The sequence below is a fragment of the Talpa europaea genome (genome assembly GCF_964194135.1).
Source record: "Talpa europaea genome assembly, chromosome: 2".
NCBI lineage: Eukaryota > Metazoa > Chordata > Mammalia > Eulipotyphla > Talpidae > Talpa > Talpa europaea.
This window is the reverse complement of record NC_140068.1, coordinates 142,163,612-142,235,343: the sequence shown is the minus strand read 5'-3', so window position 1 is coordinate 142,235,343 and position 71,732 is coordinate 142,163,612. Positions and strand designations below refer to the sequence as shown.

The window sequence follows — 71,732 nt, the reverse complement described above, 5'->3', positions numbered from 1 at the left end:
AACCTTCAAGGAGCCCAGGGTGACGCTCAAGGTAGCAGGTAAGTCCATCTCCTTTGTGGTTGACACAGGGGCTGCCTTCTCTGTCCTCTCCTCCTATTCCGGTCAAGTTTATCCTTCTCAGACCTCAGTTATGGGTGTTGAGGCCTTTATCCTCAGCCCAGGACCACTGGTCTGCTCTTTCCTAGTCATGTCTTCTTGCCCTACACCACTCCTGGATTGCAACCTCCTGCCCAAACTCGGGGCTACTCATGGTTCCAAGACCCTAGCACCACTCTCACCCTCCCACTGCTCCAAACATCTCCTAATCCTTCTCATAATCCTTCTCTAAACATCTCCTAATCCTCCTCAGGACTACCCACTGTCCCGCTGTCTCCTTCTACTGTCAACCCCCTGGTCTGCAATATCTCTATCCTGATTGTTGCCATGCATTGTACCCCAGTTCTCATTTGCCTAAGGACCCCTCTTTTCCCTCTCACCCCCAGTTTTCAATTTCCCTCACTCACCTTCAGGGTCTAAAACCCATCATCCAAATGTTAAAGGGCAGCCCTGATACTGAACGGGTTCCTGGCTGTGGGTCCTCACCCGCGCGCTTAAAAGGGACTTAATACTCCACTACAGGCACACACAAAAGGTTAATAAAAGGTTTATTTACAAGGGAAAAGGAAATAAGGAAAATGTACAACTCAGGGAGAAAATAGGGAAATAAAGTCTTTAATGCGTCCTACCCGATCCGAGGACCTGGAAACCCAAAGGAACTCTCAGAGCTGGCCGAGAGCCAAAATGGGGATCCCCTCCAAAGCCCACCTGTCTGCCTTATATCAACCTGGCTGCTTAACCCCACCCTCAGGTCCCAGCCACCTTCCCTTTGGTGGTGAAGGGATTTGGAGTTCCCAGTGTCTTTGGCTTTGGCCTGGGGTGGGGGTGGAGTCCACAAAGCCTGTATGGAACTAGCTTTAGGCCATCCCTTTCCCCCTAACAATACCAACCCAGTTTCCCACCTGACCTCTTCTCAACCTATAAAAGCCTGCCTCCCCCTGACAATGTGCACAGCTTCACTGACCCCCACCTTGGGTCCCCGTGAGGTCCGCCCTGGGCACAATAAATTTTCCCTTCCTTTGAGAAATTTAGCCTGGCTCTCCTTTTCTTTATTGCGCCAAACCTTTCAGGAGGGAAGAGGGGAGACTGGGCCACCATTGGAACCAGGAGCTTCTGAGCCTGAGTAGCTGGACACCCTTGGCTGGGTTGTTCCTCAGCTCCTTTGCAGGTCAGTCACCCTGACAGACCCCCTAGGGCATTCAGATCAGCACCAAGCAAAGCACCTGACCCAGGATCCAGCCAGGGGCTATAGAACCCCAGTCACTGTCTGGCTCCGCCCACCCGACCAGCCCCTCAGCCTCTGCAGAAGTACTTTCTTTTACAAATAACTATTGTGTGATTATCAGAAATGCCTCTTCCATCCTGGGCTATCAGTATGGCAAGGGACTATGCTGCCTGCCTCCCAGCACCCAGGCTTGCAGCCTCCCGGCCTGCTCAGCTGCTCCCCTACTTAAGCATTAAAGGCCTGTCAGATCTGCCTAGGGCTCCAAATTCCTTTCCCCCTCCTGAATAACAATGAACCTGGCTGGTGCTGCCAGTTTCAGGACTTCTCCCAAATCTGTCTGGCCCCGCCCCCAGGCAGTTACTTTCTGAGTTGACTCCAGGGAAAGGAAACCACATGCAGGAGCCCGGAAGTGGAGCTGCAGGGGGACTAGCAGCGATTTTATTGCTGACTGCTCCGTGAGGAAGGGAGGATTGAAGAAGTCCAGGCCAAGGTTTGCTCTGGGGTGGACTGTGAGTTCCTTGTCTGCGTGTCTGTGGGTGTGTGTGCACTCACAGGGGTATTTGTTCCTGCATGTGCATGTGTGTGGTCCATAGCAATAAGGAGCTCACCGGAATCTGTGAAAGGTCAGGGCTTTGCCTTCTAGCTCTCTCCCACTGCTTTCTCTTTCCCAGGCACAGTGTCACATCTCAGATCAGTGTGTGAGGTCAGCAAGGGCAGGCACTTGGGGTTCAGGAATGGCATCCAGGAGCACAACCCCAGGCATAAAGAAGGCTGGTGCAGCCCCTGGGAGAAATCACCTCCATGGGAGAGAAGTCTGCAGAGACATTTTCTAGGCTCTGAGGGCTAGTCCCGAAAATAGTGGGAAATAATCTATCCAGTTCCTTATGTTGGATCTGTTCTTAGTCCCTGTGAGTGCAAAGGAAATGTCTCTCACTTCCTCCCTCAGCACCTCCCCACACATACCCAGCAAGGGGAGGGCAGCAGGCTGGGAGCCTGAGCAGCTGCTGCTGTGGGGAAGGGCAGACCCTCTGCTCTGGTCCCTGCTCCTCTGTCTCCAGCTCTCAGTCCTCACTGGCGGACACTGGGGGGTCCAGGACAGGAGCCCACAACGTACAGACCTTGCCCTCTGCTTCCTGCCTCCCCACATCCTGGTTCCGCAAATTCCCTCTGCCTCAGGCACCCTGACTTTGTCCTGGGAGATCTGTCCTCCCCTGGAGGGAGACAGTCACCTCCCTTGTGCCCAGGGTCTCTGCTCCCAGCACCAACACCTTCTCTTGCCACCCTCTGAGGCTCTCCTGCTTTCAGTGTGGTCTCCATGGAAATGTGAATAACCTGGAGACCCTTTTTCTCCAAGGGTTTTAGTAGGGTCCAGAGAACCAGACAAGGGGGTGTCAACAGAGTCAAGTGTGATTGACCTCATGGACTCTGTTTGCCAACCATTCACCTCAGTGTTGGTCCCAGGACAAAGAAGGAACTCATAACTCGGGACTGACTCCTGTTGAAGCTCATCAGACATGGAGAGAGTTTCACTCTTCTTCATGAGTCCCCTCCTTTTTTTTTTTTTAAAGGTTTATTTATTTATGCATACAAGAACGGGGGTACAGGCCAGAGGTAGGTGGGGCTCGGTTGAGAGGATTCACCAGAGACAGAGTAGGGAGCAGAACATGCAGATTGACTGAAATACACTGCTGAGGGGAGCAGCGGGCGAGTCAGGAGAGGTCTGCTGTGCCATGTGGGTAGCTCCCTGGCTGTCCTGGGATGGAACTCATATTGCAGAGGCTGCAGATAGCTTCACAGTGCTGTCCTTAACTCCTTGCGCCATTAGTGTCCCTACATAATTTCTGTTCTCTCATACAACTTTTGTGAGCTAACCTGTCTGCTTCTCTATCTCTGCTAGCAGGTGATACAGGGCACTTTCTGCCAAGATGGAATGTTTTTACCTGTCTAGCCCGGGGGCATTGGCAGACTTTAAGAACTGAATTATGGCTGATGGGACTGAAACATTGAATTCAAATGTTATTATTGAAATTTAATCTAAATTAAGGTGGGCAGGGCCTCTCCTGGTGGTGCTGTGGTTGAGCGCAGCGCTGTGAAGCTGTCCACAGCCTCTGCGGCGCTGGTTCGATCTCAGCCAGCCGACAAAGGTCCCACATGGCATGGCAGACCACTCCTGTTGCTCCCGCTGCTCCCCTCAGCAGTATATTTTGTCAGTCTGCCTTTTCTGTTCCCTGCTCTTTCTCTTGTGAATCCTCTTACCCTCCCACACGTCAGGCCTGTACCCCGGTTCTTGTATAAAAAAATAAATAAATTAAAAAAAATAGATAAATAAATTAAGGTGGGCAAATGTGACAGTCATCACCATATTCTACAACACAGGGACATATGGGGCATCTTTCAAATTGCAATCCACTTATCTCTCCAGGGAGAAGACTTCAACACCTGCGCAGGCTCAGAGGCTCAGGTGAGGCTTCTGTCCTTCACTCTGGGATATCCTGGCGGATTCATCTCTGCCTGTAGATACGTTGTAGAACTTTTAGGAAGAGCCATGGCCTCATCCCCAGTGATGAGGAGGATTGGAAGGAAGCATGTGCTCCATCTGCCTGGAGCTGATGACAGAGCCCATGAAATCAACTGTGGACACAGCTTCTGCCACTAGTGCCCCTCCTTCACAGAGGCAGGGGCAGTGGTCACAGGACAGACCCTTACTTGAGCTTGGTTTTGTCTACCTGCTGCTGTGTGGGGATAGTTGATCACCTGTGGCATTCCCTAGTCTCCTTCCCAGGCCTTTGACAAGACAAACTCAGGATGAGCTGTACCAGGTCCAGAGTCATCTCCAAGACAGTGAGGGTGGAGGTAGATGCCAGGAGTCATCATGTGAACAGGGACCTCTGTCTGTGAATCTGATGCCTCAAGAGGGGCCTCCCCTTCCCCATGTGGGGCCTGCCCCACAGGCTATGTCAGGTCACAATGAGATTTAATTTGTCCCCTCTGCTGTTGCTCTGAAGGAAGGGTGCTGTTCCTACCAGGCCCTCCAGTCAGGATTCCTGAGTGTAAAACCTCTGGCATTTTGACAAGTTTCCTCCCTCATCTGTCTGGACCCGCCCCCTCACCAGTTTCGTTTCTGAGTTGACTCTAGTCAGAGGAACTTCCCTTCCAGGAATCCGGAAGTGGAGCTGCAGAGAGACTCAGAGCGATTTTGTGACTGACTGCCCTGTGTGGAGGAGTGCAAAGTCCAGGCAAAGGTTTGCTCTGGGGTGGACTGTGATTTGTGTGTGTGTGTGTGTGTGTGTGTGTGTGTGTGGTGGGAATGGGTGGTGGGTGGCAATAAGGAGCTCACCAACTGTGAAAATATAAAGGGAGGGAGATGGTTACCTCCCTTGTGCCCAGGACACAAGGGAGGCCATGGTCCTTCCTAAAACTTCTAAAGAGTATCTATAGGCAGAGAAACATAACCAGGATTTTCTAGAGTGAAGGACAGAAGGACCTGACCCTCTGAGTCGGCACAGGTGTTGAAGTCTTCTCTCTGGAGAAGACTTGCAACTCTCTTCAGCTCTCCTGCCTCGGTGGGGTCTCCCTGGAAATGGGACTAACCTTTTTCTTAGAGGGTTTTAGTGGGGTCCGGAGACTAACATGGGGGTGTGAGGACAGTCAAGTGGGACTGACCCCATGGACTCTGTTTGCCAACATTCATGTCAGTGTTGCTGGCAGAACATGGAAGTAACACGGGGCTGACTCCTCCTGAAGCTCTTTAGACACAAAGAGAGTTTCACTCTCCCTCCCTGAGTTTTCTTCTCTCATACAACTTTTGTGAGCAAACCTGTCTGCTTCTCTATCTCTACGAGTACCTGCTCCAAGAACATCTCCTGCCATGGTGGATTGTTCTGTTCCTGTGTATGGGGGAATTGGCAGATATGAAGCATTGAATTATGCTGGTGGGACAGAAACACTGAACTTAAGTTTTATTGAATTTTTTTTTTTTTTAAAGTATGTTCATTTTTTTTTTTTTTTTTTAAGATTTATTTATTTATTTATTTATTTATACAAGCACTGGGTACAGTCAGAAGCAAGGGAGGGTGAGAGAATTCTCCAGAGCCAGAGCGGGGAGCAGAGCAGGCAGAAGGACCGAAGCACACTGCTGAGGGAAGCAGCGGGTGGCAGGAGAGGTCTGCGCGCCATGTGGGACCCTCCTCCGGTGGCCGGGGAGCAGCCGGGGATCGAACTGGCGCTGCAGAGGCCGCGGGCAGCTTCGCAACCCAGCGCTCAACCACTGCGCCACCGGGGAGGCCCAAGTTTTATTGAATTTTAATCAATGTAAACTGAATGGGGCAAACATGACAGGGATCGCCCTATTCTACCACACAGGGACAGGTGAGGCATCTTTCAAATTCTAATCCGTTATATCTCCAGAAAGAGGATTTCAACACCTGTGCAGGCTCAGAATCTCAGGTGAGGCTTCTGTCCATCACTCTGGAAAGTCCTGGCTGATACACCTCTGCCTATAGATACTTAGCAGAACTTTGAGGAAGAGCCATGGCCTCATCGCCAGCGATCAGGAAGATGAGGGAGGAAGCCACGTGCTCCATCTGCCAGCAGCTGATGAAGGAGCCCGTGAGTGTCAACTGTGGGCACAGCTTCTGCCGCCAGTGCATAGACAATATCACTGGGCAGCAAAATCTTGTGATATCTTTTATTTGGAGGGCTCGCTGTCCCCTGTGCCAAACATCACTTCAAAGGGAAAGTGTCCGACCCAACAAGCACCTTGAAAACCTCATTGAGCGCATCCAGGAGCTGGAGCGTCAGAGGCTGTGTGAGGAACATGGGGAGTGGCTCTACCTGTTCTGTGAGGACGATGAGCAGCTCATCTGCTTGCTGTGTGAGCGCTCCCCCCAGCACAGAGGACACCGCACGGCTCTAGTGGAGGATGTGTGTTTAGGCTACAAGGTGAGTGAGTGGCCAAACCTTTCAGCAAGTTCTTCCTCTTATGTTGCACATTTTTATTGAAATTACTCTGAACACCAATATTGTGACCATAAAAATGTTGTTTCCATCACGTTATTTTCTGAATAAGAATTTATTATGATCCCGTGAGTCAGGTCATCATTTTCTTCTTTTTTTCTTTTTTCTTTTTTTTTGCGGTACCCTCACCAGGGGCCGGGGAACGAACCAGCACTGCAGAGGCTGCGGGCAGCCTCGCAGCCCAGCGCTCAACCGCTGCACCCTAGGGGAGGTCTCAGGTCATCATTTTCTATGCTGAACTTTAAGGTTGGGCAGAACCTTTTCTGTAAGAATTTCCTGTAATGAAGTTTCCCTGGACAACAAATTGTGCTCTTTGTCACACCTGCCTTGTTCATGGCCTCACCTCAAAAACCTAATTGGAGACACCACAGCGTTCAAGAGCACAAGAAAGAATCTGAAATCCCAGAGGTCAGAACCAACACCTTCTTGATATCCCAGAGTCCATAAGGAGTAAGAAAAGGAACTTAGGATGCCTGACGTCCCTCGGTGTGGGTGGTGAGGGGGGGTACCAAGGGGTGGGAATGAATGTGTGAGGGGGAGACTACCCTGAAGTGAGTCCTGAAGGACACACACAATATCACCATGGGCAGAATGTGGGTAAGAGACAGGAGGCAGATCAGGTGGTTCACTTGTCACGCGTGCTTGCCTGACCCTTGATGTGGCAGGCAGGAGGTGCGTGAGGGAAAGGCCATTGCGGGCATGGGAAAGGATGTCAGGAAGGAACCTTGGTATCACTCGGAATCCATACCCCTGCCCAGAGTGGCCTGGACACTAGGGATTTATTTGTGGAGGGAAAGATCAGGTTGACATGTAAAAGCACATTCTGCGTGGACAAAATAAACAACAAGGACAAATCTAAGGATTGGAAATGGCAACAGATATGAGCATAAACTGGGAAGGGGAGTTAGGGTTTAAACATACTTGGTGCAAGGGATGAAGCCTTGAGAGACGTTTCAATCATTTCCTATGTTTTTGAGACAATAGCTTTCAGCATAAGGGTCCCTTTGCTGTGGAGGAATGAAGAAGTGGGATTCCTTCCTCTCTGCCCCTTTGACATTTGAAGTAACATCCCCAGTGTGGAGCTCTGAGTTCCCTCATCCTTGAGGTGCCTGTGTCTTGTGTGAAGGTTCTGGATCCTGTGTCAGGTCATGTCAGCCCTGACCACCAATCAGCTCACTCACCTCCCCCTGTAACCCCATGAGCAGTCAGGGCTGTAATGGGGCAGGTCTCATTGCTTCCCACCATGTCATCAAATAGGAGGACTACAAGGTGATGGGCGTAGCCTCAAGAGTCAGACTGCTGAGGTGAAATAAAAATAAATCTTTAGTAAAGAAAAAAGAAAGTGTGAGAAACTTTTGAATAAACCCTAGAGATGGATGTGGACAGGAATCACTGTGAGTTGACATCATGACACTATTCTCCAGGTGATACAGGGCCCCCTCATGACCTGGTTCTGTAACTTCAGAGCCATCCTGGGCTCTCTGTTCTGGCCAGGGGTAACATGTGAAAAGTTCCCTGTGTATCAAACACTGTGTATTATCTATGACGGGTCCAGCACGTTATTTTATAAAATTTGCTTTTAGATGATTTTTAACCTAATACGATGTGCAGCATTTTCCTGGCTGACTGTATTGTGGATGTAGTACAATCCTTATTTCTGCGATGAGCTGGGAATCACATCTCTGCCACCTACCAGTGATGGGCCCTTGGGCAGTTTACTGCTCCCTTCCTAAGCCTCCATATCTACAGCACAGAATGATGTTACAATCCAGCAACTGCTGAGGGACTCCTAGGAATGACTTAATATTACTGCCCTCATGTTGCTTCCTCTCAATGTGTAAGGTCTCAAAAATATATTCAATGTTATTATACGGCTTGGAGGCTGGGATTCCCTGTAAGTACCTAATGAAGATTTGAAATGGATTAGCCAGACCTCACCCAATTTTTCCTGCAGGAGAAGCTCCAAGACATTGTGACAAAACTGAAGGAAACTCAAGACCTCTGTACGAGTGCGAAGTTGTTCACGGCAGAGCAAATAACTGAATGGAAGGTAAGAATTGGAGTTTAGTGATCACAAACTATTTTTCATCCTGAATTCAAGTATAGGCTATGACTGGGCAAAGTACTCATTGATAGTTTATTCTCATTAAACCAGTACAAATTGCTGAACCCCAAAGAATATGCCAGTTTTAAAAAAATAATTCCATTAGTTGTCTAATCTAGGAGAATTTCCCTCTGCTTTCTTCAGCCTTGCAGGAGTAAAGTGCTAGGCGTCCCATCACCTCAGTCAGGAGAAACAAAGCTGTTGTGCCCCTTACCTTCAACGGGCTTCACATTTTCAATGACTGAAATTACCTCCTGTCTGAAGATTGCGAACTCACCTGCGCACATTTACCAGAGTACAGGGTCAGACCTTCTACCTTCCTGGTTGCAATACCACCTTAAGGGAATACAAATAACAGGACCAGTGCAGAAGACCTTCCCATAACTCAAGCTTGTGAGATTGTGATGAGGATAGAGCTCTGCAAGACTTACACACACTTGCACTGTAGACTGTGGGTCTCTAAGACAGTGTCCGTGGCTGACCAGCCTCTGCAGGATCAGAGACACATTCTTTTATGGCTATGGATGTAATCCATCATTTAGTAACCAAATTCCCCAGATGTGTGAGCATTTTGCCTCTTTCATTTTCTCTTCCCACCTTGACCCTGCTTCTGTGTGAGTGGATATGAAACTTGACTCATCCATCCCTCATTTCGAGATCCTTGGAAGTTGGAGGACCTTATTTGGAAATAACACATGAAGATTCCTGACACTGTAGGTGCTACAACTGCCTCTGTCTCCACATTTCTGGAATATTAGGTCATAGGGAGAACTTCTATTGCTACAAACCATATAAGGAAACCATGTCAATGCCAGTGTCCAGCTGTCCCAGGTCTCCTACAAAAAGTTCCTCTTCAGGGCCTCCCTGCTGGCTCAAGGAGATAAGTCTCAGACAATGAAGCTATTGTAGCCACTGCAGCATGAGTTCAATCGCTGGCCAAGGAGATGACCCACAGGGCCCAGCAGACCTCTCCTGCCTCGCAGGCTGCTCACCTCAGCAGTGTATTTCAGTCAATCTGCCTGTTCTCCCCACTCTGTCTCTGATGAATTCTCTCACCTCTGCACCTCTGGCCTACACCCCAGTTCTTGTATGCATAAATAAATAAAATATTTAAAAAAAATTTCCACTTCATCCTAATCAATACTGCATCTACCATAATATCACAGTCACTAAAGCACTGTTGGAATTGAGAAAGCACAGATATAAATTGCAATTCCATATACCACAATAAAACCTGTGTTACACATAAAGATGAAATATGAATCCTGGTAGGTGCAATAATATGTCTGGAATCTCTTCAGGCTTCCCCTATTGAGTATTATAGACTCTCCTATGAGCCTGATGACTTAAATTCAGTATTGGTTATATTCACTATCAGCGTTTAGTTGAAGAAATTCCCAGAACATATATACAGCGTGGTGCTTGCCCACTGTGCTTGGTGTTATCTTCCTAAATGATAAGTTACTTGCTGTTGGCCAAATTCCCTTATTCTCCTGTTTAGCATTCCAGGACCTTCTTTTTCTGTATTGTGGCTGAAGAAAAAGGAAATGTACCAGGTGGCTGCAGTATGATCACCTTTCACATGAGAGTGCAGCCTTTAGGTCATTTCTAGTGTACAGTCCAGTGGCATGAAATGCATTTAGTTGCTTTGCAGCCATCACCACCCTCCATCTGCAGAACTTTTTCACCATTCGAAATGGAAACTCTATGTCCATGAACAATAACTCCATTGCTCCCTCCTTCCAGCTTGAGGGCCACTGAACTACTTGTTATTTCTCAATTTGACGAGGGCCCACATATGAGAAGACTCATAGGGTCTTTCTCTTTTGTGCTTTGGCTCATGTCCCTCAGATGAATCTTCAAGATTCATGTTGGGCACGTGTCACAGTTTTCTTTCCTCCTGTGGGTGAGCAGATTTACACTGTCTCAGGCCCACCTGTGTTTACTCACCAAAGAGGTATGTTTGGTTTGTTTCCCACTTTTCTGCCTACTTTCTTGATTCTAGGAGAACATAGAGCTTCAGAGACAAGAAATCCAGTCTGAGTTTAGGAATCTCCACAATTTCCTCCATGAGGAGGAGAGGGCTTATCTGTGGAGACTGGATAATGAGAAAGAGAAGATGCTGGGGAGACTGCAGGACAGTGAAGCCAGTCTGGACAATCAGAGCCATGAATTGGAGAAGCTTCTCCTGGAACTAGAGAAGAAATGTCAGGGCTCAGCCCAGAATTTATTGCAGGTGAGGGAGGCTGTGAACTTGGAGGAAAGAAAGAACGTGTCTGTTTCTGATCTCTTGAGAGGAGATTGTGGAGGGAGCCTGGGAAGTTTGGCGAGTCCTCTCTGCCTCATTCAATATTTAAAGTAATTAGTGTTGAAGACTATAGCAGCATCAGCCCTTTTGCCCATTTCTGTCTATGCAAGTGTCCTTTACTCTCCTCTCCCTTTTTATTATAAACCTCCACTTTGGGAACCAAAGGAAAGATCCATATCAATGTCAGCTGGTGTCCTGTGCAGGTATCCACAGTGGCAGTATGTGAATCAGAAACCAGCTTCTCTGGGTCAAATGTAGGTTTCTTGGCCATATGGAACCACAGAATAACCTTCATCCCATTTATTCACCCTTGTCAGTTGTTCATGGAACCTTCTCACCATCTCTTAAAAATGACTGGTGGTATAGAGTGGGGCAGCCAAAATGAATGATAACCTTCTGAATCACTTATCTTGGGCCATGAACACTTAGGGAACCTCATTTCAGCTGCCTGAAGCTTCCAGCCAGTGAACATAAATAAATGCCTGGCTGGACTCCAGTTATTATTGCAGGACTGGTGGTTGCACTGTGAGGGTGAGGATGTAGTGTGATAGCGACCTCAGCAGGTGACATCTGCTGCCTTGTCAGCAGTGGCTCAGAGCCAGGGTCTGATTCCCCACTGAGGACCTTTGTCACAAGTGACAAAAGTAAAATGGGATCCTCAGAAGGAAATTGGATCACTGATAGGAGAAGGGAATGCAACCTTGCTCCTGGCCTCTTCTCTAATGTCACGGGTTAATGTGAATGAAGACTCCATGACTCCCCCCAAGCCTGAGCAAGTGCGATCACACACTTACACACACTGGCAGTGACTATCCTAGGGGACTGGGATGGGAATCTGTCTACCTGGGTATGTGTGGGTGTGTCAGGCTGGGTCACTCTACTTCCTGGGGTGGAGAGTTCATAGCAAGTAACCCCATGTTTCAAGTGACACAAAATACTGATTTTCCCACACTCACATTTGTCTTTATTATTACTAGGATGTGAAAGATGTGAAAGACACATTAAACAGGTGAGTCTGTATGAATGAGGGAGTGTGAGGATGTGGGCAGTTGTGTGGCTAACCCACAGCTGAATGGAATGTCCCCTGTTCCTTGTAGGAATTCAGATGTGAAGCTGAAATTGCCAGAGATCTTCTGTTTGGAGCCTCAAACTGTGTGCCATGTTCCTGAGCTTTACTTTGATGTGAAGAAAATGTTAAGGCACTTCCAAGGTGTGTGAAGTAAAAAGTTCCCTTCATGCTTCATATAAAATGCCCCTTTGGTGGTAACCAACTCAGCAGCTGTCCCTGGGTAGACTCAGGACAGAGAGGCTGTTTAGCTGTTCTCAGTGGAGCTGAAACTCTCTACTTTGTGAGTAGGCAGGGATGTAGCTTCCTGGTTAATGCTTTAGCAATTCAAATTCCATCTCTCCCAGACTAATCACCTGCTCATTCTCCCCACCTAAATAACAATATAGCAGATTTCACTTCCCTCACTTATCATGACATTTAACAGCATCACTGTTTGTAGTGTTTAGAATGTATCTACAACTGAACATTTATTAACATTTCATTAAACTCTCAGCAATGTAAGAAAGATAGATCAGTATTCTAGACTGTGATGAAAATGATTTAAGGCCTTGACTCTAAATGTTAGAATCCTAATGAAAGCCAGTATGATCAATTCCAATCCTGAGCTTTCAATCCTTTAGTTCTTACTTAGTATTTGTCATTTTCCACATGTCCACAATTAGATAATAAGCTAAATATTATTAAAAAATTCTTTAGGCTGTAAAATCAGAATGAACCTGACAGAGGCCAAACCTGAATTGATTGCACTGGTGTGTTGCTATTTTAAGCATGTATTTTATCCCACCATTTTATTTCTTTAAAGATTTATTTATTAACGCATACTAGAGCTGGGGCACAGGCCTGAGGTGTTGGGGTGGTGGTGGAAGGATTCACCTGAGACAGAGTGGGGAACAGAACAGGCAGACTGACTGGAATACACTGCTAAGGGAACAGTGGGCGAGATAGGAGAGGTGAAGTGCCATGTAGGTTGGCTCCCTGGCCAGCCATGGATTGAACTTGTGCTGCAGAGGCTGAGGATAGCTTCACAGTGCTGTGCTTAACCCCTTGTGCCCCGAGGGAGGCCCAGGAGTCATCTATTTTCTATTTAGGTTGCTTCTGCAGGAATTTTCCCATATCTGCCCATTATCATTTATAAGCATTTTGATTGTGTAATCTTAGCATTTTTATTGGTGTTTTTATTATTGTATTACACTGAATTGCATTCAAATCACTGGTCTGTGTAGCATAGATCTACAGATATATGTTCATTCTTTCAATCTGACTAGTCTTATTCATGACTACCATAGTCTATGTAGAAAATGTGATGTGAACTGCATTTTCTCTACTTATTAATCGCTGATATTTTCACTTTTCTATTAAATTGGTCTGTTTGAGGGCTTCCCCAGTAGCCCAGCGGGTTGAGAGCAGTGCTGTGAAGGTGACCGCAGCTTCCGCAGCACCGGTTCAATTCCTGCCAGCTAGGGAGAATCCCAAATGGGGAGGCAGACCTCCCCTGTCTCACCAGTTGCCTACTCAGCAGTGTATTTCGTCAGACTGCCTGTTCTGTTCCCCACTCTGTCTCTGGTGAATCCTCTCTCCCTCCCACAACTCTGGCCTGTACCCCACCTCTTGTATAAATAAGAAAATAAGAAATTAGAAAAATAAATTGGTCGGTTTAAACTGTTCTAGTCTTCCCCACTTTAGTGATTTTTTTGGCCAGCCTCATCTGTCAGTTATGGAGAGAAGAATGTTAACATGTTTTAGGATGATTGTAGAGTTTTCCCTTTTGCTTTGCTTATGGTGATATTTGGCACTGTTTACTTCGTGGTTATATAGTGCATGCATGTTTGCAAGTTTGAATTTTTCCTATGAAATGTATATTAATTGATTAGGTATCTCTTTTCTCCCTTAATAATACTTTAATTTAATACTATTTGATAAATGTAGCAGCTATATAACTATATAATCTATCTTTCCGGTCTCAAGTTACGGTTTCACTATAAACAATAGGTAATTATAAATGTCCAGCGGATCTTTCCCCTTTCAGTATGATTTACTTTGCATTTTGATCTGTGCACTATGGCTATTTTGGATTGTTCATATAACATGAATTGAAAATCTCACTTCCAGAATAGAGTTGCATGAGGAGTTCTTTCCAATGGTGACAAAAAGAGTGATGAACAGGGAAGTATCCAGGAGTAGGAGGTGGTAGGGCCATGGCCACCCGGGGCCTGTGTGGCAGGGTAAAGAGCCGTGAGCACGGGTTCCTGTGAACAGACAGAGATGAAAGAGACCTGCCATTGCAGGCAGTGGAGAGGGACTTGGGTCCTGATGACTTCAAGCTCTGCTTTTGTTTGCTCCCTGGGGTCCCCCAGTTCTTCCCTTTGACTGAAGCGAACACAAGTCGGAGGGGCGGGAGGATGATCATTAGGTCCACAAGGTCAGCCTTCAGTTCTTAGCCTTGGTGCAGCTGATAGTGTTTAACACAGGAATATTTTGGAGGTTCACTTCTTGCTACAACATCCTGTTATCATTGTTGCTTTGTAATTACACTCCTGGCCAGTGTCATACTTAAGAAATTACACTCCTGTTGCCTCCCTGGTGGCGCAAGGGATAAAGAAGCAACCTATGAAGCTGTCTGCAGTCACTGCAGCATGAGTTTGAGCCCCAGCAAGGGAGCTACCCACATGGTGCAGCAGACCTCTCCTGACTCATCCGCTGCTCCACTTAGCATGGTATTTCAGTCAGTCTGCCTGTTCTGTTCTCCACTTTCTCTCTGGTGAGTCCTCTCACACATACTCTTCTGGCCTGTGCCCCAATTCTTGTATGCATAAATAAATAAACCTTTAAAAACAAACAAATTACACTCCTGGCCAGCATCATGCTTAAAAAGATCATTATTTTTTTTATTTTACTTATGTTCGTCAGATCGTTTCGATGTGCATTATTCCAGCATAAATTATATCACTTTTTACTCATCCCTGGGACAAAATGAACTATCATCTGCAGCAACATAAAAGACTTCACACAAAAATTCATGGTCTGAGAGGTGCTTTGAGGGTGGAATAGAATACTGGGATCTGAGGTAACTGTTTCAATTACAAAATATGGCAGGACCTATGTTATTTTGCTTTCTGATAATGGGTGTGAAAGGTTATCACTAAAAATGGGGATAAGCTACTTTTTTGCTTCAATATTCCATGATCTTGGTGGCCCTACACAGGGGATAAGCGTTGTGGAGAGGACAGCGACCACTATGGTTAGTCAGTCCCTTGCCTTCTCCAAGGGACTGAGTTGGTGATGGTGACAGTGATGGAGAGTATATTACTTCCATTTATTGCTTACTTACCAAATACCAGGAATTTCTCCAAGCAGTAGGGTGCATGAGCTCCTTCAATCCTCCCCACCATTACTGTGGCGGGTATGATGATGTCCTACTATAATATGCAGAGTCTCAGAAAGTGACTCACAGAGCTAGAAGAAGTAGGCAGCACCTGAATCCTGGAGGTTGTACTTGAAGTGCACTGTCTTCTCAGCAAATAAAATGTGCCTTTCTTTTTATCAGTCAGCGTGACTCTGGACCCAGACACAGCTCATCGTGATCTAATGCTGTCTGAGGATCGGAGATATGTGACCCGTGGAGGCAGCCAGAAGGAGTATTTCAGTTCTACAAGATTCTGTTCCTTACCCTGTGTCCTGGGCTGTGAGGGCTTCACCTCAGGAAGACATTACTTTGAAGTGGATGTGGGAGAAGGATGTGGGTGGGACTTAGGAGTTTGTCTGGAAAATGTGCAGAGGGACAGTGTCTTGACCCCAGAGCCTCAGTCTGGCTTCTGGGCCATCAGACTCTGCCAGAAGAATGGCTACATGGCCCTTACCTCTCCCCCAACACCCCTTCCATTGAGGGAGTGGCCCCGGCTGGTGGGAGTTCTTCTGGACTGTGAGGCTGGACTTGTGTCCTTTTACAACATGAATACTGGCTCCCACATCTTCACCTTCCCAAGGGCCTCCTTCTCTGATACTCTTCGGCCTTATTTCCAGGTTAATCATTCTTCTTTGTTCCTCCCTCTACCCCTGGGGTCAATTTAAAAGAGACTCTTGTTTCCCATCGTAGAAATACAACGTCAGTCCTATTAGGACAGAAGTTGGTCTGTTTTGTCATCTGCTGTTTCCCTTTACCTGGACTGGCTCTGAGTTCTCAGTGGACACTCAGTGAGTGTGCCATGACTGCTGGACACAGCCACTGTGCAGACAGCACAGAAGATCAGCCTGACCTGCAGGGAAGCGAGAGAACAGCAGGGTCATCCCTCATGCTCTCCCCAGTCACTGGGTCAGATCTCTGAGCTGCCAGGGCCTGGTCTCACGCTGGGTGTCTGACCATTTCATTTCATGTGAAGTTTTCACACCTCATCCATGTTGTCGTTTGGGTCAGTATTTGCTTTTGTTTATGGACAAACCATTGCAGTGTATGGATGTCACACATTGTGTGTGCCCATTCATCAAAGGATGGACATTGGTTGTTTCCACTTTGGGGAGAGTTCAAATGATGCCACTGTGAACAATTTTGTACAAGTTTTTGTGTGATTATGGTCAAATTTGGAGCTTTGTACCTAGGAGTAGAATTGCCACTTCCTGTGGTATCTTGTTCAACTTTTTAAGGAACTGTCTGTTTTCCCAAGAAGCTACAACATTGTATATGCTCACAGGCCATGTATGACATTCCAATTTCTCTACATTTTATTGAGGGTATTTTTCAAGGGAACTATGCTAATGGATGTTAAGTGCTATCTCCTTGAGATTTTGTTTTCTTCTGGCTTTTGCATTTTCCTAATAACTGGTGATGGTGACACCTTCTTGGCTAATTGTGTGTCTTTTTGGAATAATCTCTATTCACATACATTGCAAATCTGTTATAGAGCAGGGAGAGGGGCAGCCCAAACCCTGCAAACCTGCCTATTCTAAATGGGTTCTGCCATCCGCCGCATCAACACAAAACATAGGAGACTTTAATGGGAAGGAACTTTAATAAAACTAGGAAACAATACAGGTAAGGCAAAGAGTCTAGTTTCTAAATGAAGCACCCAAAGTTACCCGTCCCCTCGTGGGTAAAACTCCATCCATATGGGGTCGGCCCAGAGCAAGGCCCCAAAGCCTGCCACAAGTCTAAAGCACCTTCCAGTGGGGACCCACAGAAAAGGGTCACAAACAACCAGACAAGCCCGGAAGGAAAAGAGCAAAATCAACATCCAGATAAAAGCTGCCATGGTCACCTCCCCACGGGTCTCACCCACATCTGTGTCACCCAGTCCACGACCAAAAGATAAGCGCAGTTTCTTCACATGTCTCTAGGCTCCATGCGCCTCCTCCAGGTCTCCTGGCTCCATCCTGCTTCCTTCCTCAGTCTCTTCTGCAGCTTCTCCTCTTCCTGCTCAGCTCCACCCTCCCTTGGGAGGGGCAGGGAACCTCCCCCTTTCCTGGGGACCACCCTGTTGCAATCTCCCCTTTTAATTTTTATTCCACCATATCTATGGTGGCACAGATCTCAGGGTGTAATCTTAGGAGACAGTCTTTTTTCAGGGTTACAATGTGTGTAAGAGAAGCAACAATTAGTCAGCAGCATTGTCCATGAATGTCCAGTATGAGTTTCATTACTTAAAAATAGTCCATTATCCAAGCCAAAAGAAAAAAAATTTGGAGCATTGGCTAAAACAAGATAGCAAATATATCAAAATCACAGGGAAAAAAAATGTTAAAATGGTTCAACTGATGTAAAACACAAATTTTCTCAACCTTGATCCCAAACTTTTAACAGCATAGCAAAAGTTTGCAAATTAAATTTACTTTTAAACCATTTTTTTCTATTTTTGCATAAAATCACAGGGTAGAAATAACTAACAGCAATTTTTAGCTGGCTTTGTTGAAATACTCCATACAGGATCAGAGCGAACCGGCGGCATCCAGTCGATGTATGCTTCAGGTATAACGTTGGTCTCATCAGACTCCACCTGGGCTTTCCTCTTCTCGAGGGTACCAGGGCATTTTCGTTGGCCGGGTTGTCCAGTCCTGCCAATGGAGGCAAGCTTCCTCACCTTCTTTGGAGGTCTCTGGAACCCTACAAACAAGGCAAACAGGTTCTCCTCTTCTTGGTTCAGCTCTTTTTCAACTTTTTGGGGGACCTCCACACAAAGCCACACAATCAAACTCGCGTCCAATTTTTTTTTTTTAAACAGACAAAATCCCTATGGAAGTTATGCAAAAACAGACTCTAAGATAAGTAGCAAAAATTACTACCACTATTTGTATGCTGTGTTGGTATCAAGGGGAGAGAAAATGTGACAAGTTAGTTTTGCTGGAAAAAAATTACAACCTTGCTGCAGATCCTGGTTACTCAAAACAAAACAAAACAAAAACTTCGTGGATTCAGGACAGAATGCATAAAAAATTTTCAGTATTATGTCAAAGAAACCTTAGTAAATGTCAGATGTATTTCCAGGTCTATTCAGTCCTTTGTAGGAAAGTTTTTTCTCTCAACAGTTCCATCAATAGGAATCTGTTGAGACCTTTTCTCCCTATATTTCCAGAAACAATTTCTGTAGATGTGAAACAATTGAATTATACAATATTACAAGGTGATAATCACCATTGACAATTTACATACATACCAGATACTACTGTTAACATTTTGTACATACCAAAGTTTTACCATTTTCCCAAGTGACAATGCTTCCCTTCCAGTTTTACTTCATTAGGTAAAAGCCAAATAGAACAAATTCATCTAATGCCTTTCCCAGGAGGAAAGGGAGAAACTTTGTGGAGTGTCTCAGGAGCTCTACTGAGGTTCCACAAAATTTCCTTGCATCAGCCAAATGACAGGCTACCAAATTTGTACTTGAATTTAGATTTCTGGGAAGCTTTGCCATAAATATCAGAAAAATAACAGAAACAACAATGTTCAATCTCTATGAAGGCACCGGCTTAGTTCAGTAGCACAATGTTGACAATCAAACCATAACTTTTTGTTTTTCTCATAACTGGAGACTCTTTTTTTTTTTTTTTTTCAACTTATACGGGCACCATGTATACCAATTTGTCAATCAGTGGAGGTCAAGACAGTTAGACACAAGGACATACAGATAGCCACTCTGGGACAGAAGCTGAAAGAGCAGATTAAACATCTAAGCACAGATTACACCTCCCCCACACTAGGGAGGGACAACAACAACACAGGTATGAAAACCTGGTACAGTTACATGATGCACCCTAAAGAGTGCTTTCCATAACAGACCTTCCTCAGTAGGAAGCAGAAACTTAGAATCTTGTCTTTCACCAGCAATTGAACAAATCCAGTATTCAAAATGGCAAACATGCCCAAAACAAATTGTGTAGACAAAATTCACAGCAGCAAATCCTTTCAGACTCAGACAAAATCTTGTTAATTTTTCTGATCCAGACTTTGCAAAAATTCAAGTTATCTCCAAGAATCCATCAAGGATACCAGTGATTACCAGTTACTGCTTAAGGCTACTCTTTCCTTAACACCCAGGCATACATTTGCTAATTAAAACACCACTGCTCCACAGTTGGCTTGCAAAACCAGTCTGACACAGGGCAGGAAGTAGTCAAAGACAAAGCAACATATTAATGAAGAACCATTATTGTCTTTAGAAATGCTAATGAGACAGCAGAGATTACAAAAAGAAAGAAAAAAAAAAGTTCCAAGTGGCCTCAGATGCCATCTTTGATCTGGCCACATGGTCCAACGTTTACTGCCTAATCTTTTGAGTAAAACTGGCACAGAACAATTTCCACAAAATCAAATGTCTTAGCAAGTCACTACAAACAAATTACATACAAACACACAGAATTTTCACAAAGCCCAAGCCAGTTTTTCAACAGCAAATCGACATATGAAACACACTGGAGAAACCAAAAATCACATTTGCGCTTATGGTAGCCAGTGCCATAGGGAAGCCCAATTTCCCCATGGGGCTGACTAACCACGGATGGCTCTGTCCTAAATCACGTTGGACGCCAAATCTGTTATAGGGCAGGGAGAGGGGCAGCCTCTCCTGCATACCTGCCTATTCTAAATGGGTTCTGCCATCCGCCGCATCAACACAAAACATAGGAGACTTTAATGGGAAGGAACTTTAATAAAACTAGGAAACAATACAGGAAAGGCAAAGAGTCTAGTTTCTAAATGAAGCACCCAAAGTTACCCATCCCCTCGTGGGTAAAACTCCATCCATATGGGGTCGGCCCAGAGCAAGGCCCCAAAGCCTGCCACAAGTCTAAAACATCTTCCAGTGGGGACCCACAGAAAAGGGTCACAAACAACCAGACAAGCCCGGAAGGAAAAGAGCAAAATCAACATCCAGATAAAAGCTGCCATGGTCACCTCCCCACGGGTCTCACCCACATCTGTGTCACCCAGTCCACGACCAAAAGACAAGCGCAGTTTCTTCACGTGTCTCTAGGCTCCATGCGCCTCCTCCAGGTCTCTGGCTCCATCCTGCTTCCTTCCTTAGTCTCTTCTTCAGCTTCTCCTCTTCCTGCTCAGCTCCACCCTCCCTTGGGAGGGGCAGGGAACCTCCCCCTTTCCTGGGGACCACCCTGTTGCAGTGACACCTTCTTGGCTAATTGTGTGTCTTTTTGGAATAATCTCTATTCACATACATTGCCCATTTTGATTGGGTTATTTGTATTTTGGTTTGTAATAACTTTTTATGCTAATCACAGTTCTAGGTATGTACCTTATCAGCTTAGTAATTTTAGAAACTTTCTGTCATTCTCTGAGTTATCTGTTTACATTGTTGCTGGAGTCCTAAGAAGCTCAACTCGGTATCCTTGTTATATTGAACTTTTATTACTTGTGTTTTGGGTGTCATCCAGATAACCATTGGGAACCCAAGGGAACAAGAGTTTTTCCCTCTTTTCTTCCAAAAGGTTTTAACCATTTCAGTTCTTACACTTAGATCTTTTGTTCATTTTGGGGACTCCAGTGATCTGTCCGCTCCGGTTCTTTGAAATTCTCCATCCTATACTCCCTATACACAGGAGGGGATGCACGAGGGAGGGGCTTTCTCTGGCCTCCCCTGCGCTGTCTCAGCACATCACACACATCACCTGAGCACTGGGCTTTCCCTATTTCGGGACATGTCTCTGAAGGCTCTTCTATGTCCCCACCCCTCTCAGCCCTGATCGCTGCATGATCCCCTCCTTCACACAGTGGGTATAGGAGGGCATAGGTCACAGGACACACCCTGTCATGAGCTTGTCTTTGTCTGGCTGCTGCTGTGTGGGGGTGGTTGATCCCCTGTGGGTTCGCTCAGCTCCTTTCCTGGTCCAATTGTTAGGGGGAAAAGGATGTCCTAAAGCTAATTCCATACAGGCTTTGTGGACTCCACCCCCACCCCAGGCCAAAGCCAAAGACACTGGGAACTCCAAATCCTATCACCACCAAAGAGAAGGTGGCTGGGACCTGAGGGTGGGGTTAAGCAGCCAAGTTGGTATAAAGGCAGACACGTGGGCTTTTGTGGGGGGTCCCCCATTTTGGCTTTCTGCCAGCTAGCAGGGTCCGGCCAGCTCTGAGAGTGACTTTTGGTTTCCAGGTCGGCGGATCGGATAGGACGCATTAAAGACTTTATTTCCCTATTTTCTCCCTGAGTTGTACATTTTCCTTATTTCCTTTTCCCATGTAAATAAACCTTTTATTAACCTTTTGTGTGTGCCTGTAGTGGAGTATTAATAAGTCCTTTTAAAGCGCGTGGGTGAGGACCCACAGCCAGGAACCTGTTCAATATCGGGGCTGTCCTATAACACTTGTCAAGACAACTCAGGATGAGCTGTGCCCAGTGCAGAGTCTCATCCATGACAGTGATGGTAGAGGGAGATGCAGGGTCACTATGGGTTCAGGAACCCAGGGATACATTCTCATCTGTCAGGAGCTGGATGCCTCAGGAGCTGGTGTGTCCAGTTCCTGTATGGGGTCTGCCTGCAGGCTGTGCCAGGATAAGATGAATCTTCAGGTGTGAAATGGCTGAGACTCTGGGAGCATCCAGGAGAGTGCAGGGACTGAGAGATTCCTCCTGGGTGGGAAGAGAGGAAGCTGGGCCACCACTGGGATCAGCAGCTTGAGAACCTGAGCAGCTGGACTGTCTTGGCTAGGTTGTTCCTCAGCTCCTTTGCAGGTCAGCTGCCCTGACAGACCCCCTAGGGCATTCAGATCAGCACCAAACAAAGCACCTGACCCAGGATCTAGCCAGGGGCTCTAGAATCCCAGTTCACTCCCTGGCTCCTCCTTCACCCTACCAGCTCTCAGACACTGCAGAAGTGATTTCTTTTATAAATACTTATTGTGCGATTATCAGAAATGCCTCTTCCATCCTAGGCTATCAATATGGCAAGGGACTATGCTGCCTGCCTCCCAGCACCCAGGCTTGCAGCCTCCCTGCCTGCTCTTCTGCTCCCCTGCTTAAGCATTAAAGGCCTGTCAGATCTACCTAGGGCTCCAAATTCCTTTCCCCCTCCTGAATAACAATGAACCTGGCTGGTGCTGCCAGTTTCAGGACTTCTCCCAAATCTATCTGGCCCCGCCCCCAGGCAGTTACTTTCTGAGTTGACACCAGGGAAAGCAAACCACATGCAGGAGCTGGAAGTGGAGCTGCAGTGGGACTAGCAGCGATTTTGTTGCTGACTGCTCTGTGAGGAAGGGAGGATTGAAGAAGTCCAGGCCAAGGTTTGCTGTGGGGTGAACTGTAAGTTCCTTGTCTGCGTGTCCTGTGTGTGTGTGTGCACGGGGTGTGTGTTCATGTGTGGGTGTGTGGGTGTGGTCCCTGGCAATAAGGAGCTCACTGGAACCTGAAAATGGTCAGGACATTGCTTTCCAGCTCTCTCTCCCTCTGCTTTCTCTTTCCCAGGCACAGTGCCACATCTCAGATCAGTGTGTGGTCAGCAATGGCAGGCACTTGGGGTTCAGAGTGTTGTAGAGCAACCCCGATACAAAACAGGGTGCCTGACTGTGGGTCCTCACCCACGTGCTTAAAAGGACTTATCAATGCTTTACTCCTAACAAGAGGACCAGCAGACACAGGAGCACAACCCCAGGCATAAGGAAGGCTGGTGCAGCCCCTGGGAGAAATCCCCTCCGTGGGAGAGCAGTCTGCAGAGACGTGCTCTGGCTCCGAGGGCTAGTCCTGAAATAGAAGGAAATAATCTATCCAGCTTTGTGTTGTATTGTTGTTACAGAGCAACCCCGATATAAAAACGGGTTGCCTGACTATGGGTCCTCACCCGGGCGCTTAAAAGGAACTTATTAATACTCCTCTGCAGGCACACACAAAAGGTTAATAAACGGTTTTATTTACAAGGGAAAAGGAAATGAGGAAATGTACAACTCAGGGAGAAAATAGGGAAATAAAGACTTAAATGTGAACTACCCGATCCACCGACCTGGAAACCCAAAGGCACTCTGAGAGGTGCCCTACTGCTACGAGCTGGCGGAGAGCCAAAAAAAGGGAACCCCCCACCCCCAAAGCCCACGTGTCTGGTTTTATACCAAACCTGGCTGCTTAACCCCACCCTCAGGTCCCAGCAACCTTCCCTTTGGTGGTGACGGGATTTGTCTTTCCCAGTGTCCTGATGGCTTTGGTCAGGAGTGGGGGTGGAGTCCACAAAGCCCACATGGAATTAGCTCAGGACATCCTTCCCCCCTAACAGTATCTGTTTTCAGTCTAGGCCTGTGAATGCAAAGGAAAGGTCTCTCACTTCCTCCCTCAGCTCCTCCCCACACACTCCCAGCAAGGGGAGGGCAATAGGGCTGGGAGCCTGAGCAGATGCAGCTGTGGGAAGGGCAGACCCTCTGCTCTGGTCCCTGCTCCTCTGTCTCCAGCTCTCAGTCCTCACTGGTGGACACTGGGGGGTCCAGGACAAGGAACCCACAGTGGACAGGCCTTGCCCTCTGCTTCCTGCCTCCCCATATCCTGGTTCTGCAAATTCCCGCTGCCTCAGGAACCCTGACCTTGTCCTGGGAGACCTGTCCTCCCCTGGAGGGAGACAGTCACCTCCCTTGTGCTTAGGGACTCTGCTCCCAGAACCAACTCCTGTTGCCACCCTCTGCAGCTCTCCTGCTGTAGTGTGATATAAAACTGGATTAAACTGCAGCCCCTTTTTCTCTGAGGGTTTTAGTGGGTCTTGAGTACCAGATGTGGGGGTGTGAGTAGAATCAAGTGTACTGGCCCCATGCACTCTGCTCCCAAACCAATCACCTCTGTTGCTGGCAGGAAAAGAAGTAACTCAGAACTCAGAGCTGACTCCTCCCGAAGTTCATTTGACACAGAGAGACTATCACTCTCCCTCCCTGACTTCTCTTCTCTCCTACAACTTTTGCTAGCAAACCTGTCTGCCTCTCTATCTCTACGAGTACCTGATCCAAGAACACTTTCTGCCATGAGGGAATGTTCTTTACTTGGATATCGTGGCACCATTGGCAGATATGAAGCATTGAATTATGGCTGGTAGGACTCCAACACTGAATTTAAATGTTATTTTGAATTTTAATCTAAACTGGGTAGGGAAAACGTGACAGGGATTACCCTGTTATACCACACAGGGATGTGTGAGGCATCTTTCAAATTGTAACCCACTTTCTTTCCAGAGAGAAGACTTCAACACCTGTGTAGGCTCAGAGGCTCAGGTGAGGCTTCTGGAAAATCATGGCTGATTCATCTCTGCCTGTAGATACTTAGTAGAACTTTGAGGAAGAGCCATGGCCTCACTGCCAGCGATAAGGAAGATGAGGGAGGAAGCCATGTGCTCCATCTGCCAGGAGCTGATGAAGGAGCCCGTGAGCATCAACTGTGGGCACAGCTTCTGCTGCCAGTGCATAGACAATATCATTAGGCAAGGATATCCTGTGAAATCTTTTATTTGGAGGGCTCGCTGTCCCTTTTGTCAAACATCACTTCAAAGGGAGAGTGTCCAGCCCAACAAGCACCTTGAAAACCTCATAGAAACTGTCAAGGAGCTGGAGCGTGAGAGGCTGTGTGAGGAACACGGGGAGCAGTACCTGTTCTGTGAGGATGGACGACGGGCAGCTCATCTGCTGGCGCTGTGAGCGCTCCCCCCAGCACAGAGGACACAGCACGGCTCAAGCGGAGGACGTGTGTTTAGGTTACAAGGTGAGTGAGTGGCCATACCTCTCAGCAAGTTCTTCCTCTTATGTTGCACCTTTTGACTGGAATTAGTTAGTCTGAACACCAAGATTGTGACTCTAAAAATGTTGTTTCCATCATGTTATTTTCTGAATAATAGCTTATTATGATCCTGGTGAGTCAGGTCCTCATTTTATATGCCAAACTTTAAGGTTGGGCGGAATCTTTCCTGTTAGAACTTCCTATAATGAACTTAATAGATTGTGCTCTTTGTCACGCCTGTCTCGTTCATGGCCTCACCTCAAATCATAATTGGAGACACCAGAGCGTGCAAGAGCACAGGACAGCATCTGAAATCCCAGAGGTCAGAACCAACACCTTCTTGATATCCCAGAGTCCACAAGGAGTAGGAAAAGGAACTCAGGACGCCTGACGTCCCTCGGTGTGGGTGGTGAGGGGGGGCACTAGGGCAGGAATGAATGTGTGAGGGGGAGACTGCCCAGAAGTGAGTCCTGAAGGACACACACAATATCACCACGGGCAGAGTGTGGGTAATACACAGAAGTCAGATCAGGTGGTTCACTTGTCACGAGAGCTTGCCTGACTCTCGATGAGGCAGGCAGGTGGTGCGTGAGGGGAAAGGCCGATGCAGGCATGGGAAAGGATGTCAGGAAGGAACCTTGGTATCACTCGGAATCCATACCCCTGCCCAGAGTGGCCTGGACACTAGGGATTTATTTGTGGAGGGAAAGATCAGGTTGACATGTAAAAGCACATTCTGCGTGGACAAAATAAACAACAAGGACAAAATCTAAGGATTGGAAATGGCAACAGGTATGAGCATACACTGGGAAGGGGAGTTAGGGTTTAAAAATACTTGGTGGGAGGGATGAAGCCTTGAGAGACGTTTCAATCATTTCCTGTGTTTTTGACACAATAGCTTTCAGCATAAGGGTCCCTTTGCTGTGGAGGAATGAAGAAGTGGGATTCCTTCCTCTCTGCCCCTTTGACATTTGAAGCAACATCCCCAATGTGAGGTGCCTGTGTCTTGTGTGAAGGATCTGGATCCTGTGTCAGGGCGTGTCAGCCCTGACCACCACTCAGCACACTCACCTCCTCCTGTAACCCCATGAGCAGTCAGGGCTGTAATGGGGCAGGTCTCATTGCTTCACACCATGTCATCAAATAGGAACAACACAAGGTTCTGGGCTTAGCATCAAGAGTCAGACTGCTGAGGTGAAATACTAGGTCAGCCTCTTCCTAGATGGGCAACTGTGAGCAACTCTGTTCTTGCTTCATGACTTGGTTTCCCCATCTGTAAATGGAGAAAAGACCTGTCCCCTCCCACCAACACACACACCAGGAGGTTGTCATAAGCTGTAAGGACATTCTCTATGTAGAGTTGTGAATAGCACTGTGTTCCTAGCGAAAGCAAATGAGTCTTTTGGTAACTAGTTCCTGAGCACTGTCTTGGGAGCATTGTGATGTTATATTTGTTAGTTTTCAGAGGGCAGGAGGCAATTCCTATACTCTGGATGACAATGAGCAGTTTAGTGAGCTTCAGATCCCTTCTTTTGAAAATGTGAGATATGGGTGCCTTCCTGGTGGCACTGGGGTTCAAGTCTCAGTGCTATCAAGCTATCCCCAGCCACTGCAGCATGAGTTCAATCCCTGGCCAGGGAGCAACACACATGGTGCAGCAGACCTCTCCTGTCATGCATACTGCTCCCCTCAGCAGTGTATTTCAGTCAATCTGCCGGTTCTGCTCCCCACTCTGTCTCTGCTGAAGCCTCTCACCCCCCACTCTGTAAATAAAGAAAAATAAATCTAGAGTGAAACAAAAAAGAAAATGTGAGAATCTTTTGAATACACCCTACAGCTGGATGTGGACATGCATCACTGTGAGTTGACATCATGACACTGTTCTCCAGGTGATAGCAGGGTGCCCCATCCATGACCTGGTTCTGAAACTCCATCCTGACTAAGCGTAACATGTGAAACGTTCCTTGTGTATCAAACACTGTATCATCTATGACTGGTCCAGTTATTTTATAAAATTTACTTTTAGATGATTTTGACCTTATAATTTGTGTAGCATTTTCCTGGTGACTGTAGTGGTAGATGTAGTCCAATGCTTAGATCCTCGATGCGCTGGGAATTGTATCTCCGCCACCTACTAGGGATGGCCCCTTGGGCAGGTTACTGCCTCTTTCCTAAGCCTCCACTTCTCCAGCACAGAAGGATGTTACAATCCTAGCAACTGCTCAGGGACCCCTGGGGAATGACTTATGCTACTTCCCTCATGTTGTGTATTCTCACAGTGTAAGGTCTAAAAAATATATTCACACTGTTATTGTACAGATTGGAGGCTGGGATTTCCCCTAAGTACCAAATGAAGATTGAGAAATGGAAGCCAGACCTCATCCAATTTTTCCTGCAGGAAAAGCTGTAAGACATTGTGACAAAACTGAAGGGAATACAAGAACTCTGTAAGAGTGTGAAGTTATTCATGACGGAGCAAATAACTGAATGGGAGGTAAGAATTGGAGTTTAGTGATCACAAACTATTTTTCATCCTGAATTGATGTACAGGCTATGACTGGGCTAAGTACTCATTGATAGTTTATTCTCATTAAACCAGTACAAATTGCTGAACCCCAAAGAATATGCCAGTTTTTTAAAAAAATAATTCCTTTAGTTGTCTAATCTAGGAGAATTTCCCTCTACTTTCTTCAGCCTTACAGTAGTAACTTCCTAGGTGTCCCATCACCTCAGTCAGGAGAAAGAAACCTGTTGTGCCCCTTATCCTCAATGGGCTTCATGTTTTAAATAACTGAAATTACCTCCTGTCTAAAGATCGTGAACTCACCTGCGCACATTTACCAGAGTACAGGGTCAGACCCTCTACCTTCCTGGTTGCAATACCACCCTAAGGGAATAACAGGACCAGTGCAGAAGACCTTCCCATAACTCAAGCTTGTGAGGATGTGATGAGAATAGAGCTCTGCAAGACTTACACACACTTGCACTGTAGACTGTGGGTCTCTAAGACAGTGTCCGTGGCTGACCAGCCTCTGCAGGATCAGAGACACATTCTTTTATGGATATGGATATAATTCATCATTTAGTAACCAAATTCCTGAGATGTGTGAGCCATTTTGCCTCTTTCAAGGTCTTTTCCCACTTTGACCCTGCTTCTTTGTGAGTGGATATGAAACTTGACTCTTCCATCTCTCATTTCGAGATCCTTGGAACTTGAGAGGACCATATTTGGAAACAACAGGTGAAGATTCCTGACACTGTAGGTATTACTACTGCCTCTGTCTCCTTATTTCTGGAATATTAGGTCATAGGGGGAACATCTATTGCTACAAACCGATAAGGAAACCATGTCAATGCCAGAGTCCAGGTGTCCCATGTTTCCTACAAAAAGTTCCACTTCAGGGCCTCCCTGGCTCAAGGGGAAAAGTCTCAGATGATGAAGCTCTTTGTAGCCACTGCAGCATGAGTTCGATTGCTGGCCAGGGAGGTGACCCACAGGGCCCAGCAGAACTCTCCTGCCTCACCCGCTGCATATTCATTATCAGCCTTTAGTTGAAGAAATTCCCTCAGAACATATATATTGTGTGTTACTTGCCCACAGTGCTTGGTTTTATCTTCATAAATGATAAGTTAGTTGCTGTGGCCAAATTCCATTATTCTCCTATTTAGCATTCCAGAACCTTCTTCTTCTGCATCACTGTTGGAGAAAAAGGAAATGGACCAGGTGGCTACAGCTTGTGATCACCTTTCCACATCAGAGTGCCACCTTTAGGTCATTTCTAAGTGTACAGACCAGTGGCATGAAATGAATTTAGTTGCTTTGCAGCCATCACCACCCTCCGTTTGCTGAACTTTTTCAGCATTCGAAGTGGAAATGTTATAGAGCAGCCTCGATATTGAACGGGTTCCTGGCTGTGGGTCCTCACCCACGCGCTTAGAAGGGACTTATGAATACTCCACTGCAGGCACACACAAAAGGTTAATAAAAGGTTTATTTACAAGGGAAAAGGAAATAAGGAAAATGTACAACTCAGGGAGAAAATAGGGAAATAAAGTCTTTAATGCGTCCTACCCGATCCGCTGACCTGGAAACCCAAAGTCACTCTCTGAGCTGGCCAGACCGCTGCGAGCTGGCGGAGAGCCAAAATGGGTGTATCCCCCAAAGCCCACGTGTCTGCCTTTTTATATCAACCTGGCTGCTTAACCCCACCTCAGGTCCCAGACACCTTCCCTTTGGTGGTGATGGGATTTGGAGTTCCCAGTGTCCTTGGCTTTGGCCTGGGGTGGGGGTGGAGTCCACAAAGCCTGTATGGAATTAGCTTTAGGACATCCTTTTCCCTCTAACAGAAACTCTATGTCCATCAACAATAACTCTATTTTTCCCTCCTTCCGGCTTGGGGGCCACCATTCTACTTCTTGTTTCTCAATTTGATGAGGGCCCCATTGTGAGAAGACTCATAGGGTCTTTCATTTGCTCTTTGGCTCATGTCCCTCAGCATGAATCTTCAAGATAGTCCAGTTGGACACATGTTACAGTTTGCTTTCTTCCTAGGGGTGAGCAGATTTGCACTGTGTCTCAGGCCCACCTGTGTTTACTGACTCACCATAGAGGTATGTTTGGTTTGTTTCCCCCTTTTCTACCTACTTTCTTGATTCTAGGAGAACATAGAGCTTCGGGGACAAGAAATCCAGTCTGCGTTTAGGAATCTCCACAACTTCCTCCATGAAGAGGAGAGGGCTTATCTATGGAGACTGGAGAAAGAGAAAGAGCAGCTGCTGAGGACACTGCAGGGAGGTGAAGCCAGTCTGGACAATCAGAGCCGTGAACTGGAGCGCCTCCTCCTGGAACTAGAGAAGAAATGTCAGGGCTCAGCCCAGAATTTATTGCAGATGAGGCAGGCGAGGAACTGGAAGAAAGAAAGAAGGTGTCTGTTTCTGATCTATTGAGAGGAGAATGTCGAGGGAGCCTGGGAAGTTTGGCGAGTCCTCTCTGCCTCATTCAATATTTAAAGTAATAAATGTTGAAGACTATAGCAGCAGCAGCTCTTTTGCCCATTTCTGCCTATGCAAGTGTCCTTTACTCTTCTCTCCCTTTTTATTATAAACCTCCCCTTTGGGAGCCAAAGAAAAGATCCATATCAATGTCAGCTGGTGGCCTGTGCAGGTATCCACAGGGGCAGTATGTGAATTAGAAATCTGCTTCTCTGGGTCGAAGGTAGGTTTTTTGGAGATATGGAACCACAGAATAACCTTCATCCCATTTATTCGCCGTTGTCAGTTTTTCATGGAACCTTCTCACCATGTCTTAAAAATGACTGGTGGTACAGAGCGGGGCAGCCTAAATGAATGATAACCTCCTGAATCACTTGTCTTGGGCCATGAGCTCTTAGGGAACCTCATTTCAGCTGCCTGAAGGTTCCAGCTGCTGTACATAAATGCCTTGGCTGGACTCCAGTTGCTATTGCAAGACTGGTGGTTGCCCTGTATGGGTGAGGATGTAGGGTGACAGTGCCCTCAGAAGGTGACACCTGCTGCCTCCACGTCAGTGGCCCAGAGCCAGGGTCTGGGCATGGATTCCCCACTGAGGACCTTTGTCATCAGTGATCTCTGATATGGGCTCCTCAGAAACAAATTAGGTCACTTCTAGTAAAAGGTAACATGATCAAGTTTCTGAGATCACAGGCTTATATGAATGCAGAATCCACGGCTCCCCACAGCCTGAGCAAGTGCGATCATACACTCACACACACTGGCAGGGACTATCCTAGGGGACGGGGATGGGAATCGTTCTACCTGGGTATGTGTGGGTGTCTCAGGCTGGGTCACTCTGCTTCCTGGGGTGGAGAATACATAGCAAGTAACCCCATGCATCAAGTGACACGAAATGCTGGATTTTCCCACACTTATATTTGACTTTATTTTCACTGTAGAATGTGGAAGAAACATTAAACAGGTTAGTCTGTATGAATATGGGAGTATGAGGATGTGGGCAGTTGTATGGCCACCTAGAGCTGAATGGAATGTCCCCTGTTCCTTGTAGGAATTCAGATGTGAAGCTGAAATTGCCAGAGATCTTCTGTTTGGAGCCTCAAGCTGTGTGCCATGTTTCTGAGCTTTACTTTGATGTGAAGAAAATGTTAAGGTGCTTCCAAGGTGTGTGAAGTCAACAGTTCCCTTCATGTTCACATAAAATGCAACTTTGGTGGTCACCAACTCAGCAGCTGTCCCTGGGTAGACTCAGAGACAGAAAGGATTTTTAGCTGTTCTCAGTGGAGCTGGAACTCTCCACCTTGTGGGTAGGCAGGGATGTAGCTTCCTGGTTAATTCTTCAGGCTCTTCAAATTCCTTCTGTCCCAGATTAATCACCTGCTCATTCTCCCCATCTAAATAACAATATAGAAGATTTTACTTCCCTCACTTATCATGACATTTAATAGCATCAATGTATGTAGTGCTTAGAATGTGTCTACCACTGAACATTTATTAACATTTCATTAAACTCTCAGCAATGCAAGAAAGATAGATCAGTATTCTAAACTGTGATGGAAATGGTTTTAAGGCCTTGACTCCTCTAAATGTTAGAATCCTAATGAAAGCCAGTATGACCAATTCCAATCCTGCGCTTTACAACCCCTTAGTTCTTACTTAGTATTTGTCATTTTCCATATGACCACAATTAGATAATTTAAGCTAAATATTATCAAATAATTCTTTTGGCTGTAAAATCAGAATGAACCTGACAGAGGCCAAACCTGAATTGATTGCACTGGTGTGCTGCCATTTTAAGTATGTGTTTTATCCATTTATTTATTTATTTATTTGTTTATCTATTTATCTATCTATTTATTTATTTATTTATAGAGGCATGCTTTATTTATTTGTTTGTTTGTTTGTTTGTTTGTTTTGTTTATACATGCACTGGGTACAGTCAGAAGCGCGGGAGGGTGAGAGAATTCACCGGAGCCAGAGCAGGGAGCAGAGCAGGCAGAAGGACCGAAGTACACTGCTGAGGGGAGCAGCGGGTGGCAGGAGAGGTCTGCGCGCCATGCGGGACCCTCCTCTGGTGGCCGGGGAGCAGCCGGGGATCGAACCGGCGCCCCAGAGGCTGCGGGCAGCTTAGCAACCCAGCGCTCAACTGCTGCGCCACTGGGGAGGCCCCCCACCATTTATTTTTTAAAGATTATTTATTTATGCAACTAGAGCTAGGACACAGGCCAGAGGTGTTGGGGTGCGGTGAAAGGATTCACTTGAGACCGAAGGGGGAACAGAACAGGCAGACTGACTGGAATACACTTCTCATGGAACAGTGGGCGGGACAGGAGAGGTGCTGTGCCATGTAGGTTGGCTTTCTGGCCAGCCACGAATGGAACTCATGCCGCAGAGGCTGAGGATAGCTTCACAGTGCTGTGCTTAACTCCTTGTGCCCCGAGGTAGGCCCAAGAGTCATCTCTTTTCTATTTAGGTTGCTTCTGCAGGGATTTTCCCATATCACCTCATTATCATTTATAAGCATTTTGATTGTATAATCTTAGCATTTTTATTGGTGTTTTTATTATTGTATTACACTGAATTGTGTTCAAATAACGGTCTGTGTAACATAGATCTACAGATATATGTTTATTCTTTCATCGTGACTAGTCTTATTCAATGACTACGTAGCCCATGTAAAAAATTGATGTAAACTGGGTTTTCTCTACTTATTAATCTCTGGTCTTTTTATTTGTCTACTAAATTGGTCTGTTTGAGTGTCTCCCCAGTAGCTCAGCGGGTTGAGGGCAAAGCTGTGAAGATGACCACAGCCTCTGCAGCAGCGGTTTGATTCCTGCCGGCCAGAGACAATCCCACATGGCAAGGCTGACCTCTCCTATCTCGACTGCTCCTTCCCTCAGCAGTGTATTTCAGTCAGTCTGCCTGTTCTGTTCCCCACTCTGTCTCTGGTGAGTCCTCTCACCCCTTACTCCTCTGGCCTGTGCCCCAGTTCTTGTCTGCATAAATAAATAAACCTTTAAAAACAAAGAAATTACACTCCTGGCCAGCATCACACTTAAAAAGATCATTTTTTTTTAAATTTTACTTATGCTAGTCAGATCCTTTTGATGTACATTATTCCAGCATAAATTGTATCACTTTTTACTCATCCCTGGGACAATATGAACTATCATCTGCAGACTTCACACCTAAATTCATGGGACGGACAGGTGCTCTGAGGGCTGAATAGAATACTGGGATCTGAGGTAACTTTCAATAACAAAATAAGGCAGGACCTATGTTATTTTGCTTTCTGATAATGGGTGTGAAAGGTTATCACTAAAAAATGGGGATAAACTTCTTTTTTGCTTCAATATTCCATGATTCTTGGTGGCCCTACACGGGGGATAAGGGTTGTGGAGAGGACAGCAACCACTATGGTTAGTCAGTCCCTTGCCTTCTCTGAGGGACTGAGTTGGTGATGGTGACAGTGATGGAGAGGATATTACTTCCACTTACTGCTTACTCACCAAATACCAGAAATTTCTCCAAGCAGTAGGGTGAATTAGCTCCTTCAATCTTTCCCACCATTACTCTGGTAGGTATGATGATTTCCTACTATATGCAGAGTCTCAGAAAGTGACTCACAGAGCTAGAAGAAGTAGGCAGCACCTGAATCCAGGAGATTGTACTTGAAGTGCACTGTCTTCTCAGCAAATAAAATGTGTCTTTCTCTTTTCTCAGTCAGCGTGAATCTGGACCCAGACACAGCTCATCGTGAACTAATTCTGTCTGAGGATCGGAGACATGTGACCCATGGAGGCAGCCAGAAGAAGTATTTCAGTTCTACAAGATTCTGTTCCTTACCCTGTGTCCTGGGCTGTGAGGGCTTCACCTCAGGAAGACATTACTTTGAAGTGGATGTGGGAGAAGTATCTGGGTGGGACTTAGGAGTTTGTCTGGAAAATGTGCAGAGGGACAGGGACCTGACCCCAGAGCCTCAGTCTGGCTTCTGGGCCATCAGACTCTGCCAGGAGAATGGCTACATGGCCCTTACCTCTCCCCCAACTCCCCTTCTGGTGAGGGTTTTTCTGGACTGAGGCTGGACTTGTGTCCTTTTATGACATGAACACTGGCTCCCACATCTTCACCTTCCCAAGGGCCTCCTTCTCTGATACTCTTCGGCCTTATTTCCAGGTTAATCATTCTTCTCCTTTGTTCCTCCCTTCACCCCTGGGGTCAATTTAAAAGAGTCTCTTTTGTTTACCCATCGTAGAAATATAACATCAGTCCTATTAGGACAGGACTTGGTCTGTTTTGTCATCTGCTGTTTCCCTTTACCTGGACCGGCACTGAGTTCTCAGTGGACACTCAGTGAGTGTGCCATGACTGCTGGACACAGCCTCTGTGCAGACAGCACAGAAGATCAGCCTGACCTGCGGGGAAGCGAGAGAACAGCAGGGTCATCCCTTGTGCTCTCTCCCGTCACTGGGTCAGATCTCTGTCCTGCCAGGGTCCTTGTGTGACGCTGGGTGTCTGACCTCTTCCATTTCATGTCTAGTTTTCATGCTTCATCAGTGTTGTTTGGGTCAGTATTTGCTTCTGTTTATGGACAAACCATCCCACTGTATGGATGTCATGCATTGTGTGTGCCCTTTCATCAAAGGATGGACATTGGTTGTTTCCACTTTGGGGCGAGTTCAAACAATGCCACTGTGAACAGTGTTGTGCAAAATATTGTGTGATTATCATCAAATTGGAGGGTTTGTACCTAGGAGTAGAATTGCCACTTCCTATGTTAACTTGTTCAACTTTTTAAGGAACTGTGTTTTTCAAAGAAGCTGTATGTGCTCACAAGCCACATATGCTATTGCAGTTTCTCCACCTTGTATTGCAGCTATTTGTAAATGTGACTATGCTAATGGATGGTAAGTGCTATATCCTGGAGATTTTGTTTTCTTCTGGCTTTTGCATTTTCCTAATGACTGTTGATGATGATAACTTCATGTATTTATTTTCTATTTGTTTGTCTTTTTGAAATAATGTCTATTCACATGCTTTGCCCTTTTTAGTTGCATAATTTGTATTTTGGTTTGTAAAAACTTTTTTTTTAAAGATTTGTTTATATATGCATACAAGAACTGGGATACTGCTCAGAGGTGTGAGAGTTGAGAGGACTCACCAGAGACAGTGGGGAACAGAAAAGGCAGACTGACTGAAATGCACTGCTGAGGGGAACAGCGGGCGAGACAGGAGAGGTCTGCTGCGCCTGGTAGGTAGCTCACTGTCGGGCTGGGGTTGGAAATCCAGCTGCAGTTGCTGTGGACAGCTTCATAGCACTGTGCTTAATCCTTGCACCACCAGGGAGGCCCTGTAAAAACTTTTACATGCTAATTGCGGTTCTAGGTATGTCCCTTATCGTCTCTATAATTCAGAATTGTTCTGTCATTCTCTGTGTTGTGTTTTTACATTCTGGATGGAGTCCAATGAAGCTCAAGAACCTTCAGTATTGTTGCTATTCATCTCAGGTATTTCTACTTTTATTTCTTGTGTTTTGCTGCCATGCAAATAACCTTTGCGAGCCCAATGAAACAAGAGTTATTCCCTGTGCTTCCTCTCAAAAGGTGTTAACCACTTCTGTTATTACATTTAGATCTGTGGTTCATTTTGAGTGCTGTATATGGGGTGATGCAAGTCTCCACTTTCATTTTTTTGCTTGCAGATATGCTGTTGTGCACTATCAGTAGTTAGAACAATTCAGTAATTTCTTCTTACTGTATTGTCATTGGTTATTGTAGCTAAAAGATTTCTTGAATTTGTTCACCTTTTTAAAAGGACTAACCTTTGTTGACATTGATTTTTTTCATTAACCGCCATTTTCATGGCCATTGCTGTCCTTCTGCTTGCTTTGGTATTTTTTTTTTAATTTTTTTTTTTGAGGGGAAGGAAGTGTTTTTTATTAAATTTAGATCTTTTATTTTCATTTATTTATTTCTTTTTTAATAGAGGCATGCTTTATTTATTTATTTGTTTGTTTGTTTGTTTGTTTGTTTTGTTTATACATGCACTGGGTACAGTCAGAAGTGCGGGAGGGTGAGAGAATTCACCAGGGCCAGAGCGGGGAGCAGAGCAGGCAGAAGGACCAAAGTACACTGCTGAGGGGAGCAGCGGGCGGCAGGAGAGGTCTGCGTGCCATGTGGGACCCTCCTCTGGAGGCCAGGGAGCAGCCGTGGATCGAACTGGCGCTTCAGAGGCCGCACAGCTGCACCACCGGGGAGGCCCTAGATCTTTTATTTTTTTAATTTAAATTTTATTTTTGTATTCCCCATACAATTACAACCCCCTTATTTTCAGCCCAATCCCTCCTTTCCCCGCCCCCCAACCCCCATAGAGTGTCTCTGGTTCATAGTTGTTTGTTGATTTTGATATTTTCTTTCTTACAGTTATTCTTTTTCCTGGTTCCATATTTAAGTTTTCTAGATTCCTGCTATGAGTGAGACCATCCAGTATTTTTCTTTTTCTTTCTGGCTTATTTCACTGAGCATGATCCCTTCCAGCGCCATCCATGTTGCTGCAAATTGCATGTGTTTATCATTTTTGAATGCTGAGTAATATTCCATGGTGTATATATGTACCACATCTTCTTGATCCAGTCATCTATTTTTGGGCATTTGGGTTGTTTCCCAATCTTAGCTATTGTAAATAGTGCTGCTATAAACATAGGGGTGCAGGTGCTCTTTGGAATTGATGTTTCTGTGTCCTTTGGGTAAATACCTAGGAGTGGAATTGCTGGATCATATGGAAGCTCTATGTTTAGTAGGTCCACAAATCTCCACACAGCTCTCCATAGTGGTTGGACCAGTTTGCACTCCCACCAACAGTGCAGGAGAGTTCCTTTTTCTCCACACCCTCGCCAACATTTGTTGTTGCTAGTTTTTTTAATATGTGCCATTCTCACTGGTGTAAGTTGGTATCTCATGGTAGTTTTGATCTGCATTTCCCTGATGACAAGTGATGTTGAACATTTTTTCATATGCCTGTTGGCCATTTGCATTTCCTCTTTGGAGAAGTTTATTTTTAGCTCTTCTGCCCATTTTTTGACAGGATTATTTTCTTTGTTTTTGTTGAGTCTCATCAGCTCTTTGTAGATTTTTGTGATCAGTCCTTTATCATTAATGTTGTGTGCAAAAATGTTTTCCCAGTAGGTGGGGTTTCTCTTTGTTTTTGTTATTGTCTCTTTTCCTCTGCAGAAGCTCTTTAATTTGATGCAGTCCTAGCTGTTTATCTTTGCCTTCACTATCACTGCTTTGGGTGATGTGTCTGTAAAGATGTCTTTGATGTGCATATCATGTAGTGTTTTGCCTATATTTCCTTCTATGTATTTTATGGTTTCAGGTCTTATGTCTAGTTCTTTAATCCATTTTGAGTTGGTTTGTGCATGGTGTGAGGTAGTAGTCAAGCTTCATTCTTTTGCATGTAGTGACCCAGTTTTCCCAGCACCATTTATTGAATAAACTTTCTTTGCTCCAATGCATATTCTTTGCTCCTTTGTCAAAGATTAGTTGACCATAAATCTGTGGGTTTATTTCTGCATTTTCTATTCGATTCCATTGGTCTGTGTGTCTGTTCTTGTTCCAATACCATGCAGTTTTGATGATTGTGGCTTTGTAGTATGGTTTGAAGTCTGGGCGTGTGATGCCTCCACTCCCTTCTTTTTTTCTCAGGAGCGTTTTGGCTATTCGGGGTTTTTGGTGATTCCATATGAATTTCATCAATAATTGTTCTATTTCTTTGAAAAATGACATTGAAATTTTGATTGGAATAGCATTGAATCTGTATATTGCTTTTGGTAGGATGGCCGTTTTAATGCTGTTTATTCTTCCAATCCATGAGCAGGGGATGTCTTTCCATTTCTTTGTGTCTTCTATTTCTTTTTACAGTGTTTTATAGTTTTCTTTGTATAGGTCCTTTACCTCTTTTGTTAGATTTATTCCCAAATATTTGATTTTTTTTGTTTCGATAAAAAAGCTGTTTTTGTTTTATTTTTTCTTCTTCAGATTTATTGTTTGTTTATAGGAAAGCTACTGACTTTTGCATGTTGATTTTGTATCCTGCCACTTTACTGAACCAATTTATTAGTTGACTTACTTTTTCTGTGGAGTTTTTTGGGTTCTCTATGTATATTATCATATCATCTGCAAATAGTGATAGTCTGACTTCTTCTTTGCCTATTTGGATTCATTATATGTCTTTCCCTTGGCTTATTGCTCTGGCTAGGACTTCCAGTATTGTATTGAAAAGCAGTGGTGAGAGTGGACATCCTTGTCTTGTTCCAGATCTTAATAGAAATGCTTTCAGCTTTTCACCATTGAGAATGATACTGGCTCTTGGCTTGTCATACATGGCCTTTATGATGTTGAGGTATGTGCCTTGTCTCCCAAGAATTTCAAGGGCTTTTATCATGAATAGGTGTTGCACTTTGTCAAAAGCTTTCTTGGCATCTATTGATATTATCATATGGTTTTTATATTTCTTTTTGTTGATGTGTTGGATAATGTTGATTGATTTTTGGATATTGAACCATCCTTGTGTCCCTGGAATGAATCCTACTTGGCCGTGGTGAATTATCTTTCTGATAGCTAAAATTTTATTGAGGATTTTTGCATCAGTATTCATTAATGAGATTGGCCTGTAGTTTTCTTTTTTTGGTTGTCCTTGTTTGGTTTTGGTATTAGTGTAATGTTGGCTTCATAGAACCTGTTTGTTATTATCCCTTCCTTCTCAATTTTTTGGAAGAGTTTGTGAAGTATAGGCACTAATTCGTTGGGAAGGTTTTTGATTACCATTTCAATTTCACTGCTTGTAATTGGTCTGTTTAGGTGTTCTATTTCTTCCTATCTAGTCTTGGGTGATTGTAGAGTTGTAGGAATTTGTCCATCTCCTCTAGATTATTGAACTTGTTTCCATATAACTGTTCATAATAGTTTATGATTATTCTTTTGATTTTTGCTGTGTCTGTTGTGATTTCTCCTCTTTCATTTGTGATCCTGTTTATTTGTGCTTTCTCCCTTTTTTCCCTTGTGAGGCTGCCTAGGGGTTTGTCTATTTTATTGATTTTTTGAAGAACCAGCTCTTGGTTTCATTTATTTTTTGGTTTGTTTATTTTTAGTTTCAATTTCATTTATTTTGGCTTTGGTTTTTATTATTTCTTTTCTTCTACTGGTTTTGGTTTTTTTTTGTTGTTTCTTTTCTAGTTCTTCAAGCTTCGAGATTAGGTTGTTTCTTTGAGTTATTTCTTGTTTCTTGATGTGAGCCTCTATTGCTATATATTTTCCTCTTATTACTGCTTTTCCTATGTCCCATATGTTTAGGAAATTGATGTCCTCCTTGTCATTCAATTCAAAGAATTTTTTAATTTCTTCTTTGATCTCCTCATTAGTCCAGTGGTCTTCCAGTAGTGTGGGTTTCAATCTTCATGAGGTAGGAGATTTCCTTGCCTTCTTTTTATGGTTTATTTCTAATTTGATGCCTTCATGAAGACATGCTTTGATGTCTTCATCTTCATAAAATATGATTGGTATGATTTCAATCTTGGTGTATCTGTTGATGTTTGTCTTGTGTCCCAGTAAGTGATCAATCCTGGAGAATGATCCGTGTGCACTTGAGAATAATGTGTACTCAGATATTTTTGCGTTTAGTGTTCTATAGATGTCTGTTAAGCCCAGACACTCTAGATCCTTATTTAGAGCTTTAGTGTCTTTATTTATTTTTTGTCTCGTTGATCTGTCCATTGTTGATAGTGGTGTGTTGAAGTCTCCTACTACATATGTGTTTTCTCTGATGTCTGTTTTCAAAGATGACAATAGTTGTCTGATATATTTTGGTGCTCCTTTGTTTGGTGAGTATATGTTAATGAGTGTTATTTTTTCTTGAATTATTGTCCCCTTGATCATAATGTAGTGACCTTTGGAGTGTCTTTTTACCTTTTTGAGTTTAAAATCTGTTTTATCTGATATAAGTATAGCTGTTCCTGCTTTCTTTTTGGTCCATTTGCTTGTAGGATTGTTTTCCACCCATTAACTATGAGTCTATTTTTATCTTTTGTAGCTAAATGTGTTTCTTGGAGACAGCAAAAGGTTGAGTTATTTCTTAATCCAGCCTGTGACCCTGTGTCTTTTTATTGAAGAGTTTAGTCCACTTACATTTAGTGTTAATATTGATATGTTAGCATCTTTATTTGCCATTGTGTTTTTCTTTCCTTTGATTTTATTTATTTATTCTTTTTTAAAACTTTTTTTTTAATTAATAAATTTTATTTTTATATTCCCCATACAATTGCAATCCCCCCATTCTGACACCAATCCCTCCCCTCCCGCCCCCCATCCCCCAAAAAGTGTCTCTGGTTCATAGTTTTTGTTGATTTTGATTTTCACTTTCTTATAGTTATTCATTTTCCTGGTCCCTTATTTAAGTATTCTAGATTCCTGCTATGAGTGAGACCATCCGGTATTTTTCTTTTTCTTTTTGGCTTATTTCACTGAGCATGATCCCTTCCAGCGCCATCCATGTTGCTGCAAATTGCATGTGTTTATCTTTTTTGAATGCTGAGTATATTCCATGGTATATATGTACCACATCTTCTTGATCCAGTCATTTATTTTTGGGCATTTGGGCTGTTTCCAAAGCTTAACTATTGTAAATAGTGCTGCTATAAACATAGGGGTGCAGGTGCTCTTTGGAATTGATGTTTCTGTGTTCTTTGGGTAAATACCTAGGAGTGGAATTGCTGGATCCTGTGGAAGCTCTATGTTTAGTAGGTCCAGAAATTTCCACACAGCTCTCCATAGTGGTTGGACCAGTTTGCACTCCCACCAACAGTGCAGAAGAGTTCCTTTTTCTCCACAACCTCGCCAACATTTGTTGTTGCTAGTTTTTTTAATATGTGCCATTCTCACTGGTGTAAGATGGTATCTCATGGTAGTTTTGATTTGCATTTCCCTAATTGCAAGTGATGTTGAACATTTTTCATATGCCTGTTGGCCATTCGCATTTCCTCTTCAGAGAAGTTTCTTTTTAGCTCCTCTGTCCATTTTTTGACTGGATTATTTTCTTTGTGTTTTTTTTTAAGATTTACTTATTTATTTATACAAGCACTGGGTACTGTCAGAAGCGCGGAAGGGTGAGAGAATTCACCAGAGCCAGAGCGGGGAGCAGAACAGGCAGAAGGAGTGAGGTGCACTGCTGAGGGGAGCAGTGGGCATGGCAGGAGAGGTCTGTTGCACCATGTGGGACCCTCGTCGGCGAAGGGGATCGAACTGGCACTGCAGAGGCTGTGGGCCACTTTGCAGCCGATCGCTTAACCACTGCACCACCAGGGGAGGCCCTCTTTATTTATTCTTTCAAAAACTTTTTTTTTTTGGCCTTCTTTTGTTGTTACTCATCCCTCTGAGGTTCTGGCTTTAGGGCTCCCTGCAGTATTTTTTGGAGTGGGGGTTTTAGTTGTAATGAAATTTCAGAGTTTCTGTTTGTCTGGGAAGGTCCTTATTCTTTCTTCATAGAGCAAGGAGAACTTTGCAGGATAGAGTATTCTTGGTTGGCATCTGTTTTCTTGGAGTCTGTTGACTATGTCCCTCCACTCTCTCCTTGTCCGTAGTGTTTCTTCGGAGAAGTCTGATGTCAGTCTGATTGGTTTTCCTTTGTATGTTATCTGTTTCTTCTCTCTTCTCAACTTCATTATTTTTTCCTTGTCTTGGATTCTTGGGAGCTTTACTGTAATGTGTCTTGCTGTATTTTTCCTTTCATCATGGAAGTTTGGTGTTCTTCTTCCTGTATATCAATTTTCAGCTCCTTCTTCATGTTTGGGAAGTTCTCTTCACGTCTCTCTCCTCTCCTTCTGGGATTCCTATAACTCTTATATTTCCTTTCATCATGGTTTCTGATAGTCCCCGAAGTCTTTCTTCAGTCTTTTTCATTCATACTTCTCTTTCCTTTTCTGTTTTGGTTCTTTTTATTTCTGTGTCTTGGAGAGTGCTTATTCATTCTCTCATTTCCTCTATTCTGTTATCACTGCTTTTCCCAGCATTCTTTAGCTCTTCTGTTAATCCTTCGATCTCCTGAATTTCCTTCATTTCCCTCTTTAGGGACGCAATTTCATTCTTCTGAGCATTGTTTTCCTTAATGACTTCCATCAGTTTTTCATCACGGCAATTTTAAATTCTTTTTCTGGAAGGCTCAGAAGTTCTTCCAAGTCACCATAGTTGCAAGCTGGTGGGTGGTTTTTTTTTTTTTTTTTTTGTGGTGTGTCTTTTTTCTGAGGCAATGCTACTTTTCTTGTAGTTTTTCTTTCCCCTGCTGCCTGTTTTCTAATTTGCCTTATGCGTTGGGACACTGTGCCACTGGTACTGGCTGGCATCTTTTTGGTGTGTTCTTTTGGGAGTTTCAGAAACTGGCGATCCAAATGAGTCTAAAACTGTTATGCCAGAAGTCTAGTGAGGCAGTGTTACTTTGAGTATGTTAATGGTCACTGTGACAGAATCTCTCCTCCTGTGTTTAGTTGCAAAGGTGCGTCTTGAAGTCCCACAGATTTCTCTGGAGGGTGGGGCAGCTGGATTGCACTCTGGGTTCCAAATCTCTGGATCCCCCTCTGGGCTCCGACTTCCTGCCAGGTGGTACCAGGCTTGTGGGGGCCTTCAGCTCACCTCTGACTGCGCAGGGAACCTTCTCCCTCTGGCTCCACGGGGAGCCTTCTGCCAGATTCAAGCAGTCTTTATTAAAGAAAGGTCCCTGTTCTAAAATGGCGCTTTGGAGACAGGCACACTCTTCCATGTGCCCAGTCTGCCCAGGCCGTGGGTGCCCGCTCCCCCTCTGGGTTTGGACTGCTGGCCAGAAGGGGCCTGGCCTGGGCGAACTTCCCAGCTCACCTCTGACTCCTCCGGGAAACTTCTGCCGGTTTCAAGCAGTCTTTACTGAAGAAGGTCCCTATTCTAAAATGGCGACTGCGATACAGGCATACTCTCCCGCACGCTGGATCTGCCCCGGCCCTGGGTGCCCGCTCCCCCTCTGGGCTCGGACTGCTGTTGCTTTGGTTTTCATTTGGTCTTTCTGCTCTTGAACAAGAAGGCTTAGTGACTTAAGAGCTTTTACTATGATAGTGTCTTTTACATCTATAAATCTCCTAGGTGCTGCTGTGACGGCAGCCCCTAAGGTTTGATGTGTTGTCTTTCATGTTCACTCATTTCAAAGCCTCCATATTTTCTAACTTTCCCTTTCGTCCATTGATTCTAACTTTCTCTTTCATCCATTGATAATTTAGAGAGTGCTGTTTATTTCTCACCCAGTGCTCTTCTTGCATGAGTGTCATTATAGGTAAAAAGGTATATTTGATGGTATCCCAGATGTTTCTGAAGTGCTGTTCCTTTCTCTTTACATTTTCTTCATTCTTCTCCTCAGACTGGGAGGACCATATTCTTCTGCCTGCTCAAATTAGCTTTTGAGCCCTGTAGAAAATTTTTATTCATATTATCATGTTTCAAACTCCAGAAATTATATTAAGGAGGATTATATTAACACACAGGGAGCTCTGTGCTAGGGCCTGGCCCATGTTGGTGTTCAGTAAATTCCCAGCTGTTCCAGGGCCAGTGAGGGAAAATTATATGTGTCAGCCTCATCGCACGTCAGAGCAAGCTCAACTGAAATGGCCATCTATGCTGAGAGACAGAGAGAGGACAGAGAGAGAGAGAAGGCACAGTTTACAAAGGATGCTAAGATTTCTACTGCGGAAGTCCTTTGTTATACCATCATTCTGAATTATCAGACTCCTCCCAACCTATATTTTTCATACCCATCATCCTGTGCTCTCCCTTCCTCTAATTCTTGCCTCTTTCTCCCCCAGTGTAATCATCAGTTTGCAATCACTTTTGTTTTTTGATTGTTTTAATTTTAATTTATATATTTTTACATCTTTTTTCATTTTGGTAAAATGTATGCATTTTCATCTTGTTATTGTCCCCATAAAATTCCCAACACCCTTGTTTTGATCCTACTTTTTCTCCCTGCTGTCATCACTTTTGTAATATTATCTTGTGAAACTTCCTCGAGGCTACTTTCCCAGTCCCAGCTCTTTTTCCCAAATTTATTTTTCCGGAGGGTAAGAAACAGCTCTTGGGAAACCTGTCACTTCCAGGGATCCTGGTAATTTTTGGAACCACTTTGAGTTTAATCTGTGGGCACCCCCCACAAACACACAAAACAAACACAGCCACTAAGCACGCCACAGAGAATCCATCACACTGCTACAAACCCCTTCTAACATAGCTCACAAAACCCAGAACATCTAATACACAGACAAACAAGGATTTTGCTTGGTAATAATCATACATACAACATGACATTACACACACACAAGCTGTATCATTTACATGCAGCACACACCATCATACCCCTCCTTTGTCCCCAACCACAACACATCACCCATGCACATCATCAGTACTGCTGAGTGCAGCGTAGAAATTCTCTTATTTCACAGCTCTGTGCTGAAGCTACTAGATATTGGGGATTCATCAGTGAAAGATGGCAGCACAAACCCATGATCTTGTGGGACTTCCATGCTCGTGAGGAAGACAGAAAGTAAGCAAGATAATTAAATATTCAGTGATCAGTGTAATGGAAACAAAATAGCCTGCAGAATGTTTGTGCCCAGGGAAGGGGACGCCAGTAGACAGGAGGTCACAGTAGTCCTGGTTGAGGGGAGAGGTGAAGAATTCAGGAAAAACACCTTAGGAATTTGTGGTGATAGTTCCCCACAAAGTAATCACTAGAACTACAGGCCCTATTAAGGGACTCCAGTGATCTCTCCCACACCAATTCTATGAGATCTGACAACCTAGACTCCCCATAAACAGGGATGCACCAGCAGGCACTGCTCTCACTGCTCACCTAGTTGTCTCACCACATCACACAAATCACCTGACACACTTTCCCCACTTAGGGGACATGTCTCTGAAGGCTCTTCTGCATCCCTCGCCCTCTCAGCCCTGGGCTCTGCATGATCCCCTCCTTCACACAGCAGGTGCCGGGGGCAGAGGTCACAGGACAGACCCAGTCATCAGCTTGTCTTAGTCGTGCTGCTGCTGTGTCGGGGTGGTTGATCCCCTGTGGGGTCCCTCGTCTCCTTTCTTGGACCTTTGACAAGACAACTCCAGATGAGCTGTGCCCGGTGCACAGTCTCATCCACGACAATGATGGTGGAGCAGATGCCAGGAGCTATCATGGGAACTGGGACCTCTGTCTGTGAATCTGATGCCTCAAGAAGGGCCTCTCCCTTCCCCACAAGGTGCCTGCCCCACACGCTGTTCAAGGTCACGATGAGATTTTAATTTGTTCCCTCTGCTGTTGCTCTGAAGGAAGGGTGCTGTTCCTATCAGGCCCTCCAGTCAGGATTTCTGAGTGTAAAACCTCTGGCTTTATGACAAGTTTCCTCTCTCATCTGTGTGGACCCACCCCCACATCAGTTTCATTTCTGAGTTGACTCTAGTCAGAGGAACTTCCCTACCAGGAATCTGGAAGTGGAGCTGCAGAGTGACTGACAGCGATTTTGTGACTGACTGCCCTGTGAGGAGGAGTGAAAAAGTCCAGGCCAAGGTTTGCTATGGGGTGGACTGATTCCTGTACGCGCGTGTGTTTGTGTGTGTGTGTGTGTGCGCACGTTGAGTGGTGGGTGGCAATAAGGAGCTCCACCAACTGTGAAACTACACACGACTTTGCTTTCTACCTCTCTCTATCCCTCTGCTTTCTCTTTGGAAACTCCATTACTCAATTCAGATTGGGCTATGAGGTGATGAAGGGCAGGCACTTGGGGTTCAGAGGAAGGGTATCCCCAGGAGCACAACCCCAGGCATAAGGAAGGCTGGTGCAGCCCCTGGGAGAAATCCCCTCCGTGGGAGAGCAGTCTGCAGAGACGTGCTCTGGCTCCGAGGGCCAGTCCTGAAAATAGTGGGAAATAATCTATCCAGTTCCTTGGGTTGGATCTGCTTTTAGTCCAGGCCCTGTGAGTGCAAAGGAAAGGTCTCACACTTCCTCCCTCAGCACCTCCCCACACACTCCCAGCAAGGGGAGGGCAGCAGGGCTGGGAGCCTGAGCAGCTGCTGCTGTGGGGAAGGGCAGACCCTCTGCTCTGGTCCCTGCTCCTCTGTCTCCAGCTCTCAGTCCTCACTGGTGGACACTGGGGGGTCTGGGACAAGGAATCCACAGTGGACAGGCCTTGCCCTCTGCTTCCTGACTCCCCACATCCTGGTTCTGCAAATTCCCTCTGCCTCAAGCACCCTGACCTTGTCCTGGGAGACCTGTCCTCCCCTGGAGGAAGACAGTCACCTCCCTTGTACCCAGGAACTCTGCTCCCAGCAACAACAACTTCTCTACCCTCCCTTAAGCTCTCCTTCCTCAATGTGGGCTCCATGGGAACTTGAATAACCTTTTACTTTGTGGCTATTGGTGGGGTCCAGAGAACCAGACATGGGGGTGTGAGGAGAGGCAAGGCTAATTGTTCCCATGGACTCTGTTCCCCAACCATTCACCTCAGTGTTGCTAGCAGGACAAGGTAGTAATTCGGGGCCGACTCCTCCCGAAGCTCATTAGACATGGAGAGAGTTTCACTCTCCCTCCCTGAGTTCTCTTCTCTCCTGCGACTTTTGGGAGCCCCCTCTTTCCTTTTCTAGCTCTGTTAGTACCCGAGCACTGTCACTGTCTCCCATGATGAATATTCTGTACTTGGATATCCTTGGACGATTCTCAGATGTGAAGCATTTAATTATTTTTTCACATTTTATTTAAATTTTATTTTTTATATTCCCCATACAATTACAACCCCCTTATGTTGACCCCAATCCCTCCTTTCCCCGCCCTCCAACCCCCATAGGGTGTCTCTGATTCATAGTTGTTTGTTGATTTTGATATTTTCTTTCTTATAGTTACTCTTTTTCCCGGTCCCTTATTTAAGTTTTCTAGATACCTGCTATGAGTGAGACCATCCAGTATTTTTCTTTTTCTTTCTGGCTTATTTCACTGAGCATGATCCCTTCCAGCTCCATCCATGTTGCTACAAATTGCATGTGTTTATCTTTTTTGAATGCTGAGTGATATTCCATGGTGTATATGGACCACATCTTCTTGATCCAGTCATCTATTTTTGGGCATTTGGGTTGTTTCCAAAGCTTAGCTATTGAAAACAGTGCTGCTATAAACATAGGGGTGCAGGTGCTCTTTGGAATTGATGTTTCTGTGTCCTTTGGGTAAATACCTAGGAGTGGAATTGCTGGATCATATGGAAGCTCTATGTTTAGTAGGTCCAGAAATCTCCACACAGCTCTCCATAGTGGTTGGACTCGTTTGCACTCCCACCAGCAGTGCAGGAGAGTTCCTTTTTTTCCACACCCTCGCCAACATTTGTTGTTGCTAGTTTTTTTAATATGTGCTGTTTTCACTGTTGTAAGATGGTATCTCATGGTAGTTTTGATTTGCATTTCCTTGATTACAAGTGAAATTGAACATTTTTTTTATATGCGTGTTGGCCATTTAAGAATTTAATTTTGGCTGGTGAGACTGAAACAGTGGATTTAAATGTTACTGAATTTTAATCTAAACTGAACTGGGCAAATATGACTGGGCTCACCCTATTCTACCACAGAGGAACAGGCGAGGCATCTTTCAAATTGCATCCATTTCTCTCTCCAGAGAGAAGACTTCAACACCATTGCAGGTGCAGAGGCTTAGGTGAAGCTTAATTCTTCACTTGGAAAATCTTGTCTGATCCATCTCTGCCTATAGATAATTTCAGGAAGAACCATGGCCTCAGTCCTAGGGATCAGGAAGATGAGGGAGGAAGCCACGTGCTCCATCTGCAAGCAGCTGATGAAGGAGCCCGTGAGCATCTACTGTGGGCACAGCTTCTGCCTCGAGTGCATAAGCGGCTACATTAGTCAGAGACTCAATCATGGATTATTTGAGATGATGCGTTCTTGTCCCTTGTGTGGAACATTATTTCAAAAGGAGAGTCTCCGACCCAACAAGCCACTGGAAAACCTCATTGAGAGCATCCAGGAGCTGGAGCGTGAGAGGCTGTGTGAGGAACACGGGGAGCGGCTCCACCTATTCTGTGAGGACGACGGGCAGCTCATCTGCTGGCGCTGTGAGCGGTCCCCAGAGCACAGAGGACACCACACAGCTCTAACAGAGGATGTGTGTTTAGACTACAAGGTGAGTAAGTGGCCATAAATTTCAGCAAGTTCTTCCTCTTCAGCACATTTTTATGAAATTACTCTGAACACCAAGATTGTGACCCTAAAGAGTTTTTTCCATCACATTATTTTCTGAATAATAATTTATTATGATCCCAGTGAGTGAAGTCTTGATTATCTATGCCAAACTTCAAGGTTGGTTCGAACCCATTCCAGTAAGAACTTCCTGTAATGAACTTCTCCTGGGCAATACATTGTGCTCTTTGTCACAACTGCCTCGTTCATGGCCTCACCTCGAATATATAATTGGAGACACCAACGTGCAAGAATACAGTAAATTATCTGAAATCCCATAGGTCCGAATCACTAATTGTTAGATAGCCTACAGTCTACAAAGAGTAAGAAAAGGAACACAGGCTGCCTCATGTCCCTTGGTGTGGGTGGTGAGGAGGGGCACCAAAGGGCCAGAATGGGTATAGGGGGAGACTGCCCAGAAGTGAGTCCTGACAGGAAAATATAAATAACTGTGTGTGGAGAAAAAACAGGATTCCACTCAGGCAGACCACCTGTCATGGCAGCTTGCCTGACCTTCTAGTACCTTGTCAGGGAGTGTGTGATGGGACCGGCAGGTGAGGGCATGAGAGAGGGAGTCAAGGAAAGAACTTGAGTGTCACTCAGAGTCCACTGGTCCATAGTGGGGATTTATTTGTGGAGGGAAAGATCAGGCTGACATTTAAAAGAACATTCTACATGCACAAAATAAACATCAAGGAGTAAAATCAAAGTTAGTCCTCTAAGAAAATGGGATTGAAACAGGTTTTAACAAGGATCATGAAGGAGAGTTAAAGGATTTCAAAATAATTGGTGAGTGATGAAGCCTTGAGAGATGTTGAGGCACCTTCTAATTTCGACTCAGTAGCTCTGAGTAAGGCTGCCCTTTGCTGTGCAGGAATGAAGAAGTGGGATTCATTCCTCCTCTGCCCTTGTTGACATTTGAAGGAAACATCCCAGTCGGGCTCTGTGTGCCCTCATCCTTGAGGTGCCTGTGTCATGTGTGAAGGTTCAGGATCCTGTGTCAGGGCTTGTCAGTACTGAGCATCATCAGCGCATTCACCTCCCCCTGTAATGCCATGAGCACTCATCACTGTAATGGGGCAGATCCCATAACTTTCCCAGCAAACAGTAAAAAATAAAGCAACCCAAGCTGAAGGATGTACCTCAGGAGTCAGACTGCGGAGGACAAAATCTAGCAAGAGTTTCAGTTCTTACTAGATGGGATCTGGAGCAACTTAGTTATTGCCTGAAAAAATATTCAATGTTAATTATTTATTGGCGGTTGCACCCTGTAGGTGCCAAGTGAAGGTTTGTGAAATTGACTAGTCGTAACTCAGCCCTTTTTCCTTCAGGAGAAGCTCCAGGAAGTTGTGACAAAACTGAAAGCACAGAAAGATACATGTAAGAGTGCAAAGTTGTTCACGAGAGACCAAATAACAAAATGGGAGGTAAGAATTTGAGTTTATTGACCTCAAGTTATTTTCCTTCCTTGAATTTAAGGAGAGGTGGTAACTGGGAAAGTATTAGATAGTTCATTCTCTGTCCAACAGAGCACATCAAACTCAAGAAGAATCCATTTTTTTTTAGTTTTAATACTACTAGTTGTCTATACCCATTTTCTTCAACCTTTCAATAATAGTTGCCTAGTTGTTATGTGCCTCTGTCAGGAGATGAGAGTTGGTATGTCTGCTTACCTGGATCCCAGAACTTGACTGGATTTCTATTTTTAACAACTCAACCTTTGAAGGCCTTGACCTGCTGACACAGGCAAATGTATTATACTATAGTATCTGAACTTAAGCTGCCAGGTTTAGAAACCACCTTTGGGGGGCTGAAAATAGAATCACTGCAGGTGCGATTTTATTACTCAAACTTGCAGAGCTCATGAGGACGCTCAGAACTGCTGCAAGAATGCACTTGAGGGTCTCCCCTGGTGGCGCAGCGGTAGAACGCTGGGCTGTGAAGATGCTGCAGCCTCCTCAGTGCCGGTTTGATCCCCCGCCACCGGCGAGGGTCCCACATATCCGCTGGCGAGGATCCCACCTGGCATGCAGACTTCTCCTGCCGCCCGCTGATACCCTCAGCAGTGTATTTCAGTACATCTGCCTGTTCTGCTCCCCACTCTGGCTCTGGTGAATCTTCTCACTCTCCTGCACTTCTGACTGTACCCAGTGCTCGTATAAATAAATAAATAAATAAATCTTAAAAAAAAAATAGAATGCACTTGCACTAGAGACTTGGGGTGTAGCACAATATCATGGTCAAACAAGGTATGAATAGAGAAAGCACCAAGTGAAACTACAATTCTGTATCTCCCAAATGAAAACTGAGTCCTTCAGGGTGGGTCATTTGGTTTCTCTCTGTCTTAGCCATAACGATGATAGTGAATCCTCTCTTGGTGGATAATTATTTCTGGAATCTGTGATCAAAGCCTGTCACCTAAACTGCCCCCCTGCTGAAGCTGAGAATCATAGACTCTTCTACCTGCCTGGACATCTTAAATTCATGATTGTTTATATTTATTAGAAGCCTCTGTTTGAAGATTCACATTTACCTCCTAACATCCCCTTAAACCCTTGGTTTTATCTCTATAAATGATCAATTATTTGACCTTGGCCTATTTCCGTGTGTGTGTGTGTGTGTGTGTGTGTGTGTGTGTGTGTATGATTCAGCATTCTGCCCCACGTTCTCCTGCCACTTGACTAAGGGAGAAGGAAATCAATTAGAGCACCATAGACAATTGAGAAACTCTCTCCCACACTTTGGTGCCTGCTCTCAGGCTTGACATACATCTGGGAACTGGACATTCAAATGACGTAGGGAATAATAATATCACAGAAACTAAGCATGTTTCCTGGTGTGTGTGGGTGCGTTAAAATAAAGATAACATTGGGGCCTCCCTGGTGGCACAAGGGGTTAAGACGCAACCTATGAAGCTATTCTCAGCCACTGCAGCACAAGTTTGATCCTCAGCCAGTGAGACACCCACATGGTGCAGCAGACCTCTCCTACCTCTCCTGTTGCTCCCCTTAGCAGTGTATTTCAGTAGATCCACCTGTTCTGTTCCCCACTCTGCCTCTGGTGAATCCTCTCAACCACCCATACCTCTGGCCTGTACCCCAGTTCCTGTATGCATAAATAAATCAATCTTTAAAGAAATAGAACACAAAATTGCTGTTTTAACACTTTGTGAGTGTAGGTTCATCAGTGCTTTTACACTATTGTGCAACCATTTTCACTCTATCTGCAGAACTTTTTCATTGTTCCCACCTGGATCTCTGCACTCATTAAGCAATACCCATTGCTCTCTCTTCAAAACTCCTGGTAACAGGGGCCTCCCTGGTGGTTAAGGGGTTAAAGTCTCAGCACTATAAAGCTGTCTCCAGCCACAGCAGCGTGAGTTCAATCCCCAGCCAGGGAGCTAGCCCACATAGGGCACAGCAGACCTCTCCTGTCTTTCCCGCTGCCCTCCTTAGTAGGGTATTTAAGTAGATCTGCCTGTTCTGCTCCCACTCTGTCTCTGGTGAATCTTCTCACCCCCACACCTGGCCTACATCCCAGTTTTTGTATGCTAAATAAATAAAAATAAATCTTTAAGAAAAGCCACTCCTTCTAACCATCACTCTAATTTCTATGCCTGAATTTGATTAGGTACCTCATGTTAGAATAACATTGCAATGTGTGTCTGACTTGCTTCACTTATCACGTCTTCAAGGATTCATCCTTGAACATATATGGAGTTTTTCCTTCCTAAGGCCAACAGATTTCAAACTGTGATACACATTTTTAACTCATCCGTACATAAACATTTGGTTTGTTTTCCCCTTCTGAACACACTTTCTGTATTTTAGGAGAACATAGAGCTTCAAAAACAGAAAATCCAGTCTGACTTTGAGAATCTCATCAACTTCCTGTCAGAGGAGAAGATGTACCATCTACGAAGACTGGAGAAGGAGCAAGAACAGACTCTGGACAAACTGTGGAAGAATAATAACTGTCTGAAAGAGCAGAGCCAGGAACTCAAGAGCCACATCCTGCAACTGGAGGAGAAATGCCAGGGCTCAGCCCAGAACTTGCTGCAGGTGAGCTGTGCCCGGGAGGACATAGAACAGGGATCTGTTGCTGGGATGTTACCAGGGACAGGGTGAGGAAGCATGGGGCATCTGGCACGGCCCTGCTGCCTCATTCAAAAGAGCACACAGGTGTTGGGAAGTTAAAGGAAGATTTCTTTTAGTACACATCTGTATGCGCAGAGAGGCCTCTGCTGTCTGGAGGGTAATGTCAGACACTACAGCTCCCTTCAGCCTCCACACAGAAGACAACAGGCTTAAACACACTGGCAGCTGATGTCCTAGGAGACTGGGGTGGGCTCGTCCTCCTGGGAGTGCCTGGGTATCTCAGGCTGGGGTCACTCTTTACTTCTTTATAGCCCCACATATTAGACACCATGATATATGAGTGTCTGGCATTCACCTCTCACCTTTGTCTCTGCAGGGTGTAAAAGACACCTTAAGCAGGTAAGTCCTGAATGAATACAGTTGGAAAGTGGGCTGGGTGTATAGAGCTGAATAGAATTTCCCAATAAAAGTATCCTTGGTCTCTGTTTCTTCTAGGAGTTCCGCAGTGAAGCTGAAGGTACCAAAGCCTGTCTCTTTGAAAGTTCCTTCTGTCTGCAATGTTTCTGAGCTTTACTTTGACATGAGGAAAATATTGAGGAGCTACCAAGGTATGGAAAGTCAAGAATTTCTTCAGTGCTAAAGATGGCAGGGACGTAAAGAGGTAACCAAGTTCACCCTCTGCCCATGGGCAGACTCACAGCCAGAGAGGTGATTTAGTTGTTTCAATGGAGCTGTCACCTCCTCCATACCAGTGTGCTCCAGGCCTTACACAGGACTTAATGATACGTGCAGATGCCTCAAATGCCTGCTTCCATTTCTTAGCTGTGTCAGCTAAGGAAAATCACCTCTTCATTTTTCCCTAGGCAAAAAAATGAAAATACTAACAGTTCCCAATTTGATGGATTGTCATGAAAATTAAAAGCATTGACATGTAGGAAGTGTTTCCAAGAGTTTTTAACTGTTAACCTCAGAGCAATGCAAGAAAGGTGATTATTATGAACAGGTTGTGTATGGTTTTAGGGCCTGATCTTGATGCCCCCATGAATGTCAGAATTGGAATGAAAACCAGTTTTACCAACACCGAAGCATGAGCTTCCTGCTTGCTCTTGGCTCTGTTATTCAGTACTTGTCATATCTGTAATACCTTATCCACAATTATAAAATTGCAATACCTCTAAATACTAAACTCTTTTAATAATTCATCTGACTGCAATTTGAGACCAAATCTGAAACGTTAGATTGGTCTTCTTAAAAGAGCTTTTTTTTTTTCTGTTTTATTTATTTGTGCGTGGAAGAACTGGGATATAGATCGAAGGTGCACTGGGTGAGGGGATTCACCAGAGACAGTGAGGAGCAGAACAGGCAGATTGAGTGACAAACAGTGCTAAGGGGAGCAGCAGGCAGGACAGGAGAGGTCTGCTGAGCCACGTGTGGGTTAGCTCCGTGGCCAGGGATCAACCTCAGGCTGTAGGGGTGACAGCGCTGAGACCTAACCCCAAGGCCAACAGGGAGGCCCTCTTTAAGCTGTTGAAGCTTTTCCCATCTTCAATTACTTTTATGCCTCCCTGATGTATCAATTACGAAGAGAAGAATGTTAAAATGTTTCATGATGGTTATAGAGCTTCATATTTCACCTTGCAATTTGATGAATTTTTGCATTGTTTTGAGATGACATTACCAATACTTGTGTTTGGACTTGTGATTTTTCCTAGTAACCTACATACTTTTAAGGTGTTTCTTTTCTATCCTGACTTAATAAAGTGTGATATCATTGTATAACATAACATTGTATAACCTTCCTATGTCTGTTACTAGTGAGCTTACAAATAAATGTAGGTGGAGTTTTTTTTTTTTAAACATTTTTTTTTAATAGAGGCATGTTTTATTTATTTATTTGTTTTTTTTGTTTGTTTGTTTATACATGCACTGGGTACAGTCAGAACCGGGGAGGGTGAGAGAATTCACCAGAACCACTCCGGGGAGCAGAGCAGGCAGAAGGACCGAAGTACACTGCTAAGGGGAGCAGCGGGCGGAGGAGAGGTCTGCGTGCCATTTGGGACACTCCTCTGGTGGCCAGGGAGCAGCTGGGGATTAAACTGGTGCCGCAGAGGCCGCGGGCAGCTTCGCAACCCAGCGCTCAACCGCTGCGCCACCGGGGAGGCCCAATGTGGATGGAGTTTTAAGAATCCAGTTGATATCTTCTCTTTCAGTATATTTCACTTTCCAACCTCAGAATATTTTAATCTGACCACTTGGGTTTTCCTGTATTGTTCAGATAACGTGAATTGAAATTGCAAACTTCTATGAATCAGGATAAAATATGGGCTGACTAAAGAGAGTTGACTAAAGGAGTTATTTCAAAGATGTGTGTTAGGATAGCAAATAAGGACAAGTGAAGGCCCCAGGACTAGGAGTAGGTAGGGAGCCATCCTCTGTCCTGGGCTCAAGTGCTGGGAGAAGGGGGGGCAGGGATAGCAGAGAGTGTCCAGAGGCAGAGGAATGGAGGCCCCCCCCAGTCACAGCCAGTGGGGTACAATTAATCTTATCTCTTGTCTCTGCTTCTGTTTGCCTGGGTCTCCTCTAGTGTTTCCCATTGGCTAAAGCAAACGCAAGTCAGAATAGAGGGATCCTGGCTGATGTGTCCACAGGGGTCTGCTTTAGGGAACAGAGCAGGTAGGGAAGGTGGGGAGAGACCTCCACTGAAAACAAAGGTGTCAGCACAGCAGATGATTCTATACTTGATTTCTCTTATCACCACCATCCAAGCAACCAGTGTTTAATGAGTATCTCTGCGGAGGCTGGCTTCTCGGTAGAGCATTCCATTACCACTTTGTCTTTTTTAAATTGCATTCTGGCCAGAATCACACTTAAATTTATAGTATTATTTTTCAATTTTACTTGACTCTTCAGATCATTATTGTGTCTTACTGTACCACCTTATACTCACACCTGTGGAACATTATCTGAAGCATGAAAGAAAGCTTATCCTTACAAGCCATTGGACTAAAATGTGTCCTGAGGCCTGAGTAACATACTGGGGCTGTAATACCAAGCTATGCTATGAGCTCTGCTGTCTTTTTGATCCTGAGAGTTGGTGATTGTTTCGTAGAGATGGGAAGGGATCTTTGTGCCCCAGTATTCCATGGTACTTAGTGGTCCTACTTGAGAGAGTCCCTCTGGGAGAGGAAAGTCACCTTGTCCACTCTGGGCAGTTCTGATCCTTGCCGTCTCTGAGTGACTAAGATGGCGATGATGCTGGTAAGGGTGGGGATTGTGATGGGGTTGATGTCACTACTACCACTTACTGATCGCTTACATGTATCACAAATTTCACCAAGAACTAAGTACATATTAGCCATTCAATTCTTCCCACCATTCTTTATGACAGATAGGACGATTTCTGCTTTAGTTTTCACCCTCTCAAAACTGACTCACAGAACTAGTAAGACAAAGTTTGCATTTGAACACAAACTGGTTTTACTTCAAGTAAAGTATATTCTCTTCACCACCAAAATGTCTTTTCTTTTTTCAGTTAATGTGACTCTGAATCCCGATACTGCTCATCCTGAGCTAATTCTGTCTGAGGATCGGAGACAGGTGACCCGTGGCAGCCCCCAGGAGAAGCATCCCGATTCTAGGAGATTTAGTGTGTTACCCTGTGTCCTGGGCTGTGAGGGCTTCACCTCAGGGAGACGTTACTTTGAAGTGGACGTGGGAGACGGAATGCAGTGGGATATAGGAGTTTGCCTGGGAAATGTGCCCAAGAACGCTAACGTGACACTGATGCCTCAGTCTGGATTCTGGGCCATCAGACTCAGCAACGGGAACTGCTATGAAGCTCTTACCTCTCCCCCAACTTCCCTTTGTCTGAGGGAGAAGCCCACGGTCGTGGGACTTTTTCTAGACTGCGAGGCCGGACTTGTACGCTTTTATAATGTGACAACTGGCTCCCACATCTTCACCTTTGGGAAATTCTTCCTCTGTGATACTATCTGGCCCTTTTTCCAGGTTTATCATTGTTCACCTTTGTTCCTGCCTCCTCCAGAGAACTAAGTAAGTACAGGAACCAAGTCTTTTTGTTTAAACATCACAGGTAATATAAAATCCCGTGAAGGCAGTAATCAGATGTTTACTTCACTGCTCGTTCCCTTCACCTGTGATCGTGCCAAGCACCCAGCGGAGTTTTAATAAATCTGCATTGACTGATGCACGTATAGACTCTAAAACACGACAGATGATAGCCATGATCATAAATTGTCCTCTCTATCGCTCCTCAGTGGGTTCAGATTTGGGTTTACAAGACTTGTTGGCTTAAAAGCAGGGTGACAGTAATCTAGAGGTCTGCATTCTCCCAGTTTGAAACCATTTAATCTCACATGTGGGGATGAAGGGATGCTGCAGATGTCTGGCAGCCACCTAAGAAATCCAAAATGGGGCCTCCCTGGTGGTGCAAGGAGTTAAGACATAACCTATGAAGCTATCCACAGTCACTGTAGCTCGAATTCCATCCCAGGCCAGGGAGCAACCCACATGGTGCAGCAGACCTCTACTGTCTGGCCTGCTGCTCCCCTCAGGAGTGTATTTCAGTCAATCTGCCTGTTCTGTTCCCCCCTCTGTCTCTGTTGAATCCTCTCATCCCCCACACCTCTGGCCTGTACTCCAGCTCTTGTGTGCATAAATAAATAAACCTTTAAAAAAAAAAATTCAAAATGGCTGTAATTCTGTGAATAGCTATGTTGTTATGTAACTGAAGTAATTATCACTGTGAAGCAAATTTAAATTTAGTGAAAGGGACACTTATGATACAGATTTAGAGTCAAACTGAAGACAGGCCCTGGAGACCAGCATCAGATTTCCTTGAGTGACTGACTGGTCACTTACCTGAAGTTTCTGGCCTAGGTTTGTACATGGAACTTACATGCACAGAGAGTTCATAATTGTTTTTTCTTACTAAAGGTGAGAAGACATCTACTTAATTTCCAACCATTTTGTTAACTAAAGGAGTCTGGTTTCTAACCACCTCAGTTCATAGATAAAGGAGAAACAAGTTCCTACTGACATAGTTACACTTGGGTGAATATGTGGTTCGTGTGTCAGGGCTGACTCAGCTGATCTCTTCTCTGCCTTGTCATGCACCTTCAGCATGGAGTCAGCTGGCACTGGCTGATCTGGGGTGGCCTCACCTCTCATTCTGGCAATTGGCAGGCTGCTGACTGAGGGGCCTTATCCCATAGCAGAGAGCTAACCTTCTTTTATGTGATGGTCTCAGGTTTATGAGAGAACAAAAGAGGAGCAAATCTCCATGTACCAGGCTCCTCTGAAGCGTATACTTGGGTCACATTTGTTAAATCATGTGCCTGGCCCAGACTCTTGTTGGGAAAAAGTACAAAGCCACAAAGGCATAATTTAAAATGAAGTGCAACCAGAAATGAAATGAGATTAATTGGGGGCAATTTTTGCAATTTCTGTAAGATTTTGCTGCTAAAGGTCTGTACATTTCAACTAAGGGCGGGATAGAGATTCAGACCCATTTTGAGGCCCTGGTCCTCAGCAGATTCAGCCTCAGTTTCTCCCCATATTTGACATCTATGAGTGCTCTCCAGACCATGAATAATTCTATACTTTTCTTGCCCGCACACATAGCCTGTATATCCTGCATTCTGGGAGAATTATTCCTGCATTCACCAATCTTAACCTTGACCCTCATGTGCCCTGGCATCACCAGCCTAAAGTGGGGTCTGGGGCCTCCTTGGTGGCACGAGGGGTTAAGACGCAACCGATGAAGCTATCCGCAGCCACAGCAGCATGAGTTCAAGCCCCAGCTGGTCAGGGATCTACCCACGTGGCTCAGCAGTCCTCTCCTGGCTCATCTGCTGCTCCCTTCAGCAGTGCATTTCAGTCAGTCTGCCTGTTCTGTTCCCCACTCTGTCTCTGGTGAGTCCTCTCACCCCCCACAGATCTGGCCTATACCCCATCTCTTGTACGCATAAATAAATAAATCTTTAATAAAAAAAGAAAGTGATAATAAAAAAATAAATAAAGTGGGTCTGGTTCTCTGGAACTCCCACATTGGGAAGGAGTTCTCAAACCTTGGAATTGGAAATCTAGAAAACTGCAAGTTTTCACCTCTGCAAGTCCTTTCTCCACCAGTCACAAGGAGACAGAGTTTATGGTTCGGAAAATGTTTCATAAGTGCACTCTTGAGCATGTGATTAAGGAAATATGCTAAATTCTTTGAGTTTATCCTAAATTTCTTAGGACAAGGAAACTGATCACTCTAGTACTGGGCAGGGGCTGGAAGCTGCAGACTGATCCTTCCTACGGACTTGTTTCTCAGCTGCCCTCCCCAGACCTGGACTCTCTGAGGATGGTGGGTATGTGTGGGGTTGGCTAATTTTACACGTTGCTGCCAATCCTGAGCACCTGTTTTGGTGAGATGGATTCACTGGGTCTGATGAAGACACTGGGTGGAGATTAAAATAAGTTTTCCACCTTCCAATGCAGAGCCTGATTTTGTTCAACTCCTGATTTTCATTCAAATTGGACAAATGACACCAGCCATCTGGGCTTCATTTTCCTCAAAGTAGTGTTGCGTCCTTACATAGGTTGCTGTGAGAAGTGTTCAGGCACAAAGCTTGAGGCATATGAATAAGACGTGGTCTTTTGTTTGTTTTTTGTTTTGTTTTGTTTTTATGTATTTTTACATTGTCATTCATTTTTGTACAATGTTTGCTCCTAATCTTGGGGGAAAGCTGCTAGTCTTTTACCATGAAGTTTGAGGTTGAGGGAACTGGTTGAGGAAGTGACCCTGATCTCTACTTTGTTGAGTGCTTTGTAACGAAAGGAGGTCGTATTTTCTCCTTGTCTATTGATGATATTGGTTTCCTCCTCTGTTCCACTGAGGTGTCGTGTATTAAGTTAGTTTAAAAATGTTGAGCCTGTCTTTCCTTCCCATGATAAATCCCACTTTGTCATGGTGTGTAAACTTTTTTTTTTTTAAATATTTATTTATTTATTTATACAAACACTGGGTATAGTCAGAAGCAGGGGATGGTGAGAGAATTCACCAGAGCCAGAGCCGGGAACAGAACAGGCAGACTGAGGAAATACACTGCTGAGGGGGGCAGTGGGCATAGCAGGAGAGGTCTGCGTGCCATGTGGGACCCTTGCTGGTGGTGGGGGATCGAACCAGCACTGCAGAGGCTGTGGGAAGCTTCGCAGCCCAGCTCTCAACTGCTGAGCCACCAGGGGAGGCCCTAAACTTGTTTATATGTTGCCACATTCAGGTTTCTAATATTTTGTTGAGGACCTTAGTGCAAATATTAAAAAGATATATTGTCTCTAGGTTTCTCATGATGTAGATGTAGTTATCACAGTACTATTGACTTCATCGGATGAGTTAGAATATATCCCCTCCTATTTTATAAAATGTTTGTTAAATAAGATTAGTATTAATTCTTTTTTGTAAACATTTGGTAGCGTTCCCAGTGAAGACACCTATCCCTGGGATTTTCTTTGCGGAAATTCTGGATTGCTAATGCATCATTATTAGTTGTCAGAACACAGTTCGTATTTTCTACTTTCTCTTAGAAAATGTTGTGGGCCTGCCTGGTGGCGCAGCGCATTGAGCACAGTGCTGTGAAGCTGTCCGTGGCCTTTGCTGTGTGAGTCCGATCCCAGGCCAGCCAGAAGCAACCCATATGGCGCAGCAGACCTCTCCTCTCTTGCCCACTGCTCCCCTCAGCAGTGTATTTTGGTACATCTGCCTGTTCTGCTCTTCACTCTCTTTAGTGAATCTTCTCACCCCCGCAACTCTGGCCTGTACCCCACTTTTAAAAAAAATTTAGAAAATGTCATGTAGTTTGTGTCATCACAGATTATCCATTTCTCTGTGTTATGCAATTTGTTAGCATACAATTGGTCATAATATTCCTTCATACTTCTTTTATTTCTGTAGGGTTGGAGTATTGTCTTTCCTTACTTACATGAGTCACTTCTAGCTTCTCTCTCTTTTTTCTAGGTTACTGCAGCTAAAAGATTTATCAATTTTGTTGGTCATTTCAAAAGGCCAATTTTTGTTTACATTGATTTTTTCCTTTATTTTATTAACCTCTATCAAAAAAACTTTATTATTTACTTCCTTCTACTTTGGGTTGATTTGTTATTTTCTGCTTTCTTAAGTGAGAATGTTAACTTATTGACTTAAGATCTTTTAAGTTGATTGAAATAGCGTTTACATCTACATATTGCCTAAGCACTGCTGTTGCTGAATCCCATAATATTTGTGTTTTTTTAAATAAATTTTCTTTTCTTTTTAAATATTTATTTATTTATTTATACAAGTACTGGGTACAGTCAGAAGCGTGGGAGGGTGAGAGAATTCACCAGAGCCAGAGCAGGGAACAGAACAGGCAGACGGACGAAATACACTGCTGAGGGGAGCAGCAGGCTTGTCAGGAGAGGTCTGCGAGCCATGTGGGACCCTCCCCACCCCCCCTCCCCCGGGCCTGGGATCACCCCGGCACTGCAGAGGCTGCGGGCAGCTTCACCGTCCAGCGCTCAACCGCTGCACCACCAGGAGATGCCCTCCCATAATATTTGGTGTGTTGCTTTCATTCTCTTTGACCGACTGATAATTTAGAGTGTGCTGTTTATTTTCCACCCTGTGCTCTCCTTGTGTGAGTATCATTATGTGTAAAAAAGTATATTTGGTGGTATACCACATCTCTGAAGTTCTATTCATTTTTCTTCATTGTTTCTTCTTTCTGTTCCTCAGAGTAGAAGGAACATCTTCTGGCTGCGCAAATTAGCTTTTGAGCCCTTTTAGTAAAATTTCTATTGTAGTTCTCATAATTTAAGCTCCAGAAGTTTTTAAGGAGGATTATATTAACACACAGGGAGCTCTGGCCCAGGGCCTGGCCCAAAGTAGGTGTTCAATAGATGTATAGGTGTGTTATCACCAGCTGTTCAGGACCAGTCAAGGAAAATTGTCCTGTTTTCACCTCATCTCATCGTAGAGTATGCTCTACTGAAAATCATCTATGCCATAAGAAAGAGAGGTGCACACTATTTGCAAAGGATGCTAAGACCTCCATTGAGGAAGTCTTTTGTCCTAACCATCACTCTGAATTACCACACTCCTACGAAGCTGTATTTTTGACACCCATCATCCTGTGCTCTCTTCTCCTTCCTTTGAGTCTTGCTTCCTCTCTCCTCTTTAGCAATCTTAAAATTCTGTCTTCACTTTTGTAGTGTGATCTCATCAGAAGTCCTCTAAACTCACTTCTAGAGTTCCATCTCTTTTTTCCCATGTTTATTTTTCAGGAGGGTAAGAAACAGATCTTTGGGAAACCATCAGCTGTCATGCACTCTGGTAATTTCTGGTACCATTTAGAGGTCAACCTACTTGCCACTCCCCAAATGCATATAGTCCCAAATAAACATATAAACATGAACACGCCCACTATGCACACCACAAAAACTAAAACCCCATGCTCACAAGCACATATGTTCCAGAACATCTATAACTCCTACACACACATGCATGCTTACTACACACCATACATACCACATAACTTGAGTCACACACACACAAGCTGTATCACTCACATGCAACACACACCATCACACCCCTCAATTGTCCCCATTCCATACATCACCCTGTGTTTGTGCACAAACTTCATTGTTGTGTTGTGTGCAGCTCAGAATATCACTTTCTATTTCACAGACAGCACTGTGCAGGAGCGACTAGATGCTTGGGATTCATCAGTGAAAGATACTAAAACAGACCCATGACCTGTGGAGTTGCATTCTCATAAAGGATGCAGAAAATAAACAAGAAAAATATTCAGTGATAAGCACAAATGGAAACAAAATGGAACTCCTAAGAGGGTTTGGAAATGGAAATGGCAGGTGGCTAGGGTCATCTTGGTTGAGGGGACTTGAAGAAAGACACCTATGGGAATTCTAATAACCCCACAAAGTAGCACTCAGACTACAAGCCTTTTATGGGACTCCAGTGGCCTGTCCCACTCAGTTCTCTGAATTCCCACAGCCTCGACTCCCCATTCCCAGAGGAGATGCACCCCAGGGGGGCTCCCTCTAGTTTCTCATGAGCTGTCTGAGCACATCACATGAAGGTTGGAGACATGTCTCTGAAGGCTCTTCTGCATCCCCACCCTCTTTCAGCCCTGAGCTCTACATGATCCCCTCCTTCACACAACAGGTGCCAGGGGGCAGTGGTCACAGGACAGACCCTGTCATGAGCTGGTGCACTTGTCTGGCTGCTGCTCTTGTCTGTCTGCTTCTGGGTGGTTGATCCCCTGTGGGGTCCCTTGTCTCCTTCCTTGGCCTTTGACAGGACAACTCAGGATGAGCTGTGCCCGGGTCCAGAGCTTCAAACACTACAGTGACAGTGGAGGGAAAGACAAGCAGTCATCATGGGATCAGGGACCCAGGGTCGCATTCTCCCTCTGTCTGAACCTTTCTCACCATCTTTTGAAAATGACTGGTTGTGTAGAACAGGGCAACCAAAATGAATGATAACCTTCTTCTGAATCACTTGCCTTGGGCAATGAGCTCTTAGGGAACCTCATTTCAGCTGCCTGGAGCTCCAGCCAGTACACATAAATGCCTGGACTCCAGTTGCTATTGCAGGACTGGTGGTTGCACTGTGAGGGTGAGGATGTAGAGTGACAGCGCCCTCAGCAGGTGACACCTGCTGCCTCGACTTCAGTGTCCCAGCGCCAGGGGCTGGGCATAGATTCCCCACTGAGGACCTTTGTCATAAGTGACAAAGGTAATATGGGCTCCTCAGAAGGAAAGTGCATCATTAATAGCAGAAGGGAACACAATCTTGCTCCTGTCCTTTCCCTAAGGTCATGGGCTAACGTGAATGCAGACTCCACGACTCCCCACAAGCCTGAGCAAGTGCAATCACACACTCACACACACTGGCAGGGACTATCCTAGGGGCTGGGGATGGGAATCGTTCTACCTGGGTATGTGTGGGTGTCTCAGGCTGGGTCACTCTGCTTCCTGGGGTGGAGTGTTCATAGCAAGTAACCCCATGTGTCAAGTGACACAAAATACTGATTTTCCCACACTCACAATTGTCTTTGTTTCCACTGTAGGATGTGAAAGACATGTTAAACAGGTTAGTCTGTGAAATGTGGGAGACTGAGGATGTGGGCAGTTGTGTGGCTACCCAGAGCTGAATGGAATGTCCCCTGTTCCTTGTAGGAATTCAGACGTGAAGCTGAAATTGCCAAAGATCTTCTGTTTGGAGCCTCAAACTGTGTGCCATGTTCCTGAGCTTTACTTTGATGTGAAGGAAATGTTAGGGCGCTTCCAAGGTGTGTGAAGTCAACAGTTCCCTTCATGCTTCACATAAAATGCCCCTTTGGTGGTAATAAGTGAGTGGCTATCCCTGGGTAGACTCAGAGACAGGGAGGCTGTTTAACTGTTCTTCCGTGGAGCTGGAATTCTCTCCCTCCTGGGTAGGCAGGGATGTAGCTTCCTGGTTAACTCTTAAGGCTCTTCAAATTCCTTCTCTCCCAGACTAATCACGTGCTCATTCTCCCCATCTGAAAATAGCAATATAGCAGATTTCACTTCCCTGAGTTATCATGACATTTAACAGCAAATAAAATGTGTCTTTCTCTTTTCTCAGTCAGCGTGACTCTGGACCCAGACACAGCTCATCGTGAACTAATTCTGTCTGAGGCTCGGAGACATGTGACCCGTGGAGGCAGCCAGAAGTAGTATTTCAGTTCTACGAGATTCTGTTCCTTACCCTGTGTCCTGGGCTGTGAGGGCTTCACCTCAGGTAGACATTACTTTGAAGTGGATGTGGGAGAAGGATGTGGTTGGGACTTAGGAGTTTGTCTGGAAAATGTGCACAGGTACAGGGACATGACCCAAGAGCCTCAGTCTGGCTTCTGGACCATCAGACTCTGCCAGGAGAATGGCTACATGGCCCTTACCTCTCCCTCAACTTCCCTTGCGTTGAGGGAGCAGCCCCTGCTGGTGAGGATTCTTCTGGACTATGAGGCTGCACTTGTGTCCTTTTATGACAGGAACACGGGCTCCCACATCTTCACCTTCCCAAGGGCCTCCTTCTCTGATACACTTCGGCCTTATTTCCAGGTTAATCATTCTTCTCTTTTGTTCCTCCCTCTATCCCTGGGGTCAATTTAAAAGAGTCTCTTTTGTTTCCCATCGTAGAAATATAACGTCAGTCCTATTAGGACAGGACTTGGTCTGTTTTGTCATCTGCTGTTTCCCTTTACCTGAACCGGCGCTGAGTTCTCAGTGGACACTCAGTGAGTGTGCCATGACTGCTGGACACAGCCACACTGTGCAGACAGCACAGAAGATCAGCCTGACCTGTGGGGAAGTGAGAGAACAGCAGGGTCATCCCTCGTGCTCTCCCCCGTCACTGGGTCAGATCTCTGACCTGCCAGGGTCCTGGTCTCACGCTGGGTGTCTGGCCTCTTCCATTTCATGTCAGGTTTTCATGCTTCATCAGTGTTGTCATTTGGGTCAGTATTTGCTTCTGTTTCTGGACAAACCATTCCACTGCATGGATGTCACGCATTGTGTGTGCCTGTTCATCAAAGGATGGACATCGGTTGCTTCCACTTTGGGGTGAGTTCAAACGATGCCATTGTGAACAATGTTGTGCATGTTTTTGTGATTATGTTGAAATTTGGAGGTTTGTACCTCGGAGTAGAATTGCTAATTCTTTTGGTAACTTGTTCAACTTTGTAAGGAAATGTCTGTTTTCCAAATGATACGGGAATTGTCAGGCCTAGTCTCCCAGCCAGGAATGGATCCCAGGCTGCAGGGCAGCGCTGAGCCCCAGCCACTAGACCCCCACGGGGTGGTGTCTCATGAAGCCGCAGCAGGAACTTCGCAGACGCTCAGGCAAGCAAGCAAGAAGAGGCAGGTTTGTTTATAGAAAGAAAAAGTTTATTGAGGAGAAAAAGAACAGAAATAAAGTGGGACTCCCAGGCCAGGGAACCAGGCCTGGGAGGGGCAAGGAAGCCAAAGTGGAGTCGTGCCTCAGGGAATATAGACCTTCTTTCCCGGCATTATTCTAAAGCTCCACCAGTCTCTTTGTGATTGGTTAGTTCTCGGCTGTCTCACTTAATTTGCTTCTGAGTGGGGGATCTTCACATTCCTTATCTAGCAGGTCTGTCTTTCCACATTTGTTGCATCTTTATCTTTATGGCCCAGTCCTCTGGATGGGCATCCCTGCATTGAAGTTAAACAGCTGCCCTTCTAAGTTGTCTATAAATTAAACCACTCTCCATTTCTCCAATCTCTGCCTCCCTTTATCACCTGAAGGAAACCAAGGCCAGCATTGTCCTCGGTCCTGGGATGTTTGTTTTTCCAGGTGGAATTAGTTAATTAGTTACACTCCTCTTGCTGCCCTTATCTCTGAAGACTTCCTCAATTCTTGGAGGTCCCCTCCTGCAGTGTCCCTAAAACTGCCTAATTCCTAGCTTGCCCTGTGTCTCACAAAGAAGCTACAACGTTGCATATGCTCACACGACATTCCAATTTCTCTACGTTTTATTGTGGGTATTTTTCAAGGGAACTATGCTAATGGATGTTAAGTGCTATCTCATTGAGATTTTGTTTTCTTCTGGCTTTTGCATTTTCCTAATGACTGGTGATGGTGAAACTTTCATGGTTAATTGTGTGTCTTTTTGGAATTATCTCTATTCACATGATTTTCCCATTTTAGTTGGATTATTTGTATTTTGGTTTGTAATAACTTTTTATGCTAATCACAGTTCTAGGTATGTCCCTTATCAGCCTAATAATTTTAGAAACTTTCTGTCATTCTCTGAGTTCTCTTTTTACATTCTTGATGGAATCCTAAGAAGCTCAACTTGGTATCTTTGTTATATTGAACTTTTATTACTTGTGTTTTGGGTGTCATCCAGATAACCACTGGGAACCCAAGGGAACAAGAGTTTTTCCTTCTCTTTTCTTCCAAATGGTTTTAACCATTTCAGTTCTTAAACTTTTATCTTTGGTTCACTTTGGGAAAAACACTTCAGGAAAAACACCTTAGAAATCTGGGGTGATAGTTCCCCACAATGTAATTACTAAGGCTACAGGTCCTATTAAGGAACTCCAGTGATCTCACCCACACCAATTCTATGAGATCTGACAACCATAAACAGGGAAGAACCACCAGGCACTGCTCTCACTGCTCACCTAGTTGTCTCACCACATCACACAAATCACCTGACACACTGTACTCTCCCCACTTAGGGGACATGTCTCTGAAAGCTCTTCTGCATCCCTTACCCTCTCAGCCCTGAACTCTGCATGATCCCCTCCTTCACACAGCAGGTACCAGGGGGGCAGTGGTCACAGGACAGACCCTGCCATGAGCTTGTCTTTTCTGACTGTGCTGTGTGGGGGTGGTTGATCCCCTGTGGGGATCTCCTTTCCTGCTCCTTTGAAAAGACATCTCAGAATGAGTGTGCCTGGGTACAGAGTTGCATTCAGGACAGTGACCTGGTAGAGGGAGATGCAAGGAGTGATCTTGTGATCAGGGACCCAGGGACACATTCTCCCTCTGTCTTCAGCTGGATGCCTCAGGAGCTGGTGTTGCCAGTCCCTGTGTAGGGCCTGCCTGCAGGCTGTGACAGGATAAGATAAATCTTCAGATGTGAAATGGCAGAGACTAGGGAGCACTCAGGTGAGTGCAGGACTGAGAGATTCCTCCTGGGAGGGACGAGAGGAAGCTGGGCCACCATTGGAACCAGCAGCTTCTGAGCCCGAGTAGCTGGTCACCCTTGGCTTAGTTGTTCCTCAGCTCCTCTGCAGGTCAGCCACCCTGACAGACCCCCTAGGGCATTCATATCAGCACCAAGCAAAGCACCTGTCCCAGGATCCAGCCAGGGGCTCTAGAATCCCAGTCACTGCCTGGCTCCACCCACCTCAGCCTCTGCAGAAGTACTTTCTTTTACAAATATATATTGTGCGATTATCAGAAATGCCTCTTCCACCCTAGGCTATTAATATGGCCCACTTGACAATGGGAGACAATTTATTGAACATGCCTGACAAGCATTATAATACAATAATTATAGTAGGTCCTTCTTTTGCCTTCTCTTGAAGTTTCTTGGGAAAGTTTTTAAATGAAGCTATTTGAGTTATGGAGTTTCTAGGTAGAAAAAGTTCTGATAGCTGAGTAGCAGCCGGTCCCTGGCTGAAGGCCATGAGAATAAGAAAAGTCTTTTCTTGCTTAGGCTTTAGCTGATAGGGATGTCCTGGTGGCTATCAACTGTCTTAGGTTATTGTTTAGCTGAAACAATGAATTTTAGTGTAAGGCTTTATTTTTTATTAACCTTGAAGGTTGTCTTCTCACTGAGAGCACTAGTGGCCAAAAGCCCATAGAAAAAGAGATGCACTGATTGTTTCTGCTTTGTTTCTATGCACATGATAATGTCATCTCACTGCTTGCAAAAAATGTATAAATAAAGAACCTGCTGAGCCTCTCGGCAGAAGATACTAGCACCTCACCAAGTATCAGTGTCTCCTCACTTTACCTCATCCCTTTCCCCTTAGCCCTTCCGTTTTCGCAGACGCCATCTCATCCTTTCAGGAACCCCTGACACGACATTTTGCCGGAGGCTGGTCCCCGGCAAGTGCTGTTCCTACCAGGCCCTCCATTCAAGATTCCTGAGTGTAAAACCCCTGGCATTTTGACAAGTTTCCTCCCTCATCTGTCTGGACCCGCCCCCACATCAGTTTCGTTTCTGAGTTGACTCTAGTCAGAGGAACTTCCCTTCCAGGAATCTGGAAGTAGAGCTGCAGAGCAACTAGCAGCGATTTTGTGACTGACTGCCCTGTGAGGAGGAGTGAAAAAGTCCAGGCCAAGGTTTGCTCTGGGGTGGACTGTGATGTCTGTGTGTATGGGTGAAAGGTTTGGTGCGGTAAAGAAAAGGAGAGCCAGGCTAAATTTCTCAAAGGAAGGAAAATTTATTGCGCCCCAGGCGGACCTCACAGACCCAAGGTGGGGGGTCAGTGAAGCCGCACACGTTGTCAGGGGACGCAGGGTTTTATAGGGTGAGGAGAGGTCAGGTGGGAAACTGGGCTTCTTAGGCGGGAAAAAGTTTGTTGGGCGGGGGAGTTTCTTTGTCTGAGAAAAGATTTGTAGGGAGGGGGAGGTTCATTGTCTGAGTTCTCTAGGCAGGCTTCCATATTCCTGTTTACAGGTTGGCTTCCTGGTGGGTTTTTGCATTCCAGCCTCCTGCATGGACCTTTCAGTGGGGGGGTGGAGGGTGGATGGCAATAAGGAGCTCACCAAACTGTGAAAATAATAAAGGGAGGGAGACAGTCACCTCCCTTGTGCCCAGGGACTCTGCTCCCAGAGCCACCTCTTGCCTCGCTCTCCAGACTCCTGCCTCAGTGTGGGCTCCATGGAAATGAGACTAACCTTTTGCTTAGAGGGTTTCAGTGGGGTCCAGAGAATGAGATATGGGGGTGTGAGGACAGTCAACAGTGACTGGTCCCATGGACTCTGTTGCCAACATTCATGTCAGTGTTGCCAGCAGGACAAAGAAGTAAATAGGGCTGACTCCTCTTGAGGCTCTTCAGACACAGAGAGTTTCACTCTCCCTCCCTGAGTTCTCTTCTCTCATACAACTTTTGTGAGCAAACCTGTCTGCTTCTCTATCTCTACAAGTACCTGCTCCAAGAACATCTCCTGACATGATGGAATGTTCTGTGCCTGTCTATGGGCCATTGGCAGATATTAAGCATTGAATTATTGCTGGGAGCCAGCCACAGCAGCCTGGGTGTCAGGGGTTCCTGAAGGATGTGAAGGCGTTGGCGCAATTGTAGCGAATGAGGGGGAGGGGAAATTGAGGAGAAGCAAACACTTGGTCATGGTGCAGACATCATCCTGCTGAGGGTCTCAGCAGCCCTTTATTTATACATTTCAAGCAAACCGGGAGAGTGCATAAGCACATGCATTAAGGCAGGAAGATAACAATCATCACATCTTTCTCAAGAACAGCCAAGGGTCTATTTGCCCTCTTGCAGAGGTCATGACGTTTATTATTCTTTGTTTTAAAGAAGGCACAGTTGCTAAACTAAAGTGTTCTTAGAATAGTCATTTACCTTAAACAGTCATTTTATTACTAGCAAAAAACTTATGTGACTACAACTTACATTTCTATGTTTGCCATAGTGAAGGATTAAGTAAGGGCTGGGGAAACAAAGTGTAACAGGGTGATCCCCAGGAAAGAGGGAGATTCCAGGTTCCCTGCCCCACCCAAAGGAGGGTGGAGCTGAGCAGGAAGAGAAGAGGATGTAGAGGAGACTGAGGAAGGAAGGAAGCAGGATGGAGCCAGAAGGAGACCTGGAGGAGGCGCATGGAGCCTAGAGAAACGTGAAGAAACTGCGCTTGTCTTTTGGTCGTGGACTGGGTGACACAGATGTGGGTGAGACCCATGGGGAGGTGACAATGGCAGCTTTTATCTTGATGTTGATTTTGCTCTTTTCCTATCAGGCTTGTCTGGTTTTTTCTGACCCTTTTCTGTGGGTCCCCACTGGAAGATGTTTTAGACTTGTGGCAGGCTTTGGGGCCTTGTTCTGGGCAGATCCCATATGGATGGACTTTTACCCACGAGGGGACAGGTAACTTTGGGTGCTTGATTTAGAAACTAGATTCTTTGCCTTTCCTGTATTGTTTCCTAGTTGTATTAGAGTTTCTTCCCATTAAAGTCTCATATGTTTTGTGTTGATGCGGCGAATGGCAGAACCCATTGAAAATAGGCAGGTTTGCGGGACCTGGGGTGCACCTCTCCCTGCCCTATAACAAATTCCCCCCAGCCCCCATCTGCGCATGGCCAGGGGCAGAGCTCACGCCTGTCTTGGGCATTGTTGTGTCTTTGGGTTTGATTTTCCAGAGTTGCTGTTGCTGTGTTTCCAGTTCCCATGATTTCTTCTGCAATGTCTAATCAGCCATTAATCCTGTTCTTGTGCTTTTATATCATACACTATAATTTCCTTTATGAGAAAAAAAATCTTTTTCTTAAGATTTATTTCATTTATACAAGAACTGGAGTACAGGCCAGATGTGCGGGAGGATGAGAGGATTCACCAGAGACAGTCGGGAGCAGAACAGGCAGACTGACGAAATACACTGCTGAGGGGAGCAGTGGGGGAGAGAGGAGAGGTCTGCCGTGCCATGTGGGTTGCTCTGAGGCCAGCGGGGATTGAACCAGCACTGCAGAGGCTGGGGACAGCCTCACAGCACTGCGCTCAATCACCTGTGCCACCAGGGAGGCCTCCTTTATTTAGAAATTTAACTTGGGTCTTTTAAGTCTTTTTGGTGTCTGTGTAACTTTGGAACAATGAAATGCAGTCATAACAACCACCTAAAGGTTCTTTTCCCCCCCATTTCTTTTTTTCCCTTGATTTTTTAAAAAAGATTTATTTTTATGCATAGAAGAGCTGGGGTGCAGACCAGAGGGTCTAGGGGTAGGGGTGAGAGGATTCATCGGAGACAGAGTGGGGAACAGAACAGTCGGATTGACTGAAACACACTGCTGAGGGGAGCTGTGGGGGAGACAGGAGAGGTGTGCTGTGCCATATGGGATTCTCCTGGACAGCCCGGATGGAACCCGTACTGCGAGGCTGCGGACAGCTTCACAGTGCGGTGATCCACCACCTGACCCACCAGCGAGGCCTGTAATTCGCATTCTTGATGGAGTACTATGAAATTCAAGAAACTTAATTTTATTGCCCTTCTATCCTAGATTTCTTCTTCATTGCTGTCATTGATGTTATCCCAATTACCAAAACTAACCTAAGAAAGCAAACATCTGTCCCTTCAGTTTCCATCCAACCGGTTTTAATTTTTTCAGTTTTTACATTTACATCTTTGATACATTTTGGGTTGTTTTGTGTGTGGTTAGAAGCAGGCATTCAAATTCATTCTTTTGCTTATAAGAATGTACTTTTCCCATTATTAGTTGATAGGATAATTCTTTTTTTGCTCATTGGATTGTCTTGACACCCTGTCAAAATTGAGTATAAATATATGGGTTTATTTCTGGTCTATCATACGTCATTGATCTGTATGTCTGTCCTCATGCCAGTACCTATTTTAATTCGAATTGTATTTATTTATTTTATAGAAAGATTTATTTATGCACACAAGAGCTGGGGTGCAGGCCTAAGGTACAGGGGTTGAGAGGATTCACCAGAGACAGAGTGGGGAGCAGAACAAGCAGATCTACTGAAATACACCACTGAGGGGAGCAGCGGGCAAAACAAGAGAGGTCTGCTGCACTATGTGGGTCATCTCCCTGGCCAGGGATCAAACTGCAGTAGC

The 71,732-nt window shown here is 45.2% G+C and overlaps 3 protein-coding genes across 3 annotated transcripts; all 3 read left to right on the top strand.

Moving 5' to 3' along the window:
* Positions 1 to 5,851: 5,851 nt before the first annotated feature.
* Positions 5,852 to 15,886, top strand: LOC311188409 (E3 ubiquitin-protein ligase TRIM38-like; the record flags this gene model as incomplete). Its single annotated transcript, XM_084259509.1, has 5 exons — positions 5,852 to 6,262; positions 10,447 to 10,677; positions 11,727 to 11,758; positions 11,847 to 11,959; positions 15,363 to 15,886. The coding sequence occupies 5 exons, from the start codon at positions 5,852 to 5,854 to the stop codon at positions 15,884 to 15,886; spliced, it is 1,311 nt and encodes a 436-aa protein (XP_084115635.1).
* An 8,677-nt stretch (positions 15,887 to 24,563) lies between these two features.
* On the top strand, positions 24,564 to 34,206 carry LOC311188408 (E3 ubiquitin-protein ligase TRIM38-like; the record flags this gene model as incomplete). The annotated part of the gene is given in 5 exon segments (XM_084259508.1): positions 24,564 to 24,697; positions 24,767 to 24,907; positions 31,031 to 31,143; positions 33,703 to 34,054; positions 34,056 to 34,206. Coding segments are annotated over 5 exon segments (891 nt in total).
* Positions 34,207 to 47,796: 13,590 nt separating this feature from the next.
* LOC311188407 (E3 ubiquitin-protein ligase TRIM38-like) lies at positions 47,797 to 64,558 on the top strand (the record flags this gene model as incomplete). Its single annotated transcript, XM_084259507.1, is given in 10 exon segments — positions 47,797 to 48,207; positions 49,595 to 49,690; positions 52,094 to 52,324; positions 52,737 to 52,759; positions 52,856 to 52,968; positions 55,893 to 56,281; positions 63,493 to 63,515; positions 63,602 to 63,714; positions 64,032 to 64,120; positions 64,124 to 64,558. Coding segments are annotated over 10 exon segments (1,923 nt in total).
* Between the last annotated feature and the right edge of the window lie 7,174 nt (positions 64,559 to 71,732).